We start from the raw sequence: 72,089 nt of genomic DNA on the forward strand, positions 1-72,089 counted from the left end.
TGCAAAAAAATGTTCATAGTAGCATTTTTGTAGTATGAAAAACAATAAATGATTTAAATGACTGTCAATAAAAGAATGGATAATTTTTCCCATACTTCCATAATGAATACCTTGCTGCAGTGAAAATGCATAAATTCCAGCTGTGTTATCAATATGGATGCATTTTTCAAATAAAATGTTGAGTGAAAAACATCACCTTGCCAAAGAGTATATGCACTGTAACGTTTATATAAAAATCTGAGCTTTATATTGTGAAGACATGTGAGGAAGTCTATTTCATAAGAAGTGACGATGACATGCACAGAATTTAGAGTAGAGCTTATTTTGGGGGGAGAGAAGTCAAGAGAAGAACGTGAAATTGGGGCACAGAGGGGCCTTCAACAGAGCTGATCTTGTTCTCTCTCGAGCAGAATGGTAGCTCCGTGAGGGTACATATTACTATTTTAAAACCTTATGTCTTAGACCTGAAACCATAAAATACATAGAAGGAAATATAGGCGAAACACTACGGGATTTGCACATCAAAGACATCTTTACAGACACATCACCCAAAGCAGTGATAGTGAAGGCAAAGATAAACAGGTGGGACTACATCAAATTAAAGAGCTTCTGCACAGCAAAAGAGACAATAACAAAAACAAAGAGAAACCCCACCAACTGGGAGAACATTTTTGCACCCAACACTAATGATAAAGGACTGATCACAAAAATCTGCAAAGAGCTGATGAGACTCAGCAACAACAAAGAAAATAATCCAGTCAAAAAATGGGCAGAAGAGCTAAAAAGAAACTTCTCTGAAGAGGAAATGCAAATGGCCAACAGACATATGAAAAAATGTTCAACATCACTTGTAATCAGGGAAATGCAAATCAAAACTACCACGAGATACCATTTACACCAGTGAGAATGGCACATATTAAAAAAACTAGCAACAACAAATGTTGGCGAGGGTGTGGAAAAAAAGGAACTCTTCTGCACTGCTGGTGGGAGTGCAAACTGGTCCAACCACTGTGGAGAGCTGTGTGGAGATTTCTGGACCTACTAAACATAGAGCTTCCATATGATCCAGCAATTCCACTCCTAGGTATTTACCCAAAGGACACAGAAACATCAATTCCAAATAACACCTGCACCCCTATGTTTATAGCAGCACTATTTACAATAGCTAAGCTTTGGAAACAGCCCAAATGCCCAAAAATAGATGACTGGATCAAGAAGATGTGGTACATATACACCATGGAATATTACTCAGCATTCAAAAAAGATAAACACATGCAATTTGCAGCAACATGGATGGCGTTGGAAGGGATCATGCTCAGCGAAATAAGCCAGAAAGAAAAAGAAAAATTCCGGATGGTCTCACTCATAGCAGGAATCTAGAAAACTTAAATAAGGGACCAGGAAAATGAATAACTATAAGAAAGTGAAAATCAAAATCAACAAAAAACTATGAACCAGAGACACTTTTTGGGGGGTGGGGGGCGGGAGGGGAGGGATTGGGGTCAGAATGGGGCGTTTGCAATTGTATGGGGGAATATAAAAATAAAATTTATTATTTAAAAAAAAATAAAAAATAAATAAAAATAAATAAATAAAAATAAATAAAACCTTATGTCTTTCTGTAAGTATGAAATAAAGTAGAAATGGAGATAAGAGATGAGAAGATAACTGGAATGGATAGCTAGATATTTAATAACCCAAGGAAGCAATATCTTTTCGATATACCAACCCAATATTCTCTTATATCTTCTTTGTCAACCTTCCCTATCCCTCTCGTCTTCCTCTGCCAAAAAAGAAAACAAAGGCCAGATAGATAAATAAATGAACCCCTAGAGTAGAATCAGCTATTTTAAAAACAAACCAAATTAAAAACTGATTAATAAAATCTAAACACCAAGGCCTCCCTGGTGGTGCAAGGGGCTAAGCACCACACTATGAAGCAATCCGCAGCCACTGCAGTGCGAGTTCGATCCCCGGACAGCCAGGGAGCAACCCACATGGCGCAGCAGACCTCTCCTTCTCCCCCGCTGCTCCCCTCAGCAGTGTACTTCGGTTGATCTGTCTGTTCTGTTCCCCACTCTCTCTCTGGCAAGTCCTCTCACCCCCCGCATCTCTGGCTTGTACCCCAGCTCTTGTATGCATAAATAAATATATTTAAAAAAAAATCTAAACACTAAAGATACCTTCCTAAAGACTGAGGGAAATATTCTGCTGTAACAACGACTCTTCACAGCCAGGTATACCCTGTGCTGTCTGATAGGAGTGTGAGGTAGTGATGATCTGGTACAGAGAGTTATCTTGGAATCAGGTTTTGGAGAGCTGCTTCTTTTTAGCCCTAAGAGCAAATGATTTTGCTCAGAATAATCCAGATGACTGTGTCATAGGTACGGAATTGAAGCATTGTCTTTCCATCCATCCATTATCCATCCATGACCCATCCATCAACCATCCTTCCAACCATCCATCTATCCATCAATCCATTCATCATCCATCCATCCATCATTCATTCAGCCATCATCCATCCATTATCCATTCATCACCCATCCGTCACCTATCCTTCCATGCATTCATCCATGCATCCATCCTTCAGTCATCCATCCATCATCTATTCATCACCCATCCTTCCATCCATCCATCCATCCATCCATCCATCCATCCATCCATCCCAACCACCCACCCATCCTTCAGCATTTATTGAGTTGCTCCTTTACACCAGGCTAAGGAATATAGAGATAGGAGTAGGTAGAGCTAACCACACTGAAGGTTGATGTTGTAGGGTTGGAGAACAAGGTCACAAGTGGCTTTCTCTGCCTGCCTGCGAGGTCAGAGAGTATTTCATCACAGGTGAGATGACTCTGTCTTGACGTGCATTGAAGGACAGAGAAAAATCTTTTAGACATGTAGGCTCTGAACTTTTTTTTTTTTTGCTCTGAATTTCTAAAAGTCTGAGAAGTTCTGTACAACTAACATTTTTATGTTTACAACTAACAATTTTTATCATAAGTGGTTATAAAGAATGCAATTTCCTGTTATAAACACTGACATTTAAAAACAAGCTTCTTACATAATTTTAAAATGTTTCTAATGGAATCTATATACCATAGCAATTTGATATGTAATCATCCATTAAAAATATACAAGAACAAGCTCTTCTAAAATATTGTCATTTAAACAAGACTTTTATGTAACTTCAAAAAATGTTCCCAATGGAATTTCTAGATCATAGCGATTTGATATCATCATCCTTTTAGAAATAGAATAAGTTCTTTTTAAATGTTATATCACTCTTCTCTCTGATTCATGTTTCCATCCCTTTATCTCTTAGCACTGTAGCCTTATAAAATATACTGTGTCATTTTTTTTATAACAAAAAAATGTATTAAACCCAGAGTCTCTAAGTCTCTAGTTTTTAAAGCATTTCTTCTGGGATTGAGTCATACAATAATTACTGGTATAAAATCAATGAAAACAACATAAATATATGTTTTGATAATTATTAAACAAAATTTATTACTGGGAGTGGCTTTTTTTATGAGATGGATTGTCTCTTTCGCTCTCTCCTTTTTAAAACATTTTAGAAATATATATTGGCCTCCCTGGTGGCACAAGGGGTTGAGACACAACCTATGAAGCTATCCACAGCCACTGCAGCGCGAGTTCGATCCCTGCCTGGGGAGCTACCCACATGGTGCAGGAGACCTCTCTAGACTCGCCACTGCTTCCCTCAGCAGTGTATTTCAGTCAGTCTGCCTGTTCTGTTCCCTGCTCTGTCTCTGGTGAATCCTCTCATCCCCTCACACCTCTGGCCTGTACCCCAGTTCTTGTATGCATAAATAAATCTTAAAAAAAAGAAAAAGAAATACATATCCATGTTGACTATTATTGCTAAAATAGAATTGTATTCAACATGCAGCCTATTTTTCTTTTTTTTTATGCATATAAGTGCTGAGAGATTTTGTTCCTATTTGAGCTGTGGTACTAGAAGTTTTCTCATAGACATGTCATTTAATTCTTTGAATTCTTTTTAAGCTAAATGCTAAAAATCACTTGCTGATTTTTTTCTCAAAATTATTTTTAAATAGCTCTCAGTGGATGATTTACATCTTCAATTTGTTGAGAGCAGTGACTCAATATCATTTGACTTGTGAAAATATTTGTAACCAGTTAATAGAGCTAAGTCACTTTCTCAACAATAATACCAATATTTCAAATTGTTGCTTTGCTTGAGAACCTGGTAGTTTGCACCCTAAGGCAAGACACCATTGTAAGATTTGAATGGAAAGGAGATGGACCTTTGTTCTGTCAACTGGGAAGTAGTCCATTGTCAAAAGGGAACCTACAATTTTAACCTCCCTCTTTCTCAGGTAGTTTTTAGGAAAGACAAACATGGACACCGAGGATCTGAGAACCGATTCCCTTACAATGACTCGACTCCAAACTCTTGCTACTTGGAGTGTGACATGTGGACCAGCCACCTCGGCATCACCTGAGATCTTGCTGGAAATGCAGACTCTCAGCTCACAGCTCCAGAACTGCTATTTACAATCTGCATGTAACAGGTTCTGGGGGTGGTTCATAGCACATTAAAGTGTGAGAATCACTGGACTTGATCCCGGATCCTCCCCTGCCACCAAAACCTTGTTGTTTCTGTGTTGGCTCTTGTGTGGGCCCTTTCACAGTGTAGGTGATTGTTCAAATACCTCCTGAGCACATGCTGCTCATGCTTCTGGCATCCATTCTCCAAGAAGTCACTGGTTCAGTTTCCAGCAGACTTTGAGATGGACTGAACGGGGCTTCAGACTCTGCAAATCATTTAGGACTGCTCAGGGAAAACTAGATTGGTCTCTAAGGAACCGTGGTTAAGTGGTAGCTGTTAGCTCACACTTCCTTCTCACAGCAGTCAGATTTGGTAAGAGATCTTTTTTCCTCCCTGGCTGTCACTGGGCCTGTCCCTCTGAATTACTGGATGTTAAGATTAGCAAGAGCTGCCTGTGTCACACAGAGGCTTCCTCCCAACATCCCCGTGAACCTTGCGACTTTGTTATTAGGAAAGCTACAAATAGAATGATTTTTTGAAAAAGGAAAATAAAAGCCTATTCAAGTAGAGGGTCAAAAATGATAGCCTCTAGCAAGAAGAAAATGACTTTGATTGTATTTTTGAAATGTTTTTGGCCTTTCCCTGTATTTTTTGCTGTGTTGACAGTCGTGTCATCCAAGCTTGGTCTAGCCCCTCCACCCTCCCTCCTGGCTCTGCATTTACTTTGTGTATGTGGGATTCCAGATCTGCAAACAAGGGGGCCTGGTGCCAAAGCCTCCCTCTTGGGTGCAAACATCCAAGAATCAGTGGTGTTTGGTAGCAGAAGAGTGGTCTGTGGGAGGAAGCATTTTCCTGACATTATTTTCACTTTGCCCCCGCAGCAGTGTGGCCTGTGGTATGCTGGCCTGGGCCAGGACAGGGCAGCTCAGAGTTCAAACTCTGCTCCACCTGTCATTACTTGGGCGGCACAGGGAGGTTGCCTTAGCTGGCTGGACTTCACTGTTTCTATCTCTAAAATGGCTATCAGCTCACAGCCTGTAGGAGAATTGGGTACCTAGCACATAGATAGAGAAGTAAATATTCTACTCAAGTGATTTTCTTCATTCCATAACACATGGACAGCGCTTCTTAAAATCACCGATAAAATCATGCAACCTCAGACCAGGGCAATTTCTTAAAAATATCTCGATTGCCACGGAAGAAACTGGAGGGGAATGTGATCTGCTCTGATGAGCCAAGTTTCAGACTTTACAATAATGCCCACCTGCTAATGATGATTTATGACAGCATCGAGGAAGGGACTCTCTTCTGTGAAACTGATTGGTCACAGATCAATACTATGGATTATGAGAACTAAGTTGGAACATGGATGATAAGAAGAGAGTCACACAATAGTGCAGAAGGAACACAACACTGAAGAGCCCTTATTTGCTGCTTTGAACAGCATTTTGAATTGTGAATGGATGTGTCAGTATCAGTGATTCTCAAACTATGGTCCCCAATAGGCAGCATCAACATCACCTGGAAGCTTGTTGGAAATGCGAGTTCTCTGGCCCCAGCCCAGACCTACTGAATAAGAAACTCTGGGGATGGGACCACCAACCAGCGTCCTAACAAACCTTACATGTGGCTCTGAGAGAGGCACAATAGAGTTTGGAGATGACTGGCTGGTATCACAACGTACAGGCATCTTTTCCAGTGCTAAGTGAAATGACATCATACCTTAGTTTTTTAATTCCTCACCTCCTTGACACAGACTGAAAATTCCCAGATATTATTGACTGCTGATTCTTGCAGAAATATGCATGAGCGTAGTCACCAGATACAACTTCCTCTACCACCTTGGGTGGGACTTGTTTAATCATGAAACAGTCATAAGGAGAATGATTTTTGAAAATGAATTGAATCTTGCTTCTGTTTTCTAGAAATAACCTTTCTTCTGCAGTTACAATGCATTGATAACTTCTGCAGTTACAATAATTGATAACAAATTAAACAAATCACTAGGTTGTCATCTCCACACTGTAAAAATCCCACCTCTAGAACATTACAATGAAGCCCTGCATTGTCTGGAACGTGGCAACATCTGTGATGGCGTTGTGATGATGTCATGATGATAACATTGTGGTGACCCATAGGCAGAGAGTCTAGGCCTTTCCAAGGGTATCATCACTCTGTCTTACCTACTGTTCTGTCTTAACTACTCCTATCAGCCTCTGTCTTACCTACTGCTTATTCTGAGTTTCCTGGTCTGTGGTTTAAAATCAGGGAGAAAGCCACAGTTTAAAGACCTGTGCCATATTCTCTCCCTCGTATTCATATTCTCTGTTGTCATTGGGTGTTCATGGATCTGCCTCCTTCCCCACATGGCGGCTCCTCAGCGGTGACAGTCATCTGTTCAGTTCTACAAGGGGAATGAACTTGACTGAGACGGAGCCTAGTGAGGCTGAGAGACTCATGCGAGGCTGTGGAATGAACTCTGAGTGCCCGTGGCTGTTCTCTCTTGCTCTCTTTGCCACACCATCCCTATTTATGGTGTGGGTATTGGTTATTACTTGTTTTGTTTCCATTGGCATTCTCTAGAGACTTTGCAAATGATTGACTGTATTCACCCCCCAAACCCTGCAGAAATCAGACTTTGTAAATACAGGGAAAGACGGGAGATTCACTGCTCACAGCTTCTTAATGAGGACAACGCCAACATGTTATTTTCAACATTCAATTCCCAAGTTTGAATAATTCATGGGGGGAAAAATCTGTTGAACTAGGAGTGACTGGGCTATTTTAATGAAAGTGGATATTTGGAATGTTTGAGCTGCAGATTACATGAGGGAGTGCAGGGCAGGGAGAGAAAGTGACCAGGCAGCACACCGTGGCGTAGTGCACTCAGGTCTTCTCTGACCAGCACGGTTGTTGTCCAAGGTCACGTCGTGGCTAGGGGTCAGTTTAAAACCAGAGCTCAGAGCTGGGCAGCACAGGCCCAGCTCTTCCTTCTGAGCCATAGGCTGCCTCAAGATCCCAGAGGAGGCCCAGGCCAAAGGGCCTTCCCACTTGCTTTGCCAAGCTGCAGAGAGCACAAAGGGATTTCCTTTTCCATCTTCATTCTAGCCTAATTGGTCTTAGCTCTGGCTGTACATTAGAGCCTCCTGGGTAGGTAAGTAAAACTCTGGATGCTCAGAAACCACCCCAGACCAATTATTCAGTGTCTGGAGCTGGGGTCAAGGCCTCCTTTTAAAGCTGCCTCGGTGATTCCAACTTGGAATAACCATGTTCAGGGAGCATTGGGTCTAGTCCTTCTCCCTCTTATTTCTCCCATCATCTTGAAGGTCAGAACTCTTATTCCTTCTGCTTTGCTTTTGCTGGTCCTTGGGTTTTAACATTGGAATCACAGTTAGATCCAGATTACTGCCAATATTGGCCATTTAAGACATTAGCCAGAAATGTAACCTGGCTGTCTCCTCCTCATCTACTTCTCTCTCTCTCTCTCTCTCTCTCTCTCTCTCTCTCTCTGTTGGCTGCATCTCCCAGCCTATACAAGGTCCCCCCCAAGGATCTCATTTTCCCAGGAGGGGCTACTATTTGTGGCCCTTCCCTGCCCTTGCCTCTCCCTTCAAAGCCTCCCACCCCCTGGGCTTTAGCCCTTGGTCCCTGCGAGTCTGGACTAGAAGCCTGGGAGCCCAGGCCGCAGGGAAAGCTGCAGGAAGGGCTGCCCCTGTGCTTATCAGCCCCGGAGGGAACAGTTCTTGCAGCAGCTCCTCTTTCTTCTTGCTGGAGAAGTGTGTGGGTGTGCAGCAGGCATTTGCTAGGGAATGTCAGCAAAAAATAAAACTTTTCAAGCTTCAGTTCTATAGACAGATTGAGAGGCCTCCCAGCAGTGCAGCACTGCCGAATCTGGCTCCATCCACCCACTAACCCCCCAAGAAGTAATAAGTCGATGTAGATGTGTTTTGATTTGTTAACAGTGGGCTGGTATGGGAGTCTAAATCATAAGGGTGAGACTTAAAGATAAACCAATCAACAAGTCAATGTTGAATACTCCCTGCATGCAGGGCACTGCACTAGGCACTGACAAAAATCCAGGTTGGGGGGGGGGCGGGTCACCTCTGCTAAAGGTAACTTGTGGCCACTGGAAGTTACTTCATGGGCACTGGAAGGTTCTCAGGGAGGCAGTAACCAGTTTGAAATTCAAGAAGGGCACACTCCTCAAATTCTGTTCCTGATTGGGCAAAAATAACCTTAGAGAGGGTAAGGGTAGGGCAAGATGGCAACTGAGTATTTAGCTCTTAGAATTTAAAGTCCAAGAACTATTTGCAGCCAATTCTCACACATCATATTGCAGCCTCAATGGTGTTTTCATATTGGCAATTGGCCCCCAAAACACTCTTCTAGACAGCTACTGCTATTTTCCCACCTGTCTCTATCTCTGTGTGTCTCTTTGTTGTTTTCTGACACCCACACTTTATCTCCTTTGCTCTCCCTTTGATACATCTTTTTCATGATTAAGTAAAGAAATAAACCCAAAGTCTGCCTTTTATCAAAGGATTAACGGATATTATTGATAGAAATAATCAACATGAAGTTAAGATTAGCAATAGCTAGAACCACATACAGGGAAAAAAAATGGTTGCTTGATTAAGAATCACCTGAAGAATAAAAAATCTTGATGAAATGCAGATGTCCAAATTTCATTGGGAAAAATTGGATTTCATAGAAATAATGGCCATAAAATGAAATGCACAAAGGCAGATGTTATAATTGGTAAAAATCGACATCGATAAAAATCTGACAGTGAATCAAATTTTGTCGTAAAATTCAAACAAAGAAGAATTGATGCCAAAGAAAATAATTCCAATAAATGATAATAAAATTGGCAAAAACTAGAAGCTAATTGTGCTCGAGGGAAAATTATTGATCCATGAACTTCACTACTCAATGACACTTGTTCTAGAAATTACTCTCTTGATGGGAATCTATCCATAGTGGCATAATTCTGATGAAAATGTTTTTGGTCAAACTTTCCAGTCAATAAAAATATGATGACCCCACAGAGATGACCTAAAGGCAGAAGAGGCGGCAAAATGGAAACTAAATCACAACTCCAGGGCTCTCCTGGGAATCTGTATTTATAAGAGAATGTTCCACCTTTTGAAGTTTAATAAATCACCTATTCAGAAGTGTTTTGGAGTTAATTAGAAAAATTTGAATAATTATTATTATGGTACTTGGAGAGTCATTATATTACTTTCTTCCTCTGCAGAATATGTTGAAAATATCCAAATAATTTTAAGAAATGGACAAGGACAATTGTACAGGTGATTTTGATGCACATGAAAATAATAATTACTGAGGAAGGGTTTCCCATAACCTCGTGTTTTAACCTGGCCTGGAATAAATGTGTTACTAACATATTTATAAACAAAATTTTAACCGAACATAATAAGGCAGTAGGGGAAGGAATACAAATGCCAACTGCAGGCAGTGGAACAGTAGGCAAGGGTGAGCTGGCAGGGAAGAAGAAACTCACATTGGCAGAGTGCATACCAGGAATTTGGGAAACATCAGTTTCAGATACTCACACAGGTCTGGGAAGTAGACTTTAAAAATCTTAACCTTTAAAAAAAGTGTTAATTAATATGAAGACGCTAAGACTCAGGGAGGATGAGTAAATCCCCAAGAGCTCACACTGGGTAGTGGCTGAGCTGGAGTTGGGATTGCATCTGTCTGCTTCCAGAACTTGCCTTCTCATGCCCCCACCCCCCAACTCCTCCCCAGATGTTGCCAAATGCCAGCGCATAAGGGGCAGAGGCATTCTGAGGTTGCATCATGGAGAGGTCAGTAAAGTCTAACAAAGGAGTTGGGTGAAGAGGCAGATCCTAGAGGTCAAATAAAGGGTGTGAGAAGATCCCCAGAGTGGGCACGGACTGGCAGGAAACAGAAACTTTGTAGCAGAGAGAGAATGGAAGTGAGAAAGAGGAGCCACTGTGGGCTCCTCCTGTGGTGAGGTCAGGATTGGGGTATGGGCTTCCAAGGACTTAGACATGGCTGGTAAAAATGACATCTGGGGAATGATGCTTCAATCAATAGGCAAAGAAGTCAGGAGAAAGTTATTTGGGGTCGGGAGGGGAGAAAGGGATAAATGTCATTTTAAACATGTAGGAATTGAATTGACGTGGAACATCCTAGTGGAGAGGCCCAGATGGCGGTTGGGCTGGCAGAATTTTAGATTAGAAAAATCATCTGGTCTACCCCTTCATTCATATTCAAGAACTACACATCCAGGAAGTAACCAGTGAGTGCTTTGAGAATACAAAGAAGAGTTGACTCTTCAAGTCTAACTTACACTGTGGTGCAAAATGCAGTCATTTATTCTTTGCACAGCTACTCTATTCCACGCACTGTTCTAGATGTTGGGGAGGCATGAGTCCTGGATACAGATACATTGCCTGGATTATTAGAAAGGCCTTCAAAATTGGTTTTCCTGTTTCCACCCTGGCATCTCCTCTACTCTCCCTCCTCAGTTGCTATGTTATAGGGAACAACTGAAACCCCCTAGACTGTGCTGTGCAAAGCACATCTTGTGTGTCTGTATGTGGGGACCGTGAGACAGTGATCCTTCTATAAGTCAGATCAAGTAATTCCTTTACTCAAAACTCTCCAGGAGCTCTTGCCTCTCTTCCCTGGACACATAAGCCATACTCTAGTCTTAGCTCCTTTGCCCAGGCTCTTCCTTCCACCTAGAAGGCTGTTGTGCAAGAAATCCATCCAAATCTCCTTCAAGGCTTTTCTCAAGTGTTATCATTCAACATGGCCTTCCTTGACTTCTGCTGTAAATTGCAACCACCTCCCTCCATCTTTTCCCCACTACAGTCCTAATCTCCTAAGTCTCTTCTTTTTAACAGTATTTATTTTTCTTTTTCATTTTTCTGTCTCCCTTCCTAGGAATAGATAAGGACAGGAATCTTTATCCCACTTGCTCACTATTGTAACTTAAAGAAGGTGCTCAATGAATGAATTCATTGTTTTGGGAATGAATTAGAGAATCACTGGGCAACTAATCGAATAAAAACTTGGACAAAGTGCTGAAGAATGAAAAAGAAGTTCTAATTCAAGTTACCTGAGAGTGTCAGAGAAGGCTTCACAGAAGAGGTGACCATTGAGCTGAATCTTGATAGAGGAGGTGGGTCAAGGCTGATGTGATGGGCTGGGTAATGGCCTTAAAGCTATCCAGATCCTAATCTCAGAAGCCTGTTATCTTACTTGACAAAAGAGACTTACAAATGTGAATAGTTATCTTAAGATGGGGGGAGTCCACCATCCATGTTGACCCTAGATGCAATAGGTGTCTTCCTAGGAAGGAGACAGAAGTAGATTTAGCAGCAGCAGAATCAGGATGACAATGAAGCAGGATGCTTTGCTGCTGGCTTTGAAGATAGGAAAGAGCCACACATCAAGGAATACAAAGAATGCAGCTCTGTGGGTGGAAAAAATAAGGAAACAGATTCTTCTTGAGAACTTTCTGAGAGAGCATGGTTCTGCAGACACCTTGATTTTGGTTTAGTGAAGTGGATCTCCAACTTCTGATCTCCTCCAGGCCTATCAGAGAATAAATGTGTGTTTTTTTAAGCCACACATAGTTTGTTGCAGCAGCCCTAGGAAATTAGCCCAGCAGGAAAGAGCATCCTAGTTCGTGAATCATGTCATGAAAGTGGCAGCATGTTCAAGAATCCCCTGAGAAGTTTAATGTATTTGGGTTGGGCAACAGGGGATGGAGGAAGCTGGGGTTGGAGAGGTAGTAGGGGCCAAATTGTGAAGGGCCCTTCAGGTCGTGCAGAAGAGTTGGGTGGTGTTGTGTTGGGGTAGGGAAGCGCAGTGCGTGCTGTTTTGTGCTGCTCAAATCCCATCAGGTCGAGGCCTTCTTTTCTCGGCTTCAGGAAGGGCTGCTGGCACAAAACCATTACTCTTGGCCTTTTCCCACTCTCTTTTCTGAAGTGAGTTCCCTTACCCAAGTTATTTTCAGCTTCCTGGGGCAGCCCACTTCCAGTGACTTGTCTACACAAGCGTATAAAGGCTCTTTTCTCACCCAAATTCAGAACTCTGAAGGGCCATCCCAGCATTCCCATGGGATTAGCTGAGTCCATGCTGTGATGACTTGTCCATGTGTCCAATCCTGCCCCCTTCCTGTCCTTCCACAGGTGTTGATCGCAAGAGCCCTTCCTAATAGACATCCCATATGCTAGTCTCTATCTCCTTCTGCTTCCCTGGGAATTCCACCTGCCAATGTAGGCTAAGGGGTCTTGCAGCAAGAGGAAGTAAAGTAAAATTGGTTTGTGTAGGGGGGGGTGATAACTCAGATCAGAGTGAGGATGGGCTAGGTAGGGGTGAGACTAATTAGATAATTGGTGCAAAATTTCAAATGAGAAATGAAGAAGTCCTGGCAAGGGAAGAGAACAAGGAACTCTATGTATGGCCACTGAGTTTTCCATAAACAATATCACAGAGAGTAGATCATTATCCCATAGGAACCTAGTCCATGACATGAACTTGAAGTCCTTCCTTATGGTGACCCAAGTTGTTGCATTTTTGATCCTCATTTCTAATTGGATTTTGTGGAAGTTTGCTTTCAAAAATTTGTTCTCTGTTTCCCTAGTCAAAATTGTTTGGGACATGCAGATTTGATCAACCATTCTTCCTGGAACAAGAAGCCAATTGTCCTGGGAAGCCTACACTGGGGACTATTCACTCAACTTCCCCTTGAATGCCTCCAGTGCCAGGGAGCTCATCTACTTGCAAGGCAATGGATTCTCACTGTTAGCAGAGATCTATTAAGCCTGAAACTGCTCATACCTTTCACTCAATTCTAGTTCTAACTGAGACATGTCATCAGCATGGAACATAGAATTTAGTGGGTTTCAGAGAGTCAAACAGAACTGGGTTCAAATTCAGACTCTGCTCTTTACAGTGGCCTCGGGCAATTTATCTCAGTTTGCTCAATAAATGGGGATAAACATACAATCTACCATATGAGGTTGTTTTGAAAAAATGTTTAATGAATAATGTGTGGCACATGGCAAATGTTTAATAAATGATAGATACTATTGAATGTCAGATTGGATAGATCTCTTCAGAAAGCACTACATTACGATATGTGCCCTTCTCAGCGGTGGGGGTAGGATTGATAGAGAAACAGAGACAGAGAGAGAATTCTGTCTCTCCATTAAGTCATGACCAGATATGCACCTGATATTTGGAATTAAATGTGTGTCAGTTCTGCGATGATGTGTGGACTCTCATTCAGCACAGGCAGAGGGGATAATGAGGTGTCTTCTAGGGTTTATTTCTGCCTACTTAGAAGGAGAAAGAATTTGCTTTCCATTTACCAAACAGCAGGCCTGCATAATAACAAGGGATTGATTTTCTTGGCATTCCATTAGCTCCTGTCTTTAAAGAGAGCATAATGCACTCCAGTGGCGACATGAATCGCATCATCCAGGAGCTGGCAAAGGATAGGAAATCAGGCTAGAGTTGTAGTTTTCAAAGTGAAGAATTCTACCCTTTTCTACTTTTGCCATCTATGTGGCTTTTTAAAAAAAATTCTTGAAAGTCTGGCAATTTATATCCATATCACTGATTCAGGAACATGTTTCATAACCAGCTTAGTGGCTGACCCAGTTAAATAATGATGAGTGGTTTTTCACAAACCTAAACTTTTTCTCACAAAAGAACCCAGTAGGAGGAGCTGCAGGATGGTGGTGGAGGGTGACGTCATTAGTAATGATGTCAAAACCCTTGTGATTGACGGTGCTAACCCCCAGCTGTCACACCTTCTCGGTCACACCACTGGTGGCAGAGAAAGAAGCATTCAGTTAATCCATGGTTGTTTTGTCTACCTGGCTCCGCACAAGAGAAGGCTAGAAACTGAGAGAAGAAAAGGCTGCTTTCCTGAGAAGTACGCGATTTTCCTCCCTCTTTGAAGAAAGGTTCGTTATGAGAGTTTTTTTGCAGCCCATATGATATAACCAGTATCTTAGCAAATGTTGACAGACTGAGGGAGAGGTAGTCCTGATTTCTTGGGTGCAAATATCCTCTTGGCAGCCTAACTCCAGTCACCAAGATGAGGTCACTAAGAAGGGTGCTGGGCAGTACGTGGCTCACCACTCTCTTCTATGGCGTTCCTACTGCCCAGGTATGACAGACGGAAATCAGCTCAGGAGGACAGGAATTAATAAACTGTAGTGAAATCATTGGGAAGTGGAGCATTTTGAGTATTTACTATCTTTGTTTTTCAGTTTAATTTATTATGAAATATATGTCTAAATTTTTTTTAAGACTTATTTTTGTGTAGAAGAGTGGAAGTGGAGGTCAGAGGTACAGAGGGTGAGAAGACTCACCAGAGACAGAGTGGGGGACAGAAGAGATGGATCCACTGAAATACACTGCTGAGGGGAGAAGCAGGCAAGAAGGGCGATGTTTGCTGCGCCGTGTGGGTCAGCTCCCTGGCTGGGGATTGAACTCAGGCCGCAGAAGTGATAGTGCTGAGATTTAACCCCTGGGCCACCAGGGAGGTCCTGTCCAGCTTTTGATGATGGCTGTGTGTAACAGTCAATTTTTAGAATTCCTGAAAATATAATGATGAACGCATGTGAGCTAGTACAAGCAACTCTAGTTCACCACTAACCCTCACAGCACCCAAGGCCTTCTTTTTTTTTTTTTTTTTAAGAAAAAAAAATTATTTATTTATTTATACAAGCACTGGGTACAGTCTGAAGCGCGGGAAGGTGAGAGAATTCAGCAGAGCCAGAGCGGGGAACAGAAAAGGCAGACTGATGAAATACACTGCTGAGGGGAGCAGCGGGCGTGGCAGGAGAGGTCTGCGCGCCGTGTGGGACCCTCGCTGACTGCCGGGGATCAAACCGGCACTGCAGAGGCTGCGGGCAGCTTTGCAGCCCAGTGCTCAACCACTGCGCCACCAGGGGAGGCCCTCAAGGCCTTCTTGGCTCCTCTTTTTTCTTTAACACCCCAAATCCAATCCACAGGTAAATATCACAGACTTTATCTTCAAAACATCCAAAATGCAACCACATCTTTCCACTGCTACCAACCCATCATAATCACCCCTCTCTTGGGAATTGCAATAGCTTCCTGATAGGTCTTTGTGCTTCCACTCTTGTTCACCCTTTCCCAGGGTCTCAGGGTCTCAATCCCAGCTAAGGTGCTCCCTGCTTGTTTTGATCTTTTTACCTGAACTAGAGAGTTCCTCGGAAATGCAGATAATACATTGACTTAACACTAACAGTGGGTAAAAGACAAACACTGATGTGTTCAACACCCTGGCCGAAGGAAAAGTACCCTTCCTCAACTAACATGGTCTTTAATTAGCACAGTCATGGTCACTGTTACTACCGTGGTTCCCAACCTCAGCTGTGTATGATAATCATAGAGGAACTGGAAAAGGACAGAAAAAGGATGCCAGGCCCCATCACAGGACAATTGAATTAACATCTCAGAGAGTGGGATCCAGGAATGAAAAATGTTTAAAATTCCTGCAGGATAGTTTGAGGATCCACCTAGATAGAGAACCACCATTCTAACTGTCCTGTTTGGTTTTGAAGGTCTTGCCCTTGGAAGGGGTGGGGGTGGGCAAAGCTGGAAGCAGCTTACTGTTGGGGGAAGACTCCAGACCAGGAGTTAAGGGAGCTGTGATAATTCCAGCTGATGCTAACTTGGCCTTTTTTTTTTTTTTTTTAAGATTTATTTATTTGTGCATACAAGAACTGGGGTACAGGCCAGAGATACGGGGGCAGGGGTGTAAGAGAGGATCACCAGAGACAGAGTGGGGAACAGAAGAGGCAGACTGACTGAAATACACTGCTGAGGGGAGCAGCAGGCAAGGCAAGAGAGGTCTGCTGCGCCATGTGGGTAGCTCCCTGGCTGGCTGGGGATGGAACTCATGCTGCAGAGGCTGTGGATAGCTTCACAGTGCTGTGCTTAACCCCTTGCACTATGAGGGAGGCCTGAACTTGGCCTCTTTGAGCATTTGTTTTGGGACCATGACAAGGGTGTGATGTGTGTGTCTAGGCCACACATTTTAAGAAGATATTCAGACATTTGCAGGTTGTTCTTATGACATCATGGGAATATGGGCTTTAAATTATGTACCCTAAAGTGTCTAGTTTGCTTTACTTTAGTCTTGGTTGGCTCAGTTTCCTCATCTGTGAAATGATGAGGTGGGCTTGACTGTCTACTCTCATTCCCAGGGCTAACATTTTATGTCCCAAGTATAAAACTTAGGGCAAAACAAAATGAAAGTTGAACACTGTATAATTCTCCTGAGGAGTTTGGTCAAAAGCCAACTTTAATAATTCAGACCAAAAATACTCTTTTTCTGCAACATGAGGGTGGGTTTTCTTTGTTCTGCTCTTCAGGAAGGAACAAGCTCAAGCACCTTAGATGTAGCTGGAACTCATTAATTACATCAACAGTCCTCACCCCACTGGCTCCAGTACTTTTCTTTGAATTTTAGCCTAAGCCATCCACAAATTTAACCCTTAACACATTTCCTTGTGTAATCCCAAATTCTCAAAATTTGTGTGTGCTGGTTGACAGGGTGATGTTAAGGTCCACAAGTAGCTATTAGTTTAAATTTCAAATAACTTGAAAGGAAGATTTGGTTTAGTGGCAAGCAGAATTGACTCCTACTGACTGGTGAGTCAGTGAATTTCAAGAATTTGGTGAGGTGAGCTGCTTATTAAATACAGCTATCACTAAAACTTATAAAGGGACTCCCTGGTGGTGCAAGGGGTTAAGCACCACACTATGAAGCAATCCACAGCCTCTGTAGCATGAGTTTGATCCCCATGGAGCAACCAGGGTTGCCCAGCCAGGGAGCAACCCACATGGGGAGGCAGACCTCTCCTGTCTCGCCCGCTGCTCCCCTGAATGTGTTTCAGTTAGTCTGACTGTTCTGTTCCCCACTCTGTCTCTGGTGAGTCCTCTCACCCCCTGCATCTCTGGCCTATACCCCAGTTCTTGTATGTATAAATAAATGAATATTAAAAAAAAAAAGAGTGCTCCAATGCCCACCTTACTTTCTCTTTTGGGGAAATCTTGACACACTGATGCAGCTTCTATGGTGGCACATTTTGGTTATGCTGGGATATGTGAGTGGCAAAATTAACTCACAGCTAAAATTAAGGGTTGTTAATAACTCAAATTTTATGTTAAGATCATTCATTTATAGGCACTTTTTCCCCCACATACACGATGTGTGAAGAAAAATATAAAGGGATTAATTTAGCACCAAAACCTGTGATTTATTACTGGGACAAAGTGGTGAGATGCTGCCTCACCTCCTTCTTGAATCTTCACACTTGATCTGTGTTATGAACTGAGTTTGGTCCAGAGAAGGACAATGTCCAATCCTGGTTCCTGCCCCATTTGTGGCCATTGGATAAAACCTTGGTATGATTCAGAGGTATATAGGCTCGCCCCTTTTCAGGTGGATGTTACCACATCACACCACCACCAGGGCCCCTGTAACTCTTTGCGATGGCCCGTTAGGACCCCCCACACCCTGCTTTGGTAGCTTCTATTCTACAGACAGTATGGTTTGTTGTTGATTTGATTCCTTTTGTTTTGTTTATATTCCACATATCAGTGATGTCATTTTTTTCTCCTTCTGACTTATTTCATTTAGCATTATCACTTCCAGTTCCATCCATGTTGTTGCTAATGGCAAAAGTCATATACAACAGGTATGAGCTATATGTATACAGCTGAGCAGTTTTCCATTGTGTGTGTGTGTGTGTGTGTGTGTGTGACATTTTCCTTACCCGTTCCTCTGTTCTTGGGCACTTAGGTTATTTCTATAGCTTGACTATTGTGTGTGGTGCTGCAATGAACATAGGAATGCACATCTCCCTTTGAATTTCAAAAACAGTAAGGGAACAAAATCCTACATCTAATTTCCATTAAAGAAAAAGAATTGTTTCTTGCTTTACCTAATATAATGGCTTTATAATCTAAAATTTTCTAGTAGCTACATTTAAAAAGAGTAAAAAGAGACAAAATTAATTTTCATAATATATTCTTACCCAAGGCGATCATTTCAACATGCAAGCAATATAAAGAATTACATTTTTCTGGGCCTCCCTGGTGGCGCAAGGGGTTAAGCACTACACTATGAGGCAATCCACAGCCTCTGTAGCATGAGTTCGATCCCTGGCTGGCCAGGGAGCTACCCACATGGCGCAGCAGACCTCTCCTGACTCCCCCACGGCTCCCCTCAGCAGTGTATTTCAGTCAGTCTGCCTGTTCTGTTCCCCTCTGTCTCCGGTGAATCCTATCACCTCCCGCATCTCTGGCCTGCACCCCTGCTCTTGTATGCATAAATAAATAAATCTTAAAAAAAATTAAAAAAAAGAGAATTCTATTTTTCTTTTCTTTTTTCATACTAAGTTTTCCAACATCAAGAGTGACCTTGGATGATGGCTTTCAAGACACCCTCTTTCTCATAAGGGAGTGGGGTCAGCCAGATGACCCCTGCCACAGCACAGGGCAGCCTGGTACCCCAGATGTGCTCCATAGATGATTTGTTGGGTCAACTGTGCTTCTAAGTCAACTGCCCAAAGCAATGAGGGTTTGACAGACACCTACCACACCCACAAAACTGATAACCACAGTATTTTGAAAACATTAAATAAATTCTAAGTGTAAACTTGAGAACAGAATAAAAATTGATACTAACAATTGACAATTAAAAACTGCTCAGTCTCTGATCTTCTCCAACATTATGTCTATTTTTTTTATCCAAAGAGAGCATATTTTTCCAACTTTTACCTTCCCCTGGTAAAAAATTAAAGACCATTTAAGGATCTGATTGATTCTTTCCCACATTTTTCCTATTCCTCTGTTTGAAGAAAATCTATTTTTCAGCACCTTTTGTTTTCCTCTGATAAAACACTAGAGGAGCTTTGGTTCTCCAGAGTTTTGTTTTGTTTTTTTTTTTCCCTGTGTAATTAAGTTGATTAGTAACCCTTACGGAGTAAAACAATTGGTTTCACGTATGCTGGTGTACAGCTAACACCCCCCCACCCCCCAGCTGTAATTGTTTACATGTTTCTCATTTCCTTGTGGACATTTTTAGACTTTGTTAGATAAGGATCTGGCAGGCTGTGAACATTACAGTCTTTGGTTAGCAGACTTAACTGTATCCTGTTCACTGCTGTCTGGGATGAAGTAGTTATTCTACAATTTTTACAGAATGGACTTTGAAGATTCCTATGCAGCATCCATTTCCTCTTGCCTATTTCTGGGTGAGCTGATTTTGTTCAAGGATCCCTCTGCTCCAATGAGTGTCTGAGGTTTAGGGAAGCTGACCGCACTTGGGGACTTGATTGGTCTTTGAGCAATCCTGCCCCCTGGCCACAGAGATTAGTACAGGAATCCAGAGGAGAGATTCAGGGTGTGGCATCCCTCAGGCTGAGGGGATTGGTTCAGGAGTGGGCATGTGGCCGAAGTCTGGCCAAAGAGATGGAATGGATCGTTAGGTAGGAATTCTGGGCAAGTGTGTTTGTGTGTGTTCCTGATCTTAGAAGGGTATCTTACTGAACAAGATGGCCCCTCTTTTTGCAAGAGTTGTTATGATGACTGTGAAGCCAGAAAATTCTACAGAAACCTTACTGTCAGTGCTGCCAACCCACAAAAGATGGAGGAATCAAACAAATCACAGAGACACAGACAGATTGGAGGCTGATGGAACCCTGTGCATTGGCCACTCAACATCTGGACTGTCTCAGTTCCATGAACCAATAAATCACTCTTAGGGTATGCTCCAACTGAAGTGGAGTTTTCTGTTATTTGCAACCAAAAACATCACTTCCAATATAGACCATTTACCAAAGAAATGTGAATCAAAAAGTGAGAATTTGGTCTGATGACCAAATTTTCGTGTGTGTGCATGTAGAAAATAAAATACAAAGCAACCCATCTTTCCCAGCTTCCAGATGAAGAAATGAGATCATGAGCTTTGACAAAGCTTCTAGGAGGCAGAGTAAGAATTTCTACTAGACTTATGCACTGTAGCTAGCAACAAAAAGCTGTACTGTAACAAATTCCTTCCGAGAAGCCCTGTGGGGAACTTGGCACCAGACTTTCCCATCACCTAACCTCAGCAGCTAAGCCCATGGCCTCCTAATGTTGTGCTATAGTTCTGATAAAGTATTTGAACAAAAAATAGTCCTGATTTTCTCAGTAAGATTCTGTCTTGATAACCTTGCCATTTTTCTTTACGTGTTTTCTTTATGAGAAAATGGCTAAGAAGATAAGCCCTGTGCTTATATATATAGTTTCCATCCAAGAATACTAGTGGTAGCTGGAAGGCAATGGAATTGCAGTCTCCTGACTACAAATGAATGAATGAATAAATGAATGAGTGAATAGTCTCTCTTAAGAGATGACATCAGATGGCACAGATTTTCTGCTTTTGAAGAATCTATTGCAACCCTGGTTTAGAGTGCGTAGTAGCTAAATCTTTCAAAGGGGTTCTAACTCAAATGTTTAAAAATTAGAATGGAATATTTTTTAAAATTTCCTCAATAGTCAACAATGGGTATTACTTCATTATTTACCAAGCCAATTCATCATGGCACATTCAAAGCTTTAGCAGAATTACACCTTGCTACTTATTTAGCCCTAGAGCTTCTTTTTAAACACTGACTCATACTCCCTCTATAAGGGCAATAAACTTGCAGGGTTTTCACAGATTGGAACACTGCAACCTAGAATACTTAAGTTTTCTGGGCCTCCCTGGTGGCACAAGGGGTTAAGTCTCAGCACTGTAAAGCCATTGGCAGCCACTGCAGCACGAGTTCAATCTCCAGCCAGGGAAGTATCCACATGGCACAGCAGACCTCTCCTGTCTCACCTGCTGCTCCCCTCAGCAGTGTATTTCAGTAGATCCACCTGTTCTGTTCCCTGCTCTGTCTCTGGTGACTCCTCTCACCCCCTGCATCTCTGGCCCATACCTCAGTCCTTGTAAATAAATAAATCTTTAAAAAAAAGAATGGTTGTGACCTGGGAGGGAATAAGAGAGACAAGGCTGCAGCAATACCCACATTTAGGGGCTGGAACCTTTTTGTTAATTACACTTTTAGGTTTTTAATAAAAAAGCCTACATAGAAAACTTCTTTTAATCATGAAACATACCCACCCCCAACACACACACAACACACACACACATCCTCTCCCCAAACCACATTTTCCAGAGAGCATATGTTTCAAATGAAAGGTCAAAGAGGAGCTTGGTTTCACTTTGGAGCTACGGGAGGGTAATTATTTCTCTAATGTGATTTGTTTCCTGTTGCTAAAACAGAGTCCCTTCAAATGAGATTGTCTGCTAAGTGAGGCGTCTCCTTCCTTTTCCCCTTGGATGGATTAGAGCCCACGAAGAATCCGTCTGAAGGCCCTCACTGGGATGGACTGAGGAGCTCTATATTCCCTGTGGATAGCGGCCTGCCACCAACAGGCCACAGGCTGGCAGGGGCGAGGAGCTGACTCATAGTGTAGACAGAAAATGACCTGGATCTTTGACTGAGGTAAGCAGTGTCCTATTCCGCCTGGGAGGAGGAGGGAGAGGTTATGACAGAGAAAGCCATATCTATTCTGCTGAGCAATGAATGCCATTATTTTCCTTGAAAAAGCATTTTCTCTTCAGCCAAGGAGGATCATTTAGCCCCCGTCTTGACAGAACATATTAATGACTGCTAATGGATACATTCTTTTAATAAATGAAGAGGCACAAGAAAATTGCCCGATATTAAACAGAACCCCACATCTTATCTGAGTCTATAATGGCCGATCAAGTGACCTAAGTAGAAGAAATGTGACTCTTCAGGAGTTAAAGGAGTCTATTTTTTCCTTAGTGCAATATAAATTTACTGCTTAGGAACAGCAGTAACTCACTACTCTAGGAAACGTTGAAAAGGTGGGGGGAGGGGGGTAGAAGGGAGGGCATCTCTCCAGTTAAATAATGCATTTCCTATTGGTAGCAAAGAAAACATGAACTAGAGTCTCCCTGGTGGCCTAGGGGTTAAGTCTCAGGGCTATCACCACTATGGCCTGAGTTCGTTCCCCGGCTAGGGAGCTAATCCACATATGGCTCAGCAGACCTCTCCTCTCTCGCCTGCTGCTCCCATCACCAGTGTATTTCAGTCAATCTGCCTGTTCTGCTCCCTGCTCTGCCTCTGGTGAATCCTTTCACCCCCTGTACCTCTGGCCTACACCCCAATTCTTCTGTGCAAAAACTAAAAAAATATTATTAAAAGGAAACTATGAACCAGCACCTCTGTGCACTGCGGCTGTGTACAAGCATCCTCTTGGCAGTAAAACCCACAGTTCTGTCGGGTCTCTAATCCTTGGAATTTTCAGCCAGAAAGTCATAGAGCCTGCATAACTGGTGGCTAATTTTGTTCATTTTCCCCCCTAGTACCTTCGGTGTTTTTCTGTTTGCTTGTTTTGGTCATTTTAAACTCTGTTCTGGAAATGTAGCTCTAGTTTCAAGCAATTCCTACTACTTTAACCTTGGGGAACACTTCTTAAAATTTGTAAAGAATTGTGACAAATCATTAGAAAGAGACAAACAAACCAAAAGAAAAATGGACAAAGGAAGCGAATCAGAGACTCAAAGGAGAAATGGCCAATAATCACACAAAAAGATCAATGTCTGTGCCATAGTCTTGTACAACTTGTTTCAACACCACACTACGTCTCTAAGCCTCGTTCATCCACGGTACTGCGTGCGGCAACATTCATTTTCACAGCTATAATGACATTTCAGGGGTGACCATGTCATAGTCCCATCCTCCCCACAAAACATAGAGTTTTGAAACTATACTTTAAAAGCTCTATACTTGGGCCTCCCTGGTGGCACAGAGGGTTGAGTGCAGTGCTGTGAAGCTCTCTGCAGCCTCTGCAGCATGGGTTCGATTCCCGGCCGGCCAGGAGAAACCCACATGGCGAGGCAGACCTCTCTGGCCTTGCCTCCTGCTCCCCTCAGCAGTGTGTTTTGGTCAGTCTGCCTGTTCTGCTCCCCGCTCTTTCTCTGGTGAATCCTCTCACCCTCCCGTGCATCTGGCCTGTACCCCAGTTCTTGTATAAATACACCATTAAAAAAAAAGCTCTATACTTACAAACTATATTACAAAGCTCAAAATTATAACACACATACCTCATAGAACTACTTTTAAAAAACAAGGTCAGGGTAAAAACAAATTTTAAGATATCACTCTTTGGAGGAGGGGGAGACGGTTACTGGGGCTGGGGAGAGAGGATGGATATTATTTGTTGCCGTCTAACACGTCATACCCAGACTTAGTGGTTTAAAACAAAAACCAGGGGCCTCCCTGGTGGTGCAAGGGGTTAAGCACCCCAATATCCGCAGCCTCTGCAGCACGAGTTCCATCCCCGGCCAGGGAGCAACCCACACAGCACAGCAGACCTCTCCTGTCTCGCCTGCTGCTCCCCTCAGCAGTGTATTTCATCAGTCTGCCTATTCTGTTCCCTGCTCTGTCTCTGGTGAATCCTCTCACCCCCCTGCATCTCTGACCTGTACCCCAGCTCTTGTATGTAGAAATAAATAAATCTTAAAAAAAAATTAAACAAAAACCAATTAATGCTCATGATTCTCTGACTCAAGACATGAAGCAGGTTCCTTATGGAACCATCCGGCTCATTTATGTGGCTGTGTTCAGCTGGGCTGGGCCAGAGGTCAGGGTCACCTCACGCTCAAGACTGGGCCACCCCAGACCTTTTCCACAAGGCTTCTCGGTCCGTGTGGTTGGTGCCGCCTCTCCCAGGCCTACTTTTTGTGGACTCCAGTCCAGAAGAATAGCCTCAAGGTCTTCAGGAGGAGAAAGTTCCCATGTGATACTTGTGTGACTAAAGCTTGAAGGCGATTAAAACCTTTTAACTAATGAAGGAACATTTGGCAGTCACACACTCTTGGGAAATGTTGCCTATGGCATTCCCCCTTGAGAGTTCACAAATGCAAAGAATCAGCTTTCCAAAGGCATGAGAGGTTCTGCAAGGAGCAAAGAAGAAAGATCTATTTTGCAAAAAGGCACTAAAGCGAGCAGGCAGAGAGGCACGTCTTCTCTTTCCTGGGGACAAAAGGAGGGCGGGCTGGTAGGAGAATGCTCAGGCTGCCTATGGGAAGCTCTTCATCATCTGAACGCTGCTGTTCCTGCCCCAGCCCCAGAGTACAGTAAAACTGCAGGTGTGTCTTCCTGACTGCCAACGCCTACCACACACACATATGACCTGCAGGAAGTGACCTTGGGACCAGAGGGTCAACAGCTCCCCCCTGGAACTGTTACAGGGTGGTCCCTAGCAAAGGGGGAGGTTCCACGTTTCCTGCCCCACCCAAAAGGAGGGTGTTGTTGAGCAGAGAAGAAGCTGCAGAGGAGACTGAGGAAGGAAGCAGGGTGGAGAGCCAGAAGGAGACCTGGAGGAGGCACATGGAGCAGAGAGACTAGAGAAGAAACTGCGCTTGCCTTTTGGTCATGGACTGGGTGACACAGATGTGGGCGAGAGACCCGTGGGGAGGTGACAATGGAGGTTTTTGTCTTGATTTTGCTCTTTTCCTCCCAGACTTCTCTGGTGGTTTCTGACCCTTTTCTGTGGGTCCCCACTGGAAGATGCTTTAGACCTGAGGCAGGCTTTGGGGCCTTGCTCTGGGCCAGTCCTGCTTAGGTGGACTTTTACCCACGAGGGGACGGGTAACTTTGGGTGCTGGATTTAGAAACTAGACTCTTTGCCTTTCCTGTCTTATTTCCTAGTTGTATTAAAGTTGCTTCCCATTAAAGTCTCCTATGTTTTGTGTTGATGCGGCGGATGGCAGAACCCATTTAGAGCAGAAAGGTTTGTGGGGTCTGGGCTGCCCCTCTCCCTGTCCTGTAACAGAATCACGATACCCATGTTTCTGCCCCTCCCACAGCCCTGCCATGACCTTGTCTTGAACTGGCTCACTTCCCTGGCTCCTGGCTTTAACCCCTGTGACCCGCTTTGATCTATTATCTAGATCTATTTGGACCTTTGGACCTTCAGTTTGTCCCTGATGCCTGGTGACCAAAAGTTTCTTGGACTTTCTTTCCTTTTACTTTATTTGAAAGTTAAATCATGGCAGTTGTACCAAACTCAAATCGTAACAAAAAATGAAAGCCTCCCGTCTCTTCCAGTCCCACAATTTCACGGTCAACAGATCTTTCCCTTCAAGTGCTTTCTATGTTTATGTAAACACACACACACGGGTGCATGTATTTGAACAGAATGTGTACGAACATGCTGATAGAGCTCTGCATCCTTCCTTTCCTTTTATTTTATACCTTTTACATATTTCCATTTGTCCAAGTTAGACCCATGTCCTTCCTCCCTGCTTTGGTGTAGTGGTCTAGGGGCAAATGGACCTTAATTTCAAATAAACCTGGATCTCAGATATTGTTGATTTGTAGAGAAAACATGAGGGAAAGTTGCTGAGATGGTTTCCTGGCTCTCTCTGCTATCAGAGTCCTCTCCCTTTCCAGGCTCTGCTCAAGGGCACTGATGGCTGCAGGTGGCATTTCTCGAGCTCCCTTTTGACTGGCTTTGACCAACCAGCTTTAGCCAGTGGGAGTCCCGGGCAGTCCATAACCAGGAGAAAGGGAGAGATGAGGTCTTCCTTTCTTCCCTTTCTGCCCTGGGCAGGATCTTCACTAGCAATGCCTCCTCCTGGCTCGTCACTGCTCTGGCCCAGCCTGGTTGAAGTCTACGTCAGGACGCCTCAGCCCTGGACTCTGAGGACGACACTGTGGGAGATGCTGGGGCCCTGCTGCTCACCCACAGGGGCACAGGCAAAAGCGTGCAGCAGCCGGCCTCCAGCTGGCAGCTGCTGCAAGGGGCAGCCTAGTGCGAGCTCAGGCCTTCCCCAGGGCAGCCTGCCTCCCGTGCCTTGGGGGGTGGGGTGTTCGGTGCCCGGTCACTTTGGCTTCATGCAGGAACTCTCATGAGCGACACCAGACTTGGCTGAGGTTTTGCTTGGTTTGCAGCCCAGTGCAGTTTCTTCCTCTGCAATCCTGCTGCTTCTCCTTTCCTTTCCCTGGGATTGACCCCTAACAGACATCCTGTACCCCAATTTATGCTTAAGGTGTGGTTCTGGAGATGCAACCCAACGCCACTTCTCTCTGTCCTTCCAGCCAATGGCTTCCTAGGGAGCCAGTCTCTGGGGGACCCCACCACACCCCCCTTTTTTTTTTTAAAATGTGTAGTTTGGTTTTTTTTTTTTTTTTTTTTTAAAGATTTTTATTTATTTATACATGCACTGGGTACAGTCAGAAGTGCGGGAGGGTGAGAATTCACCAGAGCCAGAGCGGGGAGCAGAGCAGGCAGAAGGACCGAAGTACACTGCTGAGGGGAGCAGCGGGCGGCAGGAGAGGTCTGCGCGCCATGTGGGACCCTCCTCCAAGAGCAGCTGGGGATCGAACCGGCGCTGCAGAGTCTGCGGGCAGCTTCGCAACCCAGCGCTCAACCGCTGCGCCACCGGGGAGGCCCCCACCACACCCTTTTAAAACATTTAAATTTTATGCCTCCTGTGTAACCAGTTCACTGCATTACATTCCCATCTGCTTGAACACTTACAGCGGGTTCTGTTTTCCTGGTGAGACATTGCCCGAACACTGAGTTTTACATCTAAGTTTATATTCTGGCCTCCCTGCCCATGCAATTGTGTTATAAAGGGCATCCCAGCTCACACACAAAATATTAAAAGATACAGCCCTTTCCTTGGCCTCAGACCCATCTGTCAGTTGCAGACGGGTCACATAGGCCTTTAAAAGACAGGAAAGAGCCAACTGTGGAGGTGCAGTGTGAGCAAGTAAAATCAGCAAGCTGCAGGTTTACTGTGTCCCCCATAGTCCTCAGTCTGGGTGGCCCGGAGCCTCTCCTTACCGCCACCTGCTCTCAGCTGTCACCTGTGACTCCAGCTGGGCTTGGACATATTTGGCACCAGACATCCCTGCACTGGGCTCTGGCTTACTTCTACTGACCTCCCTCCTCCTCCCACATTGGGGCTGGGTCTGAGGTTGGTCAGTGTCTCTGGCCCACGCTTCCCTGGCTTTCTCTTGGGGCTGAGCTGGGGCTGGGGTGAGTCAGCCAGGAGCACAGACAACAGCCTCAGGATTTCCTTGTGTAGGTGCAGGGGGCGAAGCTCTCTTTGGAGGGTAAGGTGGGATATGGGCAGAGTCTCACCAGAGACTGGGTGGAGGGCTAAGTCTTGTATCAGCCAGAGCACAATCAGGAGGTTAAATCACATCAGTTTGTTTTTAAGGCAGAGAAGATTCAACTCAAATAATTAATTAGGTAACTGAAAATGCAAACGAGAACTTGGAGATCTTGATGGAGGTTAAGAGTAGAAATTTTTTTTTTTTTAAAGAGGCATGTGTTTTTATTTATTTATTCGTTTGTTTTGTTTATACATGCACTGGGTACAGTCAGAAGCACGGGAGGGTGAGAGAATTCACCAGAGCCAGAGCGGGGAACAGAGCAGGCAGAAGGACCGAAGTACACTGCTGAGGGGAGCAGCGGGCGGCAGGAGAGGTCCTTGCACCATGTGGGACCCTCTTCCGGTGGCCGGGGAGCAGCCGGGGATCGAGCCGGCGCCTCAGAGGCTGAGGGCAGCTTCCCAGCCCAGCGCTCAACCGCTGCGCCACTGGGGAGGCCCCAAGAGTAGAAAATTTGGAAAGGAGGCACCACAAGACCACAAGAGACTGAGGCCTGGCTCCCGCAAGGCCAAGAGGAGGGGGTGGAATTAAGATAGTCATTAAACCTGCTATAGAAATGAAAAATCCTTTAGGCCCAGCTGCAAGCATCAGATTGCTATAGGAAATATTTGGAGGTGCAGACCAGAGGTGGGATATGGAGACTGAGGCCATTGTAGAGAACCCCCATCCTTACAAAGCAAACTAGTCACACCATAGAAGTAATTCAATTAACACAAGTTAACTCCACAAAGGAATGAGCCCCTCCCAAAGGAAAGACTATATCAGCGCAATTTCTGCCCTGGCAGCGGGCAGCAGCCTTTCTGCCCATCTGTGCCTAAGCAGGTGTTCCTTTTTGCCATCTTTCTCCCTTACAGCAGCAGCTCTGCTCCCAAGGCTGCCAGGTCATGACCATGCAGGTCTCTTTTTTTTATTTTTTTAATTTTTTTTAAATTATTTTTTTAAAACAATATTTGCTTCCCCCACCCCCTCAGATTGAGTCCCCATAGAATTTCCTTCCCCAAGGCACCCGTGCAGCATCACCACAGTCCCTGTGTTCCTCCCTCCCTCCCTCTGATCCCTCTCCCTCCTCCTCCCCTGCAGAATGTCTGATTTATAATTGTCTGTTTTTGCTTTGTTGTGTTTTGTACTGTTATTATTTGTTCTGTTATTTTTTTTAAACTGATGTCTTATTTGGTTCCCCTATATTCCTGTTATAAGTGAAACCATCTGATATTTTTTTGTTTTCCCTCTGGCTTATTTCACTGAGCATAATTCCTTCTAGCTCCATCCATGTTGCTGCGAATGGCAGGAATTTATCTTTTTGATTGCTGAGTAATATTCCATTGTGTATATATACCCCATTTTCTTGATCCAGTCATCTACTTTTGGGCATTTGGGTTGTTTCCAGGTTTTACCTATTGTAAATAGTGCCAAGCAGGCCTCTCTTTAACAAACCCATTGAGTCATAGGCAAACTGAGAGCTCCTTGGGTCAGAATAAAATAGAAAAAAGCCTCAAAGGAATAAGGAGGCTCCAGCGATAAGGCAACAAATTCCAAAGGGGACTAATCAAACACCCCAGGGCTAGAGGCAACAGGACATTCTGGAATAAGGATGATAAAGCAAAGTATGCAAAGATAAGGGCTCGGGACCGCAGAGTTGGTTCTGGGCACAGAGACAATAAGGCAGAGCGAGTGAGACCCACCAAGAACTAACCAATCACAGAGAGACTGAGGGGCTTGAGAATAATTAGGGGAGGAAGGTCTATATTCCCTGAGGCCAACTCACCTTCCGCTTCCTTGCCCCTCCCTGGCCTGCTTCCGCTGCCTGGAAGTCCCACTTTATTTCTGTCCCTTTTCTCCTTAATAAGCTTTTTCTTATGTCTATTTCTCTAAACAAACTTGCCTCTAGTATCCTCTACTCTTCTCTTCCATTTTATAATAAACCTGCCCTTTTGGATATAACTAATGCTTCTGTCTCCTGGAGAAACTTGCCATGCGCCTCTGAAAGGGGAGCTCTGGTGAAAACTTCCCCAGAGGTAACCCAAGGACCCCGCTCTCTGAACCCAACACCTCTCAAAACCCACTTGGGTGTCATGGAGGTGGCAGCTGCAGGAGCAGCCCCCCTGGCTCTGGGGCTGGAGGGCTAGAGGGAACAAAGAGTTGGGGCCACTCAACCAGCACTGCTGTCCCTTTGAGGGGTCCAGGGAGGCTGGCTCTGCAGGACTGAAGACACAGCAAACTGTGTCAGCTGTTGCCACAGCACTGCAGAGCATGCTTGGAGGAACAGGAAGCAAAGGGGACCCTTATGGGAGGGGCCAATATCTACCTCCTCCCCTGGCCTTGCAGTCTCGTGCCTGCAACTCTAACGCCCCCTGTGGGCAAAGCCTGGCAAGGAGCCACCCACAAAGCAGGAATAGGGTCTGCAGGGAGTCCTGGCCTCAGTGTCACAAGGCTGCATATCCAAGGGTAGGTCTGCAGAGGTTTTGAATAAGTGGCACAAAGAATATGTATCTGAGGAGTCAGAGAAAGAAGTGGCCTATGACTTGGCTGGCACAGGCTGACCCCAAACACAAATCAACAATTGGGTGGGGGGAGGCCCAGTAGGATTTCTCCTTCCTTGCAAACAGGAAATCAGTCACTCAGAGTTAGGATAGCAGGTTTCCAGAATGTTCCAGGACAGATGGGAGCATTGCTAATGCTACTAAGACCTTGGCAGTATCAGTGCAGTAAACCACCAGTTTCTGTGTGTGTTTTCCTGCCAGTCACCTCCCTCCCTCCCACCCACCGCACACACCTGCAGCTCCCCCGTTGCTGTGTCTGCATCAAGAACTCAGCAGTTAGGCTTGGGAGCACAGTCTGGAATCAGAGACTGAATTTGTTATCTCTTGCTACATAACAAATTATCCCAAAATTTAGCGGCATAAACTCACCAACATTAATTATGAATAAATTAGTGACTAATAATTACTGTTAATTATTAAATAATTATTATTGATTACCTGCTGTTTCTGTGGGTCAAGTTGCATCTGTCTGGATCTTCTCTCAAGGCAGTAGTAGGGTTGCCCCCGGGCCGCTTTCATCTCAAGGTTCAGTTGGGGAAGAATCCTTCTCCAGGGTCACTTGTGTGGCTGTTGGTATAGATCTGGGGTTCGCACTGGCTATTGGCCAGAGGCCTCCCTCAGTTCCCTGCCATGTGGGCCCCTCCATGGGGCCCCTTACAACAGGGCAGTTTCTTTTCCCAGAGCATGCGAGAGACAGCAAGGGCAGAAGTCATGGGCGTTTTTAACTCAATCTTGAAAGTTGACATTCCATCACTGTCCTCGTTCCCCGAGTGTTAGAAGCCAGTCACCAGGGCCAGTCTACACTGAAGAGGAGGGGATTACTCTGTGGGAGATGGAGGGAGAATTTTCCTCTATTCCCAGTGGGTTCTTCCTGGGCTGGTCAATCAGGTTAACACCAGACAGATCTGTAGAAAAGACTGACTGAGTGACCTACATACTGAGAATCTACATGGATGTGAATTCTAAAGCCAGTGGAGCAAATCGAAGTTGTGTGACCTGAACTAAGAAGTGGGATGGGGGGCCTCCCTAGTGGCACAAGGGGTTAAGCACCGCACTATGAAGGAATCTGCAGCCTCTGCAGCATGAGTTTGATCCCCGGGCGGCCAGGGAGCAGCCCACATGGCGAGGCAGACCTCTGCTGTCTCAGCCGCTGCTCCCCTCAGCAGTGTATTTCGGTCAGTCTGCCTGTTCTGTTCCCCACTCTGTATCTGGTGAATCCTCTCACCCCCCACACTTCTGTCCTGTACCCCAGTGCTTGTATGCATAAATAAATACATCTTTAAAAGGAAAAAAAAAAAGAAGTGGCATAGGGGCCTGGGGCTTCTGGAAAAACGAGGGGGGCTGACATGACAAGGAGAGAGTGACTCATCGACAAAGGCCATCTGGTCTTTGTAATTTGATGTGTAATGAGATGTTTGCACTGCTGAACAGATAAGTTTCTCTGATAGAAAGGTTATTTCTGATGAAAGTCCGATATATGAGAGACATCCCTAGTTTTCTTTCTTCTATGTAGTTAAGGCAATGGTAAAGTTTCTTGTGAGTCTGCAGGGCCTCAACTGAGCTTAGCTCGAAATAACCCACAAGCCACAGTGACGTGTCTTGGGAAAACCTGTCTGAACATCTTGGGGAGGTCTGTTCTTCAACACAGACATGAATACCAGGGAGCAGGGGGGAACTGGGGACCATTTTATTTATTTATTAAAGATTTATTTATTCACACAAGAGCAGGGGTGCAGACCAGAGGTGCGGGGATGGGGGTGAGAGGACTCACCAGACAGAGTGGGGAGCAGAACAGGCAGATCAACTGAAATACACTGCTGAGGGGAGCAGCAGGCGAGACAGGAGAGAGACAGGAGAGGTCTGCTGCGTCATGTGGGTCAGCTCCCTGGCCAGGGATCGAACTGGTGCAGCAGTGGCTGTGGATAGCTTCATAGTGCTGAGATTTAACCCCTTGCACCACCAGGGAGGCCCTGGGGACCATTTTAGAGGCTCACAGCCATGTCCCTTCTCCCCAAGACTCAGGCCATCACGGAGTTTCACTTAGGAATAGCAGATAATAGCACGAATAACAAACTGAAGCCTGATCTTAATACATGTTGTGTCTCCTGTTCTAATCAAATTATTTTATAACAAAGTTAATTTAGGACATATATAATGATACACATAAGTATTATGGTACCATATGGTAATTAGGCAACCATGGTGGAAGGTTCGCTGCAATGACTGTAATTAGTATTACTTCTACACAGCCAACCCCATTGAACTCCCCTCATTTGTTTAGGTTGCCCGCATCTATCATCAGCCTCCATGCTGATAGTTTCCCCCATACCACCTACCACTTAATTATCACCCCACATGCAAACTCTGACACTCACATACGCTGAATAACAAAGATCCTACACATTATCATGTAATCGTTGGGGGCTTTGTCTCTGCCTCCTTCCCAGGGTTTCCCCGTTTCTCCTTCCTCCCCAAACAAAAACTCCTGAGCAGCAACAGGCTTAGGAAGAAGCAACAGCTGGATAGGAGGCTGGGAAGTGGATTTCTCAAGGAAGATGCTGGCAGAGCAGAGGGGCTGGTGGAAACAGCTCGAACTCTCCAGCACTTCTGAATGTTCTACTTGAATTAGGGTCAAGCAGGTTGCGTATTGTTTGGGGTAATTTTAGCAGGGAGTAAAGTCTTTTAGCTTTTGGTAACCAGAGAAAAGCAGACATGTAAACCGAGGCAAGAGGACATACTGGTATTGGGTGCCCCTTAGTTATTTGGGACCTGTTGTCAGATCCTTTCTTGCATTGTTGGGAGAGAATGAAGATTGGCCAGAGAGGAGGAAAGGAGAAAGAAAATACCAGAGGTAGGGGTTTGGGGGGGAGGGGACAGATAGAGGAGAATTGGTGCCTAGAGACCTACAATGTAGGGTTGCCAGATAAACCATTGGATAGCCAATCCAATTAGAATTTCAGATAATGAAAAATCACTTTAGTCTGAGTATATCCCATACCATCCTTGGGACATACTTATACTAAAAATTAATTTTTATTTGAAATCCAGATTTAACTGTATTTTTACTTGCTAAACCTGGCAACTCTACTACAGGATCAATCTCATGTTTCCTTTTCATCCTAGAATGTGTCTTGTCATCATCTCGAGTGTCACGTTGCCGTGAAACCGAAGGGGCCTCCTGGTCTTTGTGATGGCCGTGATGCTGCATTAATGCTGCTCTCTTCTGCTGGTCCCTGCCTGTTATCTCCAGCACCCCAGGATCCAACGTTGCTGTGCTACCAGCCCCAGGCAGCTGCAGGGGCAGCATGTGGCAGGACAAGCTACATGCTCAGCTGAGGTCCCCCTGACCCCCTCTCTCCAACGTGCTCAATAGCACTTGACCCCCAGCTTGGCCTCTGGGAGTGGTGTGCCTCCAAGTGGATAAGTGGTGTGTGTCTCAATCCAATGTGACAGATTTTGAGGCTAAAAGATGATTCTGGGTGTGGATTTAAATGTGGGCAAAGCATTTCTTGCTGAGCAGTTCATGTTAAAAGGGATTCAGTTTGCCCCTGGAAGAGTAGCTGGAAATCTTCACTTGCGGGCCTTCTACCCAAATTACTCTTCCAGGTTTCACAGTATCACGATTCCTATTTTAGTGGCTAAGTTTTTTGATTCACCAAGCAGATGAAACCTCAAGAAATGCTCACTTTTTCATCGCAGAAGAGAAAAGCAAAATTTGAATCTCCAAGGTTTCTACAAAAACTCTGGAAAAACCCAGGTTCCAGTAAATGCTAGTTTTCCCCTTTAATTTGCTCTCTATCCTTCTATCTAATTGCATGATGGGCAAAACTTGCCTGCTACTGGGAGAAAGCTGTTCTCTCTGCCAGTTGTCCAAACAATGGAAATTTCCTGGCTTCCTCGCTGCAGTTTTTCAAAGTAAATGGACATATGCTGCATTTACAAAGCTAGCTGTTCTAGGGCCAAAAAAAAGTACAAGAGGAAAAGACTCACCTTCAGACCCCGAATATAGGCAAAACAAAGGTGTGGTGAGGCTGAAACGCCCATGCTGCTCTTCACACTTCTGGTTCTTTCTTGGCAGGGTTGCGTGGCCCCAGTGGGATGCTAAGACATGGCAGCTAGGAGGAACAGGACGGGATATAATCCTCAGAACTAGGGCCTGGTATCGGACCCAACCTGCTGCCGGGTTAACCTCTGCCTCCACCTCTTCCCCCTGCTTTCTCTTTGCTCCAGTGACCACAGCTGCTCATCATTCTCTGAGTGCTAGGGGTATTTCTCTCCTCTTCCTGTCCCTTCTGCCTAGTTAGCCCCATCCCATTCGCCTGTGCGTTAACACACAATGTGGGGAATGCCTCCTCTAGGGTGCTTTAGGTGTCTTCTAGAATATTCCTCCACCCACTTCCACTGCTCATGAGATATAGTATATAACATTTGTTGGATCAGATCTCAGCTTTCTCCATGGTGTCCGAACATCTTGAGGTCAAAACTCTTTTGCTCACCATGTACACCTGTGTCTTTTGCAAATGTGGTTCGTATCAGGTCCTCAGTGGATGGCTGGGTGGACACAGACTGAAATACTTAATGAGTTCTGGGGTGCTGCCCTAGCCCCTCACATCAATTAGGCCTCTCTGGAGACTATAATAATCATGACGTGGACATGAGCATTATCTACAAGATTTCTAGATGCCCATTAGATATCTACAAGATTTCTAGATGCCCTCTACTCGGGGGGGCGAGTAGAGAGGAGTGAATAAAATCACTAAATAAATTGCATATGATAAAAAAAGTTGGGGGTGGTAAAAAAGTGAGGCACCAATTTTATATCATCATTCATTCAAATTTACTGAACAACTATTATGCGCTGGAGAATCTTTTAGGGGCTCCAGACACAGCAGTGAACAGGATAGGTTAGATCCTGCCTCCTGGAATTTAGGGGTGGGAAAGAGATAACAGATGAAAGAGACGATAAATGAACAAATACATAAGAACATCTGACAGTAGCAAGAGCTACTTGAAGAACAAAATCAGAGGAATGTATTGCATGATCAGGGTGGAGGTGGGGGCAGGGAGGGCCTTCGTGAGGAGGTTATGTTTAAGCTAATGAAAAAAAGAGTCACTTCTTGCAAAGGGACCCCAAAGCAGGAACAACTGAGATATTGGTATCTGGGTGTTTACCTGTTTATCTTCTCTATTGAGATGCAATCTCCGTGACAAGAGGGACCATGTCTACTTTATTTACACACATATACCTGACGCCCGCACAGCCCTGCCCATCCCACAGAATGTGCTCTGCGTCTATCATTCTTGTCTAAGGTCAGGCAGACCCTGCAGGTGTGGGCCTTGGGCCTGAGCAGGGCAGAAGCTGGTCTCCTTGTATTTGGCAGTGAGTGAGGTCTCAGGGACATAGGCTGGGTGAGAGTGTCCTATCTCAATCACTTCTTTCAAGGCTTCATGTTAGGGCTGTTTATTTTCTATGCTCATGGGAATCCATGATCAGACTTGGCTGAATTTCTTCTTATCACTCAGATGCACAATAATTTCTGGGCAAAAGGAAGCTTCCAATTAAGAGTTCAAATCCCCCAGAAGCCATATGCCAAGACACATGTGTGGAAATACCCCCTGCTGTTTCTTTGGTATGAGGATGATAACAGCTAACCCACACATCGCTCTGGGCCAGCCGGGCCTTTAGCTCAAACAAACCAAGAACCCCACAATAGTTACAAATATCCTGATGGAGCTATTGGTTCCAGGGACTGTGATCAAAAGGGAGCCACAGCCCATCAACTGCTTTGCATCTTTCCTTTGGTAAGGGCCCTGGGTATTTAATGTCTTTAAAGACTATGCGCCTCTTTTACTCTGCATGAAATATCTAAGTCCCAATACCCCCATTTGGTATAATGCTTTTGCTCTAAAACATTTGAAAGAGTTTTGTTGGCTAATATTTGGCACACAGTTAGTTAATATTGTGTAACATATCCCCACAAAATTTAGTGGCTTGAAACAACATATTTTTGTTTATCAGGATGATTCTTCTGTTCTAGGTGGGGTTAGCTGGGACAGTAGGGGAGAGCAATCACCTGAAGGTTTGACCAGTGACTCAGCTGAGGCTGAAATATCTGGATGCCTGGTGATCTAGAGTCAGGTGGGCTCTCAAAAATTTTCATAGGGTTTTAAGACACTCTGAGGGCCTAAGACCACCTGCAGTGCTTAGAAGACAAACGTGGTGAATTTTGCATGTAGTTGCATCCTCTTTAGCTCTAATCCCTGACTTTCCCTTCCATGGGTAGAATTCTTCAGATCATCTACCTAGTTTTCACAGGAATTCTCCCCTGAGACACTCTTGGGATGATGACCTAGGCTTCCAGAAACAGAGACCACAGCCAAGCAGCCCTAGTGCTCACAGAAGACCCAGGTCTCCAGATTCCACTTGCTGGCCTGGTTCTATGGCCAGGAAGGTAAAATCAACTTTCTCTCCTGCAGTTACTAAAAGACCAGGTCAACCTGAAAACTTCTTCTTTTTTGAAGATTTATTTATTTATGCATACAAGACATGGGGTGCAGGCCAGAGATACAGGGGGTGAGAGGATTTACCAGAGAGAGAGTTGGGGAACTGAACAGGCAGATCTACTGGAATACACTGCTGAGGGGAGCAGCAGGCAAAACAAGAGAGGTGTGCTGTGCCATGTGGGTAGCTCCCTGGCCTGGGATTGAACTAGTGCTGCAGAGCCTATGGATAGCTTCATAGTACTGCATCTTAACCCCTTGTGCCATCAGGGAGGCCCTTAACCTGAAAGCTGCTTACTGAGAATGTAACATCAAAATAGCCCCATTAACTTTCTTTTTTACTATTTGCCAAAGTACAATGTACACGTAAAAATGCACACATACAGCTTCCCAATTCAAGACACTAGACACTTATAGTCCACGCACAATCAAGGGCTGGATCATGGTCAGAGTTCAGGAACCTCTTCTGCTCACTACCACCCCCTCTGGTCCAAAGTTAGCCATTCTTTGGCCTAACAGTTTCTGCCTGTCTTTGTCCTTAATAGAATGAAACAGTGTATTTTCATTTGTGGCTTTACCTTTCTGAGATCCCTCCATATTACTGTGTGTAATTGTAGTCGTATTCTCATTGTAGTGGTATCCTCACTATTAGATAATGTCCTATTTGTGAATTCACCACAATTTTTCACAATCATTTGGGTAGTTCCAGTTTGAAACTACTATGACAGTGCAGCTGGACACATCTGAGCAGCTTGGGGGGAAATATGTACAAGTGAGTGGGGATGGCCTCGGACAGGAGCTGCTGTGTCATAGGGCATGTCTATGTTTAACCTCAATGGCACTGCCAAGTAGTTTTTCCCAACCGTTAACCCTCTTCTTAATCTAAAAATGAAGACAGCTGCCCCCGATCTAACCCTTCTTGAAACTGTGACAAATCTCAAACATGACATTATTTCTTCAACACAAGATTTCCAGATTTCTACCAAAACACGGGTGCTAACATTTCAAAATAAATAAATGCAACCACGAAACCCTCTGCAGTGGCAGACTGAAAAAGCAAAGAATCCAGATGACAGCTAGAATGCCAAGATGCTAAGACCGTCCTCTTTGTTTGCCAAGAGGGCTGGGAGCCTTTTGCAAAAACTGCTGCCAATCAGGCTCGCCGATGTTTGCAGGGCTAATGAGCGGCACTCGGGCAAGCGATGGGGGCGGGTTTCTGCACCGTGATGCGGATGGAGCCATCCCGGGTTTAGGGCTAATTATAAACACAAAGAGCATTTAAAGGCTATGATTTAAAGAGCCGCCCCCCCCACCCCCCCAATTAAAAAGGCTCTTCAGAATTCTAATGTCAGCATGCTCGTGATCGCTTGGCTTCGGGGCAGGAGTGCCAGCAAAAATCTATCAGGGCTAAATCACACACGCCCTGTGTCACGCTGTGGTCCTCCCAAGCCCGCACAGCTGGAAGGATTTTCTTTGTGTCCTGCAGGGGCTGGGGGAATGTGCTAATTCCATTTCCAGGGGCATCCAGGCCCTGGCAAGATAAACCTGTTATCCTCTTGTTCTGAGCGAGCATGGAGGAGCAGAGTGGGGCAAACCAGGCCCCTGCAGGGCTGGGTGGGGTGGGGTTGCCTGTGCAAGCTTTGATCCTCAGTAGCTACACACCACAAATAATCCATACGGTATGCAAATCAGGTCTCAATTAATAACACTTATTAACATCTCTTGGAACCTTGCAAGGAGAGGCTGTAAACGTTTGCCAGGGAGGAGAGCAAGTCCTGTGCACGTCATTGGAGAGCTTGTCCCATCAGGCAAGAAACCTGGGCTTGCTGGGAGGGAGAATGAAGCAGAAAGGGAAAGGCTGCTGGGTTGCCCTGGGGCTTCTGGAAGGGTGCCCACCCTGGCAATTTGAAGTGAGAAGCAGGGATCAGAAGCGCAGTTTCTAAGTGTAGGGTAAGGTAAAAGGTATCAGGCTTTTCTGCCCTCCGCCATTAGGACAGATGAGGGAACCCTGTGGTCCTGAATGCATGCCTGAGGGCGGGCACCTGGAGTGGGTACACCTGGGTTGAGAGACTGAGTTTATAAGGGCGGCGTCAGGGGGATGCCAGCAGAAGCCAAGAACGAACAGAAGCCGAGAAGAAGAGAAGCAGAGAGAAGGCCAGAGAGGCCAGAGAGAGTGAAGACTTGCTGGGGGCCCGGGAGGCCTGCCAGCCTCCCGGGCCCCCAGCACCCCTGCCTGCCATATGCCTGGTAAATCTAAATAAGAGACCAGCAAAAGCCACTGAGGACTGACTCCTCCTTCACCTGGTCTGCTGGACCAGAAAACTTGCACTGTGTCCAGTCCTGCCTCTACACCATGAGTACCTTTCCCTTGAAGCACTAATTATCAAGGCCCCAATGAGGCCTGAATATACAACCGTGGTCCCCCACCAGCCCTGAGAAAAGACCAGGACCACCAAAGTCCCCTCAAAAAGGGGGAAAAAAAGATTTAGTCTGGGGGGAAGGAGCAAAGGAAAAGCCATGATCACTTAAAAAGATGAGAAGCTATTCACACTAACAGTCTCGTACACTGTAGTGCAAGAGGGTCTTAATCTTACCTTCTGGCAGCATAAAGAAGTCTCTGGACCTCTTTGCAGAATACATTTTTCAATGCATAAACGGTAACATGATATTATATTAAAGTATAATTATCAAGAGATTTTAAATAGAATATGGTTGCTACTTCGCTTCTTTACTAGCACATGAAATGTTAAACCCAGCAGCAGAGCACTGGGTGTGGTCGTTTCAAAGCAAAGATGAGCATAAGCAATATCTTAAGATATCTACAATCACTGCAATATAAAAATATCTGTGACTTGTCTTAGTTACGAGTGAGTCACAGGTGCTGCTAAAATTCCTACATCCAGAATTGACAAAAATGTGAAATTTCAGTTACAGATTAGTGATAATAAAGATGTAACTTTTTTCCCATCCAAGTTGACAAACTGTCAGAATTTGACCCATAGACTCCCCAGGTTAAGAACCCCAAAGGCATAAACTGACTTTAGAAAGATATCTTCAACTTGCTTCAAAGGACTTAATGGCAACAATTTTTTAAAAAAAGATTTATTTAGATAAGAACCAGGGTGTAGGCCAGATGTGTGGGAGGGTGAGAGGATTCACCAGAGACAGAGTGGGGAGCAGAACAGCAAACTGACTGAAATACACTGCTAAGGGGAGCAGAAGGGGAGACAGGAGAGGTCTGCCGCACCATGTGGGTATCTCCCTGGCTGGCAGGGATCGAACCCTCACTGCAGAGGCTGGGGACAGCTTCACAGCGCTGCGCTCAACTGCCTGCACCACCAGGGAGGCCCTAATGGCAACAATTTTAAATGTTTCTCAGGAAAAAATTATTCTTATGGATATTGATGTTAAGAAGATTGTCATGGTTCTTTAAATTTAATAACTGAGTTGAGATGAAAAGGTTCATTCATTCATCCCCTTATTTACTGAGCACTAGGGCATCATTATAGGGACAAAAACATGCATATCTACTCCATCAAGAGAAGCTGGTGGTAGGCAGCGAGATGCCCATCGAAGATTTGCTCTCTCCTTCCAAAGATAGGGTTAGGACCTGAAAGTCAGTGGCAAGTCAGGGACCGCAGGTCCTCTGCATGTTATAAGGTGGGAGTGACATAATGAGTTCCCACCAATGGAATATGAGTAGAAGTATCAGGAACTTCTTCCAGACCAGGACTTTTGAAAAGTGGACTTGTTTACTTTCTTTCTTCCCATGACTCGGGCCTGTATTCATGGCAGGACAGGCTCATGGGTCAGTGTGCTCCAGGGAGCCATGGGTGGAGCCAGCCTCCCTTGGATTTGGATTTGGCCTTTGCCTTTCTGTGTGTGGGGAGGTTATACTGGGCCACCTCCATCTGTTTTCTCTCTTCCGAATAGATCTCATGAATTGGAGGAGAATGTTATGATTTTGTTAAATGAACATTCTGTAGGTGAAGTGCAGGGTGATCCACAAGAGAAACTGAAATAGAGGCTTATCACTCACAGGGTTTTGGAGGAAATACACACATGACTCAAGGTGCCACTTAGGGAGGTCAAGGCCAGGTGCATGGAGAGAGCCACAAGACTTGGGCACATGCTTTAATTATGGTCCATGGGTGGAGAACCTTGGGTTTCCTGGGCTGAAGTAAGATTGGTGAATTCAAACCAGTAAAAAGTTGGGGGGGGGATATAATGTATGGGGCACGCAAGAGAAGGGTGCTGGAATGTAAGGGAGACTGTTGGTGGAGTCATATCAGGATCTTACATTTGCTTGTAACACTTCAGGCTATTATGCAGCCCATGCACAGGCCTCTTGGCCACAAAATAAAATAAAATAAAATGGAAACTGAAGCAGTAGTGCCATGGAGTAGCCTAGTTTAATTCTTGACAGAGACCAAGCCAAAAGGACCGGGACATTTGTTCCCATCAAACATTATTGGACAAACCCCATGCGTTGGTCCTCTTATAAGGGTAGGATCCAATAGTTTTCTTTCTAGCAGAAGATAGTGTATATTTATTTACCACAATGTGCTGTGTAACAAACCATCCCCAAACTCCATGGCTTAAACCACCAACCTTTTTTTCTAATATGCTCATTGTTCTGTGAGTTGACTGCAATCTGCCTGGGTTGGCATTTTGTTCCAGGCTGCAGGCTGTGTTTGGGCTGGTTCTACATGTTTTGTTCTGGGATCCTGGCCAAATCAACAGTGGTTACCTGGAGTGTATCCTTCTCATGGTGGATCCCAGAGCTCAAGAGAGTGATTCAGCCATGAAAACACAGTTCAAGCCTGTGCTCACGTCACACATTCCTGCCCAAGGTCAAGAGCAAGTATACCCACCCTTTACAAAGCCATAGCAAGATTGTGGATAACTTATTACAATACAGTGACACATGTGGACGAATAATTTAAATACCACATCCTCTGTGATAACACTGACATGTATTTCTTCAAAGAAAATCTTGTTTGTGTTTGGGCTTTCCTATGTCATTGAGAACAGAGGAAGTAGAAGCAGGTACAGGAAGAGAAGAGTTAGAATATTACATTTGCCTTTTTAGGATACCAGATATTGACAACTCTGTGTGGGTGTATTGCTGTATGTGGTTGTATATTAGATAAAGAAGTGCAAAGAACATGGAAATTACAAAACTACCTTAAAGGTCATTCATTAACTTCTAACAGCAATACCTTAAATTCTGAAAGACAGACAAATGTCTAAAGGCATATAAATTGGGTGAAAGCAGTCAGTTGTACCCAAACTAGACTTTGGACAATGAGCATAATATAGTGTAAGCAGATGTTCACATGTAAATCTCTACATTGAAAACTTATGTACTATTGTAAACCAATTAAATTTAAAAAGAATTTAATTTAGTGTATACAGATGTTGATATGTAACTCCATACACTGAAATCTGTAGAATGCTGTAAATCAATTCCTTTTAAAAAGAAAAGGAATACATGGTTCATGAAAATTCTTTTTCACTTGGTTTAGCTAAACAGTCTTTTTAAAGAAAAAAATAGGCATCATAAGCTAAGATGCCTCAAGACTTCAATTAGAAACTTCACTTACGACTGATAAGTCATTTGCTGACAAGGTGGGGAGGGAGAAATTGGTGGTGGTACCAGCTGTAGGCAAATTCTGACTTGGAAAACTTGACTTACACTGATTGATAAAATTAATGACTTTCAGGGTCTCCCTGGTGGTGCAGGGGTTAAAGACAGCGCTATCAAGGAAGCCCCAGCCACAGCAGCAGGAGTTCAATCCCTCCCCAGGCCAGGGAGTTAACCCACATGGTGCAGCAGACCTCTCCTGCCTCGCTGGCTGGTCCCCTCAGCAGTGTATTTCAGTAGATCTGCCTGTTCCGCTCTCCATTCTCTCTGGTGAATCCTCTCTCCCACTGCCACCCCCAGCCCCCAGCACCTCTGACTTACACCCCAGTTCTTATATTCATAAATAAATAAGTCTTTAAAAAAATTAATGACTTTCAAAAAAACTCATGGTTAGGCCCGATTATTGAGAAAGATGAAAAGAAAAACTTGAGTCAGCGACAACTAGAAAAAGATGTGCTTGCTTTTTCCAGAGCAACTACATGTGGTTTGGACTCTGGGCCACCTCTCTCCCCTGGACACTCCTGCACACCCCTGCAGTTTGCCACCGTCAGCACCTCTGATTGTATATTTCACACAAGCAGCAGCAAAGTCTCCTGATCCTCGCTAGACAATCTTCCTCATCTGTTATCTCAGGTCAGGATGAATCACACACACTTTAGAACACAGCCTCAGCCATAAATATTGAATGATTTTCATCTTCAAAGCATTGTGCAAGCATCTTGGCCTTATTTTGAGGTGCTGAGTGTGCTTCTCCAATCTCCTCTTACAGTATTTTTAAAAAACTGATCACATCCTTTATTTAATCTTTACTACAAGACTGAATTTAAAAAAATAACAGTTTTATTGATCTATTATTCACATACCATGAAATTCACCCCATTAAAGGATATATCATTTACTGTTTTTTAGTTTATTCACAGTTATGCAACCATCCTCACTAATTTGAGAGCATTTTTATCACTTCCAAAAGAAATTCCACCAGCCTCAGTCCCCAGTCTGCCTCCCCATTCCCAGCCCAAAATGCAGCTCTGGGCAACCACTTATTTTTCTGTGTCTATAATTTTGCCTATTTTGGGCATTTTTATAAATGCCATCAAGTAATATGTGGCATTTGTTGACTGGCCTCTTTCTTTTTTTTAAGACTTATTTATTTATGCATATCAGAACTGAGGTGTAAGCCAGAGGTGCAGGGGTTGGGGGAAGAGGCTACACCAGAGAGAGTGGGGAGCAGAACAAGTGGATCTACTGAAATATACTGCTGAGGGGAGCAGCGGGCAAGACAGGAGAGGTCTGCTGTGCCATGGGGATTATCTCCCTGGCCAGGGATTGAACTCGTGCTGCAGTGGCTGTGGATAGCTTCACAGTGCTGAGACTTAACCCCTTGTGCCACCAGGGAGGCCCAGAAGTTGTAACTTTTACTACCACCCCAATTCCAACTTCTGGAGAGGAAAGGCTGGAGATTTAGTTCAATCACCAATGGCCAATGATTTAATTAATTATGTCTAAGTAATGGAGTGTCCACACAAACTCCAAAGGACGGATTTGGAGAACATTGGTGAACATGTGGAGATTTGAGGAGAAAGACAAGGTCCAAGACATGGAAGCTATTTGCCTTCCCACATATCTTGCCCCATACACCTCTTCCATCAGCTTGTTTTGTGAGTTATATCATCCCTTTATAGTACATTGGTGATCTAATATGTAAAATGTTCCTCTGAGCTCTGTGAGTAGCTCTAGCAAATGGATTGAACCCAAGGAGAAAGTTGTAGGAATTCAGGCTCTATAACCCGTTCATCAGGAGCACACAGGACCACCTGGACATGGGATTGACCTCTGAGAACTTCACCTGTGGGATCTGATATTATTTTCAGGTAGATAGTGTCAGGTTTGAGTTAATTGCTTGGTGGTGTTGAACAAAACCACATGTTGGAATTAGTGTAGACTCTTAACTTGGAATCTGAATTATACTATCTTTTCAAGTACCTATTAATGATTTGACTATCTTCTTTGGAGAAGTATTTCTTCAAAGCCTTTGCCCATTTGTAAACCCATTTTGAATTAATTTTATAAATGGTGTGAGGCAGGAATCCAAGTTCATTCTTTTGCAGGTGGATATATGGAGAATGGTGAAGGTTATGAGATTTACCCTAAGCCACCATTTCATGATGTAGGCAGGAGACATGAGATTTCTGTGTCAGAAACAAAGGACTTTATTGCTGATGGCACAGAAAGCAGCATGAACTTTATGTTTCCCTCAATTTCCTTTGCCCCCCCAATATCCATTGTGACTATGAACAAAGGCTCACCTGCATATGGGGTAGGCTGCATCAAACTGAAGAACCCCAAGCTCAGCGAACATAAATCTTTAAAAAGGAACAGCAAAGCTGCCTGATCTTTGTCCCAGAGGGAGTCATTATCTTTATTATACTAACAGGAAGCTTGCCTCCTCTTTGTTCCAGAAGGAAACACTCTCTTTACTCTCTGATGCTACAAGCAAACCTGTCCCTTGTTCTGGAAGATTGCTTGATCTTATTTTCCGGGGCTGTTTGCTCTATAAAGTTTGGAAGAAGCCAGTTAGCATCTTACTAGCAAGATGTAAAGAAACATGAGAGATTCATGGAGAGCTGTCTCACAAGTTCAAGATCTAAGCAGAGATTTCAATAAACCTCAGGTGTTTCTACCTGCCCTCCTTCTCACCTACCCGCCTTTAAGAGAAGAACACCCCTGACTAGCCCGCTCATCCCAGGAGGATAAAAGAGAAAGCAGAACTCCCATCTGAGACTAACCAAGTTCAAATGATCCCCCAATTTTTTAAAGATTTATTTATTTATGCATAGAAGAGCTGGGGTGCAGGCCAGAGATGTGGGGGGTGAGAGGACTCACCAGAGACAGAGTGGGGAATAGAACAGGCAGACTGACCAAAGTACACTGCTGAGGGGAGCAGCGGGGCGAGTCAGGAGAGGTCTGCTGTGCCATGTGGGTCACCTCCCTGGCTGGGGATCAAACTCATGCTGCAGTGCCTGTGGATAGCTTCATAGTGCTGACACTTAACCCCCTGCACCTCCAGGGAAGCCCCATCCCCAATTTTTTCAAAGAAGCCTGAAAGAAATGCTTGCTATTGTATAACAATACATTAGCATATAATAGCTGTTTGTTATGCAGCCACAGCTAATTGATGAAACAGCCATTGGCATTGAAGGCAACTCAATTTCCCATCTTGGGTCTTCCACCAGCCAAGAGAAACTGCCACAAATAATTTCTGGTCCAGACAGTGGGCTCATACTGTTGTTGTACTATCACTACCTCTGCATTCATTACATCTTTCTCAGATAAGTGAACAACCATCTTTATGAAACAACATGATACTAAGTGTGGCAAATATTCACAAGAGGTAAAACTGCTTAGATAGGGCCTCCCCTGGAGGTGCAGGCAGTTGAGTGCTGCGCTGTGGAGCTGTCCGCAGCCTCTGCAGCACCAGTTTGATCCTGGCCGGCCGGCAAGGGTCCCACATGGCGCGGCAGACCTCTCCTGTCTCGTCCGCTGCTCCCCTCAGCAGTGTATTTTGTCAGTCTGCCTGTTCTGTTCCTCGCTCTGTCTCTGGTGAATCCTCTCACACTCCAGCGCCTCTGGCCTATACCCTGGTTCTTGTACAAAAATAAATAAATCTTTAAAAAAAGAAAACAGCTTAGATATTCTAATGCACCCATAACGTGCAGAAACTTAGCTATGGGAAATCCAAGGCTCAATGTTATCTATCCCATATAAAATAGGGGTAATAATAATAATACTATCTTTATAAGACCGTTGGGAGTATTCAATGAAATAATCCAGGCACAGGAATGAACGCAGTGTTTGACTCCTTATCAATACCCCATAAACATTATCACTGATGACTGCTAAAAAAAATCCCATTTTTCACAGAGCCAAACAGGAGGAAATATGGTACACTAATCAGAGGGCCATGCTGGCCAACACAGAATTTTCTGGAGATACTCTCTCTTTAGTTTAGCCCCCTTTCAAAGGCCTATACAAATGACATGGACCTACAGACAGCAGTGCATTTGGGCCTCAGGATCCCCATGGAATGATGGACATGAAAACCTTCATGGTTTCCCACCAAGAACCACCTTTCTTTCTGTCTTCTCCTTCCTCTCTTGCAAGGATAGCTTTTGTCCCCTGCTTAGTCTACAGAGCAGGCCAGGGCCACCAACAGGACAAAACTTTTATATGTCCCAGGTGCAGCAGCCTAGAGAGAGACCCATGCCCTTTTCCAAAGCTCAAGTCAACATTTCCTAGGAGAACTTCCACACAGGAGTGGATGCCTCGCCCTGAATTAATCACATTGTAGGAGGAACAAGATAACGTCGCACAAAGTGACTTCCTGTGCAAACCACATGGCTTGGTTCTTAGGAAATGGGAAAATTCAGACATAGGGACAGTGCTAGGACAAAGGAATAGTTGACAAGAATGACCTGCCCTGGGGTCATCTTCTTGTGGCCATTGAGAAAGAAGATGGTACAGGTCTTCCTGAACACTCTCTCGCTTAGGGTAGTGGGAACTGAAGACTTAATTCTATTGTAGACTTGCCTTCCTCCGAGTGCTGTTTCTCTTTACCTGTCCCCACTCTCCAGCCTGCCAGCAAAGGCTTGCCAGGCTCCCAGTGACACGTGCGTGTCATTTTCCAAAGCCTTCAGGATCACTCCTTGGGGCACACTGGTCCTTGGCCATCCTGAGAGCCATCCTGAGAGCCAGCCAACTCTTGCTTGGTGGAGGTGCCTCAGACAGGAGTTAAACAGCTCACAGGGATGGTGAGGTCTATTTTGGAACCCAAACTGCTGTCACAGAACATATGGATTTTGTTATTTTAATATTAGCAGCTTACACTCTGGGTTTTGTCACAGGAATTTCAGAAGATGGAGCGTTTTCCTGCTGGACATGTTAGAAATGCTCTTTGTGGCTCAGTTGCAAATATTTCCAGACCCTACTGGGCAGGAAGATGGCACAGTTGCTAGGGACACTCTATCATGTCACTTGACACAGAGCATGGGTCGGGGGGAAACCCTCGTCTGGACAAGAGCTGCAGCATCCTCTGCTCTGTGGGGAGCCCCATCACGCTCACCCCTCTGGTGAGGGAGACTGACACATGTGGGCATTTCATGGAGCCCTTTCTCTCTCACATAGCAAAGCGGGGCTGACACTTCTGCAAGAAAATGACACTGAAAGCACTCAGACAAAGGAGGGGCAGAATTATTAGTGCATTCTAGAAAGCCTTTCTTCACGGACTCATGCCAATCATTATTTTACATACCCTACCGAATCCATTTCTGTTTTGTTCCTCAGTAAAAGAAATAAAGTTAACTACCATTTACTGAATTTCTAATGTGTGCTTGAGATGGCGTGGACAGGTCAATGGGAGGCCATTATTTGAGTTCCAGGGATTTTGTAAGACAGTTAAACACAGACATTATTGCAAACAAATTAATGTTAATTTATAATTAAATACATTTAAAACAAAGGAAATACTCAGCACTCACCACTTTCTAATTATTTCACTATATTTTTCTGTTACTTAGAGTGAGGCTATTTTTGTCTGCTCTTTGTATGTTAGCAATACTATATACTAGATTGTTGCTTTGCATCTATTTGTCATATTGGTGGCTTAACATTGGTTATAGTGGTCAGAGTATTTGCAACATATAAATCAGCAAATGTTATAAATCAGGGCTTGGTTTACTGGTTTTCTGCCTAGATTTAAGAAAATGATGGAGAAAAGTTAATAACATAAACTTAAAAATGTCATGCCCATTTATGCTATGTGCCCATGGCACAGAACTTAAGAAAATATTTCGCCAATATATGACACTGTTACCCAACCAGCATAGCAGTTGCTCTGGGCATTGACTGATGAGTGAAGTACTGATGTGCATTTTCATCTCCGTTTTAGATTCCTCATTAATATAAACAAACATTTGTGCTCATGGCAATCAATTCGCTTCAGATGCAATAGTTCAGCAAATGCCAATCAAAGCATTTAAGAGAATTAATTGACTAATGGAATCTGCAATAGTGAGTATGATGTACATTGTTTTTATTTGTAAATTGTGTGTTATCCATCCTTTCTATCAGTAAAGTATACAATAAATCTACGTGGATAGATGCACATGGTTGAGAGTCAGTTGTAATAATGAGTCATTATTTCCTCTATTGTAAATATGCTTCCTTCTTTACTGCATCCTCTAAGACCCAGTGCTGAGGCTAATCTGGCCCTTCTTGGGGTCCTTTGTTGCACCCCTTTTTCATGGGCATTAGGGTTCTGTGCATGTTTCTCTATTTTCAGGAACAGATACAACTGAAAAGCTGTGTCCTTAAATCATTCAGATCTGAACTTCCAGATCTGAACTCGGTGCTTGAACATAGGAAGTACCCAGAGGTGTTGGTTGAGAGAAACAGGTGGAGCCTTGTGAGTTGTGATGAGGAGAAACAAAAAAGGCCACGTCCAGAGAAAAGGGACAATGGAGGATGCTACCGATGGTGTTTCTTTAAAAAAATATTCCTGTTTATTTTTTCACAATATAGGGTTTCTGCCCTTAGGTGGAGTCATCATAGTTTTCCCACCACCAAAGTGCTCCAGTCCCCCACCACGCTCTCTTCCCCTTGCTCTTTACATCCCCCTCTGCCCCCTTCCACCCCTCCCTGAGTGTCTCAGATCTAAGGTCTGCTTTCAAGGGCCAGCCTTAACAGCTTGTCTCTGTCTGATCCTTTACTTGCTTTCTCTAGATTCCACATATTAGTGAAACCATTCATGTTGACCGTATTTTACAATTCAAATTTTCTTAGGGTCCATAAAGGTCTGCATACACTACAGCAAGCTTTGATTGACCAAGTCCTAATTTTTTTTTTTTTTTTTTTTTAAGATTTATTTATTTATTTATACAAGCACTGGGTACAGTCAGAAGCACGGGAGGGTGAGAGAATTCACCAGAGCCAGAGTGGGGAGCAGAGCAGGCAGAAGGACCAAAGTACACTGCTGAGGGGAGCAGCGGGCGGCAGGAGAGGTCTGCGCGCCATGTGGGACCCTCCTCTGGTGGCCGGGGAGCAGCCGGGGATTGAACCGGCGCTGCAGAGGCTGCGGGCAGCTTCACAACCCAGCGCTCAACCGCTGCGCCACCGGGGAGGCCCACCAAGTCCTAATTAAGGAGAACCTTTGATGCAGTGGGTTTGCTTGGAGCTGACCAAGAGTTTAGTGGAATGAGAGACTCACAAGGTAATCAGCTCACTTCAGGTGCTTGTGTGTCCTGGGTGATACAGCTCTGTGGCTAAATCCTTCCCTCTCCTGTGTCACATTCACAGCACACTTGGCACTACACACGGTGGCAGTCAATGACTCTCCCATGATTCACGTGTAAATGGAAGTGGCAGTGGAGCCTCAAAAGCCCAGGAAAGCCTATTCTTCTCCCAGCCCACATGTGCTGCTCTATATTTGGCCACAAGTTACTCCCACAGCCCTTTCGGGAGAGACCTGGGTGCCAGAGTTCCTAGCTGAGAGTTATTTTTAGTCTTTAAAACCAACCCAGCCAGGGCTTCCCTGATGGTAGATGGGTTAAAAACACAGTGCTGTCAAGCTTTCTGCAGTCACTGAGGCATGAGTTCGATCCCCAGCCAGGGATCAAGCTGACCCACGTGGCACAACAAACTTCTCCTGTCTCTCCCGCTGCTCCCCTCAGCAGTGTATTGCAGCCAATCCACCCGTTCTGTTCCCCACTCTGTCTCTGGTGAATCTTCTCACCACCAACCCTGCCCCCGCACCTCTGGCCTACACATAAGAACTGGGATTTTTATGTGCCTAAATAAATAAATAAACCCAATTCTTATGTGCATAAATAAATAAATCTTTAAAAACAACAACAACAACAAAACAACCCAGCCATTATTGACTGGTTGGCCAAGTTTTCTGTTCAGAGTACACAAGCTTTCAGTTCCCTGTCAAGATCATATTTCTCCGCACATGGCGGGCACTCCTCTAAGATCAGCAGTTGCCAGTCAACTTGGAAGGAAACAGCCTCCCTGACTTCCTCACTACTCTGTTGCACGTGTCATAATCCCCAGGAAAGGTCAGCTGGGACCTGTGCAGGCTAGAGGCTTAGTCCAGTGCGGGTAGGTTAAAAAGAAAAAGAAAAATCTTTGAATTTCCTGCCATCTTCCCCCAAGTCTTAAGCACCATTTATTCGGTCAAAGTCCCACAACAGGCAAACCAATGTCAGGATGTGGGGCACCATCTCTTGGCTGGATATAGCAGCCAACTCCCTGCTTCTCTCCTTGCACCCTGCAAATCTATTCTCGATTCAGAGGCCAGAGGGGACCCATGGAAAGACACATCAGAATATGTTTTTCCTAAAGAAAAATACCGGATGGTCTCACTCATAGCAGGAATCTAGAAAACTTAAATAAGGGACCAGGAAAATGAATAACTATAAGAAAGTGAAAATCAAAATCAACAAAAAACTATGAGCCAGAGACACTTTTTGGGGGGTTGGGGGTGGAAGGGGAGGGATTGGAGTCAAAATGGGGGGGTTGCAATTGTATGGGGAATATAAAAATAAAATCTATTATTTAAAAAAAAAAAAAGAATATGTTTTTCCTTTGCTTGGAAACCTCCAGGGGTCCATGTAAACCAGAGATATAGTCAAAGTCTTAGAAAGTCTACATGGTCCTGTATCTCCAAACCCCGTATGTAACTGATTTCCTACTATTCTCTCCTCGCTTACTCTTTGCTTCGTGTAGATCTGGAAGAAGGTCATTCCTTGCTCACACCCTTCTTCCTTTAAGTCTCTGTGCAAATGTCACCTACTCAGTGAGTTCTGCCCTAATGGTACAGTACTATTTATTGCAATCCCTCCCTTCCCCAGTAGGACTGTTCTGGCTCATCATGGAATTTTACCAATGGAATACATCACCTTCTATCACACATATAATTTATCTATTAATATTCATCGCGTTTATTATCTGACTCTCCCTGGTAAGATAATGCAAGTTTCACGAGGAAAAGGATTTTTTGCTTTCTTTTGCATGCCAATGTATCTCAGATACCTAGAATAGGGAATGGTACATAGCAGGAGCCCACTGATGTTTGTTGAATAAGTCAGACTCCATTGTAAACATCACTGAGGCATCTGAGTGTAGGAATCTGTTCTCCTATCCCTGAACCCACATCTGCCATAGAATCCTGGCTTCCCTTTCATCAACAGCTGGATTTATACGCTGGGAGTTCTCTACAGAACTTAGTAGAGAGATGCCTTGGGATTTTCTGCATTTCATCAAGATCAAGAAAGCTATGTAAAAATTCCAAAATGTGTTTTTTTGCTAAATTCATCTTGAAAATGTTCTTCTTGGGTGATTTTATATACATATGTCATACTTGCAGAATAAGCCTCAAGCGAGGAGTTTTTGTTATTGTTGTTAGTGGTGGAGGTGGGGAGAGGGAGGTGTGGTTGAGGAGGAGGAATATAAAAACATTAACTTAATCATGTGAGCAGCTCTAATAATAAAGTCAGTGTCTCCTTTATGACAGAGAGCTCTGGGAAACTGAATAGAAAATTACTTTCCTTTAAAGAGACAGACTTACTGAGTCATTGTCTCTGAATTCCCTCCCTGCTACTTCTCATTCAGGCGGCTGCTGGTTTTATTTCCAATCTATCTAAAGGGGTTTAAGAGTCAACACAGAGATTACGGTTTCCAACTCCTCATTGCTGCAAGCTGGAATAACCCGTTGTAGTTATCTACTTCTGCCTAATAAATTACTCCAAAGTCTACTTGGCTAAAACAGTTGCCATTTAATTTGTTTATACTTCTGTGGGTTAGGGATTCAGGCAGGGCTGAGCCATCCTTTTGTCACAGGTGATGTCTGTTGGGAACATTCTTTTGGATGCTTTCAGCTGTTGGCAGGGCCAGTTTCTAAATTTGGTTTCACCCACTTTTCTAGTGCCCCGACCTCTTTCCCCAGTGACTTGGCTCCCTTAGAGGTTTAGCCTTGGAAGTCGTACAGCAGTGACCTTCTCTACCATATTGTATCAGTCAAAACAGGCCACAGAGACTGCCTCTCTTCTAGGGTGGGGAACTCTATCTCTCATTGAGAGGAATGACATGACAAGGAATTTGTGACCAATTTAATCCATCACATATCAAGTACAGCCAGTCTCCACCTTCAGCTGCGCTTCATACCACTTCTGTTTAACAAAGGCTGTGTTTGAAGAACTTCAGCACATGAGGGCCAAAATATGCATCTCTGTTGCTTAGGAATGCTCCCACCTCAGTCAAGCACTCACTTTAGGAATTTCTCTACCTCCAATTTAGTCTCTGAACAGGCACTAAGGTTCTGCTTGGCATTAGTTCTGTCTTGCCACAGAAGTTGCTTCCCAAATCCCAGACCCCCATCATCATGTATTCCTATCTCACAGCCAAATCATCCCCTATCCCTGTTGTTTTTTCCCCTGCTAGGAACTCAGGGCCCCAGTACCTCTTTCTAAATGTTATATTTACTGTAAATCCAAAGAGACAATCTAGCTACCACTGCCTCTGATTTTGACATGGGAATGGAGTTACCCATGTGAAAGTTTTGGATCTGCCAAGTCATGAAATTGGGTGAGTTGAGCAGCAATTCATTGTAAGATGGAAAAGGCACCTCTGGGATTGAGCCCAAGGAAGGGGAGAGGACACGAGTCAACTGCATGACTACGGACATGTGAACGATCCTGGAGGATCAAGAAGGAAAACGAAAAACGCTTAGCTTGGTTTGCATTCATCTTGGTTCAGTATGTGGAAATAAGCTGAAAAGGAAGCTGCTATATCACAACCACACTCAGGGTTGGCTTTGAAAGAAAATGGAGGGAAAATCTTGTTGATGAGTAGAGCTGCAAGTAATACACCTGGTATCCACTTTGTGTGGAAACAGAAGTAGCCTAAGATGGATATATTTATGTACTGATCAACAATCACCAAAGGCTTGATGGACTCCCTAGAGGTCTAGAAGGAAAATGACTAGAAGATTTGGAACAAGAGCTTCGAGGGCAGAGGCAGGTGGGTGGACCTCTGGGAGTGGACATAAGGTGTAAAGGGTTTTGTATGACATACTTGTGTCCACCATAAAGCATCCATCACAGAAGAGGAATTGTACATCTAAGTAGAAAAAGGCCCAATCTGTTGACATTAGCAACCAGAAATCATTAGCCACCCCAACACCCAGAACGGGTATGATGGATCATCAGATGGATCCATGAGTGGAGCGGCCATGGTGACAAATGTTTCCATGTGGTCCTACAGCATGGCTCCCACTTAAAAAGCTGGTGTAGCTATTGCCCTCTCTGATTGTCCAACCTGCCAGCAACAGAGACCAGTGTTGAGCTCCTGATGTGGCACTACTCTAGGAGAGCAACTGTCACTAGGTGGCAGTTTGTTCTCACAGCAACAGGTACCCATTCTGGGTGTGGGTCTGCCCTTCATGCCCTCGGAGCCTCCTGCAACACCATTATCCAGAGATGGCACTTTTGACTCAGTCATTGATGCTGCATTTTCCACTTATCAACCTCTGTGCCACCAAGAATTTGCTGGTACAGCATTTCTTAAAATGAATTTAAAAAAAGTCCAAATCTCATTGGTACCAGGCTCTTAATTTCAATTAGGTAGAGTTAGCCTTTGGGGATGTGAAAACTCTGATGTGCCACCCAGGTTCTTGTTGCTTATCACCTTAGCTTCTGAGACCGCTGCTAGCAGATACCGCTTACCTGTCGGTCTCCTTTGAGATGGATTCGTATGAAGAGGGCCACTCTGCTCAAGGATGTGCCTCCTTCCAAAAGCTTGATGACCTGGGAATACAAAGATCTGGAAGTTACCTCAACTTGGAACTGCTGGAGAAGATCATCTCAGCTTCAGAGCTCCCTGAAGGCCTTTCCTGTGACTGTGTCACAGCTTGATTTCTTTCTCTAGCCAATGGGCCTCCTTCTTACTTGGGCTTTCCCTAATATACCTTCTGCTTGATTATCTCCACCTGAGTCTACTTCTCGAGGAATGCAAGCAGCAACACCTGCTTTTGAATCTTGATTGACTCCTTTCACGCCTTCCTACAATTATTTTATCCCCGAGGTAATAACTGCTCCTCTATTATTATTATTTTGGGAGTGACAACTGTCACAACTACAAACTGGCCAGTTGAGAGAAAGCGTGAGAAGCACTGACTCACACCCTAATTCCAGAAGAAGATTTAAAACTTGTCAAAGTGCTCCCAAAATATGCCTGGATTTTGCAACTAATTCCATTAGTACTTCATGGAGCACACCACTACCATGTGACTTAGACTGTTTCAGAGCATAGAAAAATGTGGTGCATGATCCACTTAATTTTACAACATTGTAGAAACATCTTCATATCAAAACCTCAGCAGAAAGCTACTACCACCTCAGATATTAATATATTTCCAAGAATCCAAATAAAATACTAACAAATCAAATTCAATCAAAAGTACAATGTAATATAATTTTTTCCCTAAGATTGCAGGCATAGTTCAACAATAAATATCTCAGACTTTATTGGTGGGGTGAATAAGTTGACTTTTTTTAAAGACTAACTTGCTAGCATGTATCAAATTTAGAAATGTGCCTGATTTGTGATTTATCAATACCTCTTCCAGTTATCTGTGTACTAAAGAGATGATCTCACATGGACACAGGAATATCTATGACAATGTTCACTGTAGTGGATTTTTTTTTTTTGGTGATACAGAAAAAGAGAAATACCCTAAATCTTCATTGGTAAGAGAATGACTAAGTCACAGCGTTACTGCCATACTAAAGAATACGAGGCAGCTGTTGAAAAAGAATGTGTTACTCTATATGTACTGAAACAGAAAACTCTTTGACACGTTAAGTGGAAAAACAAAGCAAACGCTTGTGCATAAAATCATATTACAGAATGATCTATTTTATTGAAATAATTATTAAATTAATATTAAGAAATAAAATATATTTGTGTGTCTATAGTTGCATATATATGTTAATATAAAGCCAGAAAGAAAAAGAAAAATACCAGATGGTCTCACTCATAGCAGGAATTTAGAAAACCTAAATAAAGGACCAGGAAAAAGACTAATTATAATAAAATCAAAATCCACAAGCAACTATAAACCAGAGACACACTGGGGGTGGGGGGGTAGGGGAGGGGGAGCAGGATCAAAACAAGGGGGGTGGGAATTGTGTGGGGACTATAACCAAGATGAAAATGCATACATTGTGCAAAAATGAAAAATGATGTAAAAAATATATAAAATTTTAGAAAAAGTAAAAAAAAAAAAAAAAGAAAAAAAGAAAGCAATAACCTGAGAGATGAGAATGGGGTTACTGGAAACAGCACTGGGGACCAGAGGAAGTTTTATCATTTCTGTATAATTCTGTATTGTTTAACATTTTTACAATGAGAACTTGATCAATGATTACTTGAGTAACTAAACTAATATAAGAAAGATACAAAATATTTTAGAATGACTCATCTGATTTATAGTCAAAATGGAAAGAAAAACTAATTTCCACTTATTTCTTAAGAAAATCCCTTAGGGTTTGAGTTGCAGCCATATGAAGCTATCCTCAGCCACTGCAGTACGAGTTTGATCCCCAGCCAGGAGCTACCCACATGGTGTAGCAGACCTCTCCTGACTCACCCGCTGTTCCCCTCAGCAGTGTATTTCAGTCAGTCTGCCTGTTCTGCTCCCCACTCTGTCTCTGGTGACTCCTCTCACTCTCCTGCACCTCTGGCCTGCACCCCAGCTCTTGTGTGCATAGAAATATATATCATTAAAAAAGAAAAAACAAGGACATTTCCCAAGAATCCCACTTAGGTGATGAATATATGCAAAAGCGATTGTTTCCATGTAAATTATCAGCAGCTTTATGTGAAATACCGATAACCAAATTGGAAAAAACAGGAAAGCAATAGATTCTATTAACCATGGCAACCAGAATTAGTAGGACCAAGTAGCACATTGGAAAAGGACTAGCTGGAGGACACCTTCACAGCTTTATTGATAGGTAGAGAAAGACTCGTAAACAGAGAGACATCCTCACTTTCAGCTAAGAAGTCAGTGTTTGCATGTGTGTTTTAACACGAGGAGGAGAAATGCAAACAATTCCCTTCCTAGAAGTAGAGTAAGTGGGAATGAGTAATATTTGTCTTACCATCAACACTAGACGAAATGGAGGGTTTCTGTGAGGCAAAATACAAGAGTTATCAAGCTTAGACACAATAGGAATTTTTCTTTTATCAAAAGACAATGTCCCAAACCTGCTGGCTTTCCCATGATCGTGGTGTCAATAAAATGTGCTTAAAAAGATACTGGGGAAAAAAAGAAATACACTTTGTTTTGTGGAGGCATAGATTATGCTGTAACAAAGTGTGAGAGAGTAACAGTTTTTCTAAATAAAATCATCCTTTGGCGAGCATGAGTTTGTATTGCAAATGAAAAGTGGAAATTTTTCCAGTGTAAAGTGATTTTGAGACTAAAAATTATGTAAGTGGGTCACCTATGGAAATCCACATATTTGCTTGCTTTAAAAACTTGGAAACAGGATAGTCTAACCTTATATACAAGTGTTCTAGAATAAACTGATTTGTTAACAATGTGAAGAGGCAAAACTTTTCAATTATTTTGCAAGAACAATGAATGGGCTTCAGGAAAAATGGAAACTGTCAACTAAATTTCAACAGATACCTTTGCATCATTGGTGGCTGAGACTGGAATATGAATATCACTATTTGTTAGGCATAGCCCATAAAACACTTCCTCCCTTTTGTATCTATGCATATTGATGAAGCCCTTTTCAATTATTTCAAAACCAAGTACTGGAATAATCTGAATATTGCACTGAACATCAAGTGACTATATCTCAACTTGTTAAAATAAGATTGCAAAAAAAAAAAAGAGTCAAGCATATTTTACATTTGCTAAAATGCATTCTTCGCTAAGTCAGAGTAAAAATATGTTGTATCTTCATAATTAAGAGGAAAATGTTTTTAAGAGATAGTTTATCTGATATTTATAATTCCTCTTAAAATCCCAAAGGGGGCCAGTAACTTCAACATCACCCAGAGCTTGTTAGAAAGATACTCAGGCTCTGCCCCAGAGCCACCGCTTTGCTTCTGTTTTTTTTTTTTTTTAAAGATTTATTTATTTATGCATACAAGAACTGGGGTACAGGCCAGAGGTGTGTGGATTCACAGAGATAGAGTGGGGAACAGAACAGGCAGATTGAAATACACTGCTGAGGGGAACAGTGGGTGAGTCAGGAGAGGTCTGCTGTGCCATGTGGGTAGCTCCCTGGCCAGGGATCAAACTCGTGCTGCAGTGGCTGAGGACAGTTTCATAGGTTGTGTCTTAGCCCCTTGCACCACCAGGGAGGCCCCTCTTTGCTTCTGTTGAGTGAAGGCTTCACCTACATCCATGCCTTCGGGCGTGAATAGAATCAGAGACTGTCAGAGGCACTTTGGTCTTAGGTAAGCATGTGGTTGAGGCATGGTCTGCTCTTCAGGTTGGAGGTTTTTTGTTTTTTTTTTTCTAAATTATTTATTTATTTTTTTTCCAAGGTTAACAAAAGGTTTATTTACAAGGGAAGAGGAAATGAGGAAATATACAACTCAGGGAGAAAAGAGGGAGACAAATTCTTAAATGTGTCCTACCTGTTCTGCAGGTTGGAGTTTTTGAAGACCAGATTAATTCTCAAAATTTTGAAGTGAGTTTATGTAAAACAGACTTTCTGGGAGTAGATGGAACTCCTAGTATAAACATAAATCCCAACTCCACTTTTATAAAGCACCAAGTAGTAACGTATATAGTAATACTAGCTCGTATAGAACATGTTCCGTGTGTTAGAATTATCCTAAATTCTCACAGGTTAATTTGTTTTGTTACAGGACAGGGAGAGGGGCACCCCAAAACCCCCAGACCTGCCCACTCTAAATAGGTTCTGCCATCCACTGCATCATCCACTGCATCAAGACAAAGCACACTCTAGTGCGTAAGACCTTCAATGGAAAGGAACTTTAATAAAATTAGTGTGCAACACAGAAAAGGGGAAGAATATAGTTTCCAAATCAAGCACCCAAAGTTACCCGTTCCCTCGTGGATAAATGCCCAGCCTAACAGGGCTGGCCGAAAGCAGGGCCACTGAGACCCAAAAGGCTGCCACAAGTCTCAAGCACCTTCCAACAGGAACCCATAGAAAAGCGGCAGAAACAGCCAGACAGGGCGGAGTAAAAGAGCAAAATCAAGATAAATGCTGCCATTGTTACCTTCCCCTGGGTCTCTCACCCACATCTGTGTCACCCAGTCCAGGACCAAGAAGCAAGTGCAGTTTCTTCACGTGTCTCTCGGCTCCACGTGCCTCCTCCAGGTCTCCTCCTGACTCTCCATCCTGCTTCCTTCCTTCCTCAGTCTCCTCTGCAGCTTCTTCTCCTCCCTGTTCTGCTCCACCCTCCCTTGGGTGGGGCAGGGGACCTGAAACCTCCCCTATTCCTGGGGACCACCCTCTTAGAATTTAATTCTCCCTACAGCCCTATGAGGTGGCTCTGCTATTACCCTCAGTTTACAGGAGAGGAAGCCAAGGTCCAGAGAGGTTAATAACCTCTGAAACAAGCTGCTCAAGGTCATGCCACTAATAAGTAACAAAGTCAAGATTTCAATTTAGTCAATCTAGTTCCAAATCCCAGGCTCTTGGTCACTACAGTACTGCGGCATAAAATGCATGAATGAATAAATACCCACATATTGGGAATGCATACTCAAATATTTGTATTGGGGAAGATGCTTGTAAAAGTAGGAGCCTCCTGGCCTAGGGGACACAGCTAACAAGCTAGTGTGGCATAAGACGCAGTGCATCATCTGGCCATTCTGATCTTCCTGACCCATCTCTCGGTCTCCTCAGCCTGAACAGGAAATTCCTCTACTGAACTAGATCTTGGCAGCTCCCTGAATTCCAAACCTCCTCCTCCCACCTCCTGCTCCTATTTGGCCTTCAGAATTGAGCTCAGGCACCACCTGCCCTTGCGTCCCAGGTCAGTCCAGGTATTTTGGTACATTCCCAGGCTTTTGTGCATGATACTCACCCCACTGTTCTGTAATCATCTATTCGCTTGTTTGTCTATCACCTATGAGGGTAGTTTGTTTGTTTTTCTGTCCAGCACCTAGTACAGAGCCTGGTGCACAGTAGGTGTGTTGGCAGGAGTGAACGACAGATGGATGAGAGAAAGCAACCACGCCCCGAGGAGTAGCTCTACCTCCTGTTATTTGTGTGACGGCCACCAGAGGGGGGCAGACGAACAGGGTCCAGGGAAGAGCACCCTGCTAGAATTCAGACTCAGAACTCGGAGAATGATTCCAGGGTGGAAGGGAGTTCAGTGGTCATGGACGCTATTCCTTTTTCTGGACAAGAATAAACCAACGCTTGCAGATAAGCACAGTGACAATGTTTTTATTTTATTTTATTTTATTTTGGAACTGAGGCAACCTTTAAATCAGAAAAACTTGGTTCCCATTCTCATTTTATCTAGCTAGCAGGATCTCAGACAAGAGTCTTGGACTTTGGAGTCTTCGTTTCTAAATCTGACAAATGGGAGACATAGTCATCTTGCCTACCCCCCATCACCACCCATGGGTGTTCTGAGAGCCACAGGTAATGATGCATACGAACACCCTAAAAATGATCAGGCAACATATGCAGTATAATTAGAAATCTAGGGATTAAATAAAAATAAATCCAATCACCCTTGTTCGAAATTAGTGTTTTGAAATGTGACGTGAAAGTCAAGCTGTCCTTCTGGCGCCATCCGCATGAGCTTGTCTGGGAGGCATGGAGATGCTGCGATGTCAGCGTGGATTATTTAGACCATCTATGTCTGTCCTTGGCTTTCATTTGACTTGTTGGCCATATTGCAAGGGACCAAGCAGCAGTGAATATTATCTACACCTGGATAATCCACATATCCCCCCCCCAGCACCAACATCTTAAAAAAATTATATTTGGGTCCCCCTGGTGGTGCAAGGGGTTAAGTCTCAGCACCATGAAGCTACTGCAGCCACTGCAGCAAGAGTTCGATCCCCAGGCAGGGAGCTACCCACATGGCACAGCAGACCTCTCCTGTCTTGCCTGCTGTTCCCCTAAGCAGTGTATTTCAGTCAGTCAAGGGAGACTGTTCTGCTTCCCACTCTGTCTCTGGTGAATCCTCTCACCCTCTCACACCTCTGGCCTACATCCCAGTCTTGCATGCATAAATAAATCTTCAAAAAAAGAAAAAAAGAAATATCTGAGACTCCCAGTGGCTCCCCAGAGATTGGCTTTTCACTTCAAGCCCAATACTCTCCCCATCCCACCCCATAGTGCCATCAATATGACTCTCATTCTGAAGGAAATCCTGTTACACAGGCCTTGGGGAGTCCATGAGCTCCTAAACTGTACATATATAAGGGGACACTCTCCCAGCAAAGGCAGCCTAATCGTACCCCACACTGCTTTTATTCACGCATACTTCTTTTTCAGGGTCCCACCTGCAAAGTACCCCTGTGAATAGCACCCTGGGAGTTGACAATCCTTCCCGTTGATCATGGTCTTCTTTCTTGGGTAGCATTTCTATTGCAATCAGGGCATGAGCTGAAAGAATTCTCAAGCCAGTTTTGAACCTCAGAGTAGGCAATTAGATGTGGAAAATCTCCAACTCAGCCGTCTTCAGAAGGCCACCAGGACCTGACTTCCTTTCTTCCTTTCCTTCCTCAGAAGTGTTAAGGCCAGATGCATCCTATGTCTTGGCAGTACCTCACCCTCTCACCCAGCTTTTGAGTTTCCTTTTCCTCTTGGGTGAGGCCATATTTCCTTGACACTTGTGACCTCTATTCCTTGAAGGCCAGAGGATACTCTTGGGAGACGGGGTTAATCCTTGACTTGAAGAACAGGTTGTGAAGGGAAGCAGTTGATTGAGCTTGGCAGGAGAGTCAACAGGCAAAGCAATTGTTTCCCCACCCACTCACCTTCTACACTAAAGTCAATTTGTGGTGCTTGTTGGCCCAGCTTCCCTCCTTTCTGTTGGGTAAAGATGACTCTTCCATGAGATGGAATTTCAACTCTTGGCTTCTAGGACAACAGACTCTTCAAGTCCCAGTGAAGACTGTGGAAATTACGATTACCAGGGCTCCAAAGGCTTCCTGACCACGTTGAAGATCTAAGGAAGGTTATATCAACAACTGTAAAATATTCCTCTGGCACTGATGCCTGGGAAGTCAGAGCTTCTACAGACAGAGCCCAGGGAGAACTTGCCAATAATGTGACTCGTAGACACCAGAACAGGCTGTGAAGGAAGACAGTGGATTCTACTTGGGAGGTCTTTAAAAATAGGATGGGAGCCTCCCTGGTGGTGCATGGGGTTAAGCACCTCACTATGAAGCAATCTGAAGCCTCTGCAGTATGAGTTCAATCCCCAGCCTGCCAGGGAGCAACCCACATGGCATGGCAGACCTCTCCTGTCTCGCCCGCTGCTCCCCTCAGCAGTGTGTTTCAGTAGATCCACCTGTTCTGCCCCCTACTCTGGATCTGGTGAATCCTCTCACCCTTCGGCGCATCTGGCCTACACCCCAGTTCTTGTATGCATAAATAAATAAATCTTTGAAAAAAGACAGGATGACTTCGCCACTCTGGAATGGTCTGAATACCATTCTATGAAAAAGCAGAAAACATGACAACCGCACAGTTCTTTATTTACACCAACCCTTGATTTTAAGTCATTTTAAATTTGTTACAGATCCCCCACGTTCCTCAATTGCTTGGATAATATTAAACACTTACTGAAGATGCTTTGCTTCAAGCCCAGATACTGGCGCTCTAATGTGAAGGAAGAAAATCAACATTTGGTAGGGAATCCTTGTGAGATAATTTTATGTGGAAAATTATGACCACACAAAGGGAGGTTCAAAACCCATGTGAGGGCCTCCTCTGGTGGCGCAGCGGGTTGAGCACAGTGCTGTGAAGCTGTCCGCAGCCTCTGCAGTGCAGGTTCAATTCCCAGCTGGCAGGGGAGCAACTCACCTGGCGTGGCAGACCTCTCCTGCCTCACCCGCTGCTCCCCTCAGCAGTGTATTTTGGTCAGTCTGCCTGTTCTGTTCCCCGCTCTGTCTCTGGTGAATCCTCTCACCCTCCCACACCTCTGGCCTGTACCCAGTTCTTGTGTGCATGAATAAATAAATCTTAAAAAACAAAAAACAAAACCCATGTGAGAGGAACCAACAGGGTTTTCCCCTTTAAGTAACCTCCACCTCCATTAATTGTAAAAGGGAGTTTGTAACCTCTGCCCTCGTCCCCAGTCTCCTTCCTTGCTTCCTCCCGTCCCAGTCTAATTTCCGAGACTTCTAGAAGACTCTCTTTTTTTTTTTTGATGATCACTTTTTTTTAAATTAATTACTTTATTTATACAAGCACTGGGTACAGTCAGAAGCGCGGGAGGGTGAGAGAATTGACCAGAGCCAGAGCGGGGAGCAGAGCAGGCAGACTGACAAAATACACTGCTGAGGGGAGCAGCGGGTTGCAGGAGAGGAGAGGTCTGCGCGCCATGTGGGACCCTTGCCAGTGGCCAGGGATCAAACCAGCGCTGCAGAGGCTGTGGGCGGCTTTGCAACCCAGCGTTCAACCGCTGCGCCACCGGGGGAGGCCCCTAGAAGGCTCTCTGGATGGTTCCTGAAGCCTGCTTTATCTGGGAAACACGGGGAAGCAGAGTGGGATGAGAGGAGCAGCTGGGGAGTCAGTCAGGGGAAAGCTGACCCTGAGACCTTCTTCTGCTTCCTTCTCTCAGTCCACACCCTCAGACCCTCAGCTTTCAGACTTGCCCATGTTTTCTGAAGTCGAGCAAGGATGCGGGATCTGATAAGGATGAACGGGGAAAATGGCAGGCGGCCGACTTGCTGTTCTGTCCCAGGACTTGAGGGCACACTAAGCTCTAACTTAAAAATCAAGCACCTGCCAGTTTCCTTCCTACACCTTGTTAGTGTGGCAAGGATTTCTCATGAAGATGAATTTATTCACTGGCAACCCCAGAAATAAAAAGGGGTTGCGCCAATTTTTGTGTCCTTACCATATACTTAAGGAACCATATGCTTAAGAACTTGGACAACACCCAACAGCAGACATGTGGAGAGAAAAATAAAAATAAGGCTTATTTACAAGGGGAGTCAGAAGGGAGAGGAGAGAGGAGAGAGATTAGCTTCCCAGCGTGTGGCTACTTGCGTCTGTCCTATCGGCCACCCCAGGACGCAAGCTGAAGCCTGAACAGCAAGAGAGCAAGGTTTGCCTGTCACCTGTGTTCTCAAGGTCCACCTGGCCGCTGTGCTTTGCCCCCAGACCCCACACTCCTCTCCCCCACTTAGGAGGTCCGGTTCATGGCATTAGGGAGGTGTAATCCAAGTCATCTGAGAGGTAGGGAGCATGGAAATGGGGGCTGGGGTGGTCACACCCCGCTCTGTGGCCATGATGCACCCTGCAGCAAATTCAGGTGTCAACGGGCCCTGTCAGTCAGGGCTTAGGGCCACCAAATCTCCTGAGAGCCATTTTCAGAGGTTCAGCAGGGCTTGGGCCCGAGAGCATTGGCGCCACCCCAGAGATATGTTAAAGGGTACTTTCAGTGCCCCTCTGCCTCTGGTGCCTCGGAGGAGTGGACACCCTGGAACACTCACCATGCATCTAACTGAAACACTGACTGAATGATATTTATATAATTGAATTATATTCTGAATTGAATTATATTCAATAATTATATTCATTATTGAATTAGATTCTGTTTGAGAGACAGCATTGTGTGGAGCAGGGGCGCAAGGAGCTGAGGTCGGTCTCAAACACTGAAAGTGTCCACCACTCAAGCCAACAACTGCCCTGGTGTCCCAAACATCTTGATCCCCGCCCCCCCACCCCCCGGCCCCACCAGAACTATGGCCTTGACTCCATTACCTTCATGACTCAGCTGCCTTTCCCTCTGCCTTTCTGTTTCATCACTCTCAATGCACTTTGCAATAAAATTTCCCTGAGTCCAGCTTCTCTGGCTTGGGCTCCTGGTTCAGTCATTTCCCCCAGGCTTATGACCGAGAGCCTGGCAATTCACTTTGAATGAAACGACAATGGCTATCCTCTGAGGGACCGGGTTGAGTGGTGGCCAGAATTAGCATCTGATAGAACTTTTGCAGGATGGGTCTCCCTGGTGGCGCAAGGGGTTAGGCACAGAACTGTGAAGCTATTGCAGCCACTGCAGCATGTGTTCAGTCCCCGGCCAGGGAGCTACCCACATGGCACAGCAGAACTCTCGTGACTCGCCCGCAGCTCCCCTCAGCAGTGTATTTCAGTCAGTCTGCCTGTTCTGTTCCCCTCTCTGTCTCTGGTGAGGCCTGTACCCCAGCTCTTGTATGCATAAATAAATAAATCTCTATAAAAAAAGAATCTCTGCAGGAAAGATATTTAAAACTACCTCCCCAGCAAGCTCAATGAGGTTCTTTGCAAAGGTCTTAGTGCTTTGCTATTCACTGCACCTGCCCAGGGACACTGAGACTGATCCTTTACTATCTGCTTCTTTAAAGTCGGCTGTCCCCACAGCTTCCTCTGACTGGCTTTTTTCTACTTTCTAGCAAAGGTGGTCACGATTATAGCTCCCCTTCTATCTGCTCTTCTGCAGTGTCCCCTTGTCATTTCACCATCAAGAAGTAGAATCTATATCCCTTTCACCTGATCTGGGATGGCTTTGGGACAGGCTTTTAACAGAACACGGCAGAAACATTCTATGTAAGTGAATAGTAGCTTCCACCGTCACTCGTTGGAACACATCTGCTTGGAACCCAGCTACCACACTTGGGGACGTCCAAACAGCCATATGACAGGTCCAAGTGGAGAACTGAGGTCTCCAAATGGTAACCCCAGCTGAGCTCCTAGCTGAGGCCAGCTAATGCAAGTGAAGCCATTGAGGACCGTTCAAACAGCGAACACCAGGGACATAAGAACACGGGGCCAACCCAAAGAATTGTAAGAATAATAAACTGTTTTGTTCTCAGTCCTTACATTTCAGGATAGTTAATCAAAATAGCCTTTCCATTTCCATAGTGTCTAGAATCCCAGAAAATGGAAGGAATGACAGTTGCATCTCTGGCATTAAACTCACCCTTAAAAAGTTTCAGAATCAGGTACAGGTAGCAAGAACTGCAGGCCTGAGAAAATGGAAAGCAAACCTATGCGTTTCCTGGGTAATCGTTCGTCATTTTGCCTTTAGAAGAGAACTCCTTTATGTCCTAATAAAGCACAGGCCACCCCTGCATAGGACCCTGTTCGGTGGTGGTGGTGGCAGTTTAGGGAGAGGCTGCATGGGCAGCCAAGGGGAGGGAGGCAGGAGAGGATTCAGGGGTGATAGGGAGTCTTGCATCTTGATCTGAGGATGCGGAATCGGACATTGTCCTTTTATATGGAAACAAAAACGTTCACATGGATATGGTTTTATTATCCCGATTTTGATTCTTCAAATAACGAAATGAGTACCCCCTTGTTCTCTTTCACCTTCTGCTTCTCTCTCCTTTGCTCATGTATTCCTTTTTTTTTTTTTTTTTTGAGAGAGAGAGAAGAAACAACAATATGTCCAAGTTATGATTGAGCTCCAGCCGGAAATTCAGATATTTGGTCTTTACCCAAAATCAATATTTTGAGAGAAGTTTGAACTAAGTCATTCATGCACTCTTGGGTTTCAAGCATGAAATATCCCCATAGTTTTCCACTAAGAGAGAAATAAAAAGTCTGAAAACCATGTACTGAAAAGCTATCAAACATCGTGGACTATAAACTTCAAACTTGGCAGGATGAAATGATCACCAAAGAAGGAAATTCAAGTCAAGTGCAAATAAAGTAGCCAAAGCTTGTGATGTGTTAAAGGCACATAGACCAGAGAGTGAAACGTTGCACCACCTCTGACCTGTCTGGAAACTCTGCACCACCTCTGACCTGTCTGGAAACTGCACCACCTCTGACCTGTCTGGAAGCCTGTACCACCTCTGACGTGTCTGGAAACCTTGCACTACCTCTGACCTTGACTAGAGGTCCCTGACTGAGCAGGGACCTCTAGTCAAGGATGCACATCTCTGGACTTGATAGTTACCATGGATGGTCTCATAAGTGATTTCCTTGATTTTTCCCATCCAATTTTAAAATCTTGTATACACACACACACACACACACACACACACACAGAGGTATAGGCTCACATCTCCAGAGAAGTATGTTATACTCCTACACCCACCAGCAAGGTTCCCATAATCCTCCGTCACAGTCCATTGCCCTCCCCGCCCCCCGCCATCTTTATCTCTCAAAATCACAAATCCCATCAGGGCATTTTCCTCTTTACACACTTTGATGACTTTCCATTGCCCTCAGGATAAGTCAGCACTTCCCAAGATGCCATGGGCCAGCTCTGCTTCCCTCCCCAGCCACAGCTCTGGCCACGCCTGAACACCCACTCTTCCCCAGTCCTGCTGAACCTGGTGTTCCAAGAACGTTCCATGCGCTCTCGCACGAGTCCTTGTACATGCTATTCTTTCTGCTGGAACCTTATCCCACGCCCAACTCTTATTTGTCCACGGAGAATCAGCTCAGGTGTCACCACTTCCAGGAAGGACTAGGGGTCTCTCCTCTGGATTCCTGTAGCATTTGGGAATTTGTCATGCTGTGTATTGGTCCTTAGTTAATATTCCCCATCACACCATGGATTCCCTAAAGGCAGTTACCAGGCTTGACTTTTTATTCCCTAAAACCTACTTTGTGCCTGACTTCGAGAGAATCTTGAATAAAAATGAAATCATTGTGAATAAAAATGAAACTCATAGCTCCAAACACCACCTGCATTGTTGCAAGGAGCCAGAGACAAGCAGGGTAGCAGGGTTTTGAGCGAGGGCCTATAGAACTGGGGCTCTGACGTCTGCAGAGAACTGTTTGTCCCTGTCACCATTTTGCCTAGAGTTAATCCATTCTTATAAAATAACTCTCAAATCACAGTAACTTGACGTGGCAATGTTCTTGTTTTCAGAAGTGTTGCCACAACAGACTCTGTGTCACAGAGGTTTGGAATTCACTCATTTAATTAACCAAGATAGTTTGACTCCAACTGTGCCAGGCACTGTACATATTTACACAGGAAGACAACAGGAGTGGTTTTCCTCCAGGAGCTTGCAGTGCGTTGGGAAATTGGTAATAGGATTTGGTTTTGATTTGATGCTATTGTTTATGGTCAAACTTGTGAGAGTAAAAAGTTCTGTAGGGGCGGGGCGGGCGGCCCCACAGACAGGGAACCCAGCCAATCGATGTTAATTCGAGTCCAAAAAATGTTTTTAAGTTTTTCCCAGAAGAAAAAAAGAAATGAATAAAGCTCACCCAGGAGAGTAAATGTGGATGACACTCCCCACCAAGAGAACAAAACATTTTTTTAAATAAATGACACATCAAGAAACAAATAGGGGGGCCTCCCTGGTGGCGCAAGGGGTTAAGTCTCAGCACCATGAAGCTATCCACAGCCACTGCAGCACGGGTTCCATCCCAGGCCAGGGAGCTACCCACATGGTGCTGAAGACCTCTCCTGTCTCACCCGCTGATCCCCTCAGCAGTGTGTTTCAGTCAGTCTGCCAGTTCTGCTCTCCGCTCTGTCTCTAGTGAATCCTCTCACCCCCCACACCTCTGGCCTGTACCCCAGTTCTTGTATGCATAAATAAATAAACCTTAAGAAAAAAGAAGCAAATAAGATGATCCTGGGTGCAGAGGCTCAGGATTCAGGAAGCTCTGTATACTCCTGCCACCCCTGAGGCAAAGGATGGACAGACAGGTCCCCCTAGAGGCACTCCTGCCTCTGCAGTCTCGGAGGTTGGTGGTCCCCATTTATGTGTGTGAGATAAAATATCCTTGGGTAAAATGTCTAAAAAGGAAATGGGAGATGGCAAGAATTTCTTATTTTTCTTTTTCTTAAAATTGAGGGCACATTGGTTTACAGCTTTGTTTGCATTTTAAAGTATGAGATCTCCCCCTTCAGGTGTTATTATCCCACACTCACCAGCAGTCCACACCATGGTCCATCACCATAGTTCATCTTGCTCCCTCGACACCGTGTCTATTGCAAGAAAGAGGAGAGCAACAGTCACCCGTGAGAAACTCCAGTCAGGGCCCCACAGATTTCACAGAGAGAGGGATGAGTATATTAAGTGGGTTAATATATGTAAAGTGCTTTGGAGCGTGTCTAGCACATCATGAATAGTATATACTTGTTAGTTTAATGGTGACTCCGTAAGGGAGCACTGTTCTTAACATCTGCCTGGTATTTTTGACTCCACACTGGGATGGGCTTGTACTACTTTTCCCAGAATTCCATTCTTTATATAATCTAGGCCATGGGAGAAATTTACATGAGATTCAGAAGATAGAAGAGAAGCAGCGGCCACCAGGATCTCAAGACAATGTTGGGTAAAGGTGCATTTGCAGCTCATGCAAGCTCATGCAGGGTTCTGTAGACTTCCCCGGCCAGTGCAGGACAGCAGCTGGCCCTGCATTTTTCCCAGTCCCTCTGACCCTCCTCCTGCAGCTGCTCTGAATCCTGGCCTGGTGTAAGTGCAGCTCCAGGACAAAGGATTCAGCTTCCACGCGGGTGAGGTTGAGATAATGTGAAACAGCTACGGGTTGCCGTTGGTCTTCGTGGATTTCAGTTTGTCCTTGGGGATTGCTGTTTGTCTCCATAGTTACAGTGGTCCCTGCTCCCTACCACTGCATGTCAGCTTTCCTTCCAAACCTCCAGACGTGTCAACCTCTAGTGACGTGAGGATCCCCATTAAATGCTGAAGAAAAAGCCCTGCACAGACATCTTCATGAGCATCCACCATTCCTCAAGGTCTAATCCCTTTAATACACATTTAACACACACCTTCTGTATTATCATGCTTTGATTGAACTGATACACATCTTCCTCCCTTCATTAACCTAGGTGTTGGAAGATAAGACACTGGCATCACTGAAGATGCCTGGTTCTTCTCGTAATTTTGCACTGACTATAAGTCTAAGCACCCTCACCCACCAGCTTCCCAGAACCTCTCTGCAGAAGGACTTTGACCGATAGTGAATGAGTATTGGCTGCTGAAAACCCTCATAATAAAAAATATTCAACAAACTCCTGGCTTCAGAGCACCGATGGGTGGAGTTAACCACAGATTTGTCATCAGATTTCAAAATCAAAGCTGTAGGACTTTCCTAAAAATAAAAGAAAAAATAGAATTTGATCCATTTCAATGCTGCTATTTTCATGTCTTCAGAACAAGTTGTACAGAGTAAGATGAATGCTATGACGACAGGTCCAAAAGCAATACGGAATTCATAACAAGATGTTGTTACTCAGAGGAATGGCAACCCAGCACGCTTTCAGATAGGACTGCAACAACAAAAACAAACTCGATGTCCATGTCAGATAAACAATCGCAGTCACTGTCCTGGAAGTTTGGGAAGTGATTCATCTTGAGGAATGGGCACTGAGCGGAGGCAGCTGGCTTACCTCAACCTCTGCTGTTGACACAAACATTCTTTTTTCCCTCTTGACTGTCACTGGGAGATGCTGGATGACACTGCTGTAGCCACGTGCCCCTGCATCTCCGTTTTACCTACAACCCATTCACCTTTCCTGCCCCTGATGCCTGTGTTCTCTGCCCTCAACCTGACACCATCCTGAAGGTAATGGATTTCCTGGTAGGTGCAGAGGAAATACATCAAGAAGCATCTCCTTGCAAGAAAGGTTCCTGGTTAAGGACTTTTGGCTTTGAGAAGTATTGACTGATAACAAAGGGGACATTAAAGAATAGAGCAGCTGCAGTCCTGCAGCCAATCAGCCAGCCCGTGAGGAGAGGGATTGTGAGGGACAGCAGAGACCCTGTCTGGGGGTAAACTCAGATCAAAGTCAGCGTGGGCGTGGGTGTCCTGTAAACAGACAGGGCTGGAGTTAAGGCCACAGTAAGGCCAGGGATGAAGCAAAGAAGAGTTTGGGCAGGAGAGGTCCAGGGGTCCTGATCCAGAATCTTCGACTGGAGCTGCAGCAAATTAGAGGGTGCATCACAGAAAGGTCTCTGATGATTATCATCCTTTTCCTCTTCATCTGAGCATATTTCATGACCAGGACCAAGAGTTTCTGCTGTGGTGCAGAAAGGTGACACTCAGGAGGCAGTGTGGTGCGACAGAGAAAAGTGTCCTTCTGCAGCAGGACACGTGAAAAACAATGCTCACAGAGCACTGTGCATAATCGTCCCACGCCTGAAACTCACCAAACTACTCAGCGACAGAATGGATGAAGAAGCGCTGGTATGATTACAAGCTAATTGCAACTGACTTTCACAGCAGAACCCTGTGTTAGATTCCTAGGGCTGCCCATAACTAGTGACCCCACGCTGGGTAGTTAAAAACAAAAATTTATTTTTTCACAATGTAGGAGGCTTGAAATTAAAAAAAATCAAGATGTCAGAAGGGTTGGTTCCTTCTGGAGTTTTTTGAGGGCAGATTTGTTCTCTGTCTCTCTCCTGGCTCTGGTGGTTGCCTGAAGCCCTGGGCATTCCTTGGCTCATAACACATCCCTTCGGTCCCTGCCTCTGTCTTTACAGGACACTGTCTCATGTGGTCTTCTGATAAGGATATCAGCCATCAAGTATTGGATTTAGTTTCCATCCCAATCAAGTCCGACCTCCTCTTAACTGACTGCATCTGCAAATGCCCTATTTCCTGGTAGGTCACTAAAACGTCTGGCCACCTGATTCCACAGCGGGGGTTTCTCCCACCAACAAGTAACATCTGCATGTCAGCTGGGCATCCTGCCACTCACCTCCACTCTCTCCCTGCCTGTCAACTGGGTGGTCTCAGGGGCACGGGGTCACTCGACTTCCTGCTTTTGCCATATCCTCCTCATCCTCTTAAAGTGGGGGTGAATATGAAATGGGATGGTACCTATGAAGGACTGACCCCCTGTAAACACCAGCCATGCTCACCATCATCCCAGGCAGGGGCGAGGCCCTGCGGTATGTCCCAGAAGAGGCTAAACTAAGATTGGGGTCTGTCTCTTTGTGGAAGTGGTAGGTCGTGAATTCTTGGGTGCCTGAGTCAAGAGGCACAAAGGCTTTTGTTCTTCAACGCAATGAGGAAGAACATTGAGCTTCTTTGGAAGGGGCTGGAAGAGGGGCTTAGAGATGGACCCGAGAGGCCGAGTGGGCTGCCCCACACGTCGTGAGCTGTGGTGTGTGGACTGGAACCAGTTCACACACCTCGTCCATGGTGGGGTGGAGGGGGGAGCACAGGTTAGGCGCCTTGAAGCAGCAGCAACAGTGTCTGAAGCCAAGATTCTCACAACCAGAGGATGGACTGACCTTCCCAACCGCAAGCCCCACCTCGGTGTGCAAGACAAGGCCAGTTGGCACAATCAGTAGCTTGCTCCTCACAACAAAGCAGCCATCCCATTGTCAGAGG

General features: G+C 44.6%; 1 long non-coding RNA gene across 1 annotated transcript; it reads right to left on the minus strand.

Moving 5' to 3' along the window:
* Positions 1-30,827: 30,827 nt before the first annotated feature.
* Positions 30,828-54,385, minus strand: LOC119252552 (uncharacterized). Its single transcript, XR_005126842.2, has 3 exons — positions 54,309-54,385; positions 34,374-34,498; positions 30,828-30,950 (listed from the first exon to the last, which is right to left on the minus strand). It is a non-coding gene; the product is annotated as an uncharacterized LOC119252552 (long non-coding RNA).
* Between the last annotated feature and the right edge of the window lie 17,704 nt (positions 54,386-72,089).

Source organism: Talpa occidentalis, unplaced genomic scaffold (genome assembly GCF_014898055.3).
Source record: "Talpa occidentalis isolate TD23 unplaced genomic scaffold, MPIMG_talOcc4v2.1 talOcc4.10, whole genome shotgun sequence".
NCBI classification, from domain to species: Eukaryota; Metazoa; Chordata; class Mammalia; order Eulipotyphla; family Talpidae; genus Talpa; species Talpa occidentalis.